This window comes from Spinacia oleracea, chromosome 3 (genome assembly GCF_020520425.1).
Source record: "Spinacia oleracea cultivar Varoflay chromosome 3, BTI_SOV_V1, whole genome shotgun sequence".
Classification (NCBI taxonomy): Eukaryota; Viridiplantae; Streptophyta; class Magnoliopsida; order Caryophyllales; family Amaranthaceae; genus Spinacia; species Spinacia oleracea.
In genome coordinates this window covers 40,533,727-40,605,815 of record NC_079489.1, presented here as the reverse complement: position 1 = coordinate 40,605,815, position 72,089 = coordinate 40,533,727, and the positions used below count along the sequence as shown (strand labels likewise).

The window sequence follows — 72,089 nt, the reverse complement described above, 5'->3', positions numbered from 1 at the left end:
GCGCGACATCGCTCGCTGGGCGGGCGACATCGCTCGCTGTGCGCGCGAGCAATGCTAGGCGCAGCGCTCGTGGCACGCGAGCTTGCGCTCGCTGCGCGCTCTTGTGCGAGGCAGCGCGCGTTGTGGCGCAGCTCGCTTGCTGCCCACACGCGACTGCCTTGGCTCGCCCTACGCCCATGCCCATTCGTCCATTGGTCGTGGCACACGACACAAGGCAGGGCTGCTGCCTTGTGCTCGTGCACTACGCCCTTGCTCATTGCATTCGTGCCGCACGGGCGACGAGCTCCCTTGCTCGTCGTCGCATGCCCGCATTATACAACACCCCTTAAGGGTAACACGAAGCGTCCATTGCTTCGTGCGTGCAAGTTATATGAACGAATCGCATAAAAAATTTAAAATTTATATTTAAAATTAATAACAAATTAATAAATAATATTAATTTCATAATTTTAGGGCGAAAAAATCGAAAATTTATTATCCAATTGATTTCCGTTTGTTATGGATTCAAGTCTAGGTCATAAAAATTTAAAATTTATCGTAAATTTACAATTTTTATGGTGGTTTTTAATCATAGGTTTCTAATTAAATTACAATTAATTATGAAAATCAAATTAATTCTAAATTATTCTAATTTTCAACAAATTAATCATAATTACAAATTAGATTGCATAATTAACAAGACTAGGCATTCAAACTTGTTAAACATATGCAGTAGGTCAATCAAAAATTCAAGATTTATCAACAAGAATCGCAAATATTTAATTTAACATCTTAAATTTACGAAATTTTGCATTCGAAAAACTAAAACCTTCGAAAAGTCATAGTTAGGCTTCGAATTTGAGAATTCTGGGTTCGGCAGAAAAATACTATTTTTGTCAAAATTTTAGAATGCCTTTTACATGCGGAATTGACAAAAAAATCACTCAATTCGGATGAGTAACGAAGAAACTGCCGAAAAACTGCGTACGTATAATTAAATAAACGCAATTTGCAATTAATTAACAATTACGAAAATTAATCACCCCTTTTAATTCTTGCAAATTTGTAATATTTAACCATGTTCATGCAATTTAGATTATGAAAATAATAAGGGGCTCGTGATACCACTGTTAGGTTATGATACATATGACAATTCATAAATCATGCGGAAAAACCATAAACCCAGGAAAACATATTATTTACACATAATCATTTAGCATAGATTAGATGCATACTCTTTGTTGCGTGCCTTCCCTAGCTGCGCCCGAACCGAACAAGAACAAGTCTTTAGGACTCCAAGTGTCGTCCCTCCGTAGATAGTCCACAGCACGTCCGGATCCGCCTTAAGATTGACCAAATAGAATCGCCCTTAAGGTACTATTATTTTCGGCACTTTATAGGCAAATGTGTGACTGAATTTTTCTCTCAAAAACTCACTTTGAATACTTTTGAAACTTGTGTTATAAATTGTGAGCCCTAGCCTCATATTTATAGCGATATGGAAAGGGAATCGAAATCCTATTCAGACACAAATTAATCAAACCTAGAATCCTACAAGAACTCTAATTTAATTAATTTATCAAATAGAATTAGGAATTTAATCATTAACCGAACTCTGCATGTTTTAGGAAACGTGCACGAACACAAACACTTGCACACACACGCACGGCAGCCACGATGGGCCCCATGCGTGCGCGCGAGCAGCAGCCCACTCAGCGCCCGCGCGCGCTGCGCGCTGCGCGTGCTGTGCGCTGCGCGTGCTGTGCGCGCTGTGCGCGCTGCGCGCTGCGTGCAGCCTGCTGGGCCTGGCCTTGCGCTGGGCCTGGCGTGGCTGTTTGTGCGGCGCGCTTGGCTTGCTGGGCGATGGCCTGGCTTCGTGCTGGGCCTCGTCCGGCAGGCCTCGTCCGATGCTTATTCGTACGATGCGCTTCCGATTAAATTTTCCGATTCCGGAATTCATTTCCGATACGAACAATATTTAATATTTCCGATTCCGGAATTAATTTCCGTTTCGAACAAATATTTAATATTTCCGTTTCCGGAATTATTTTCCGATTCCGGTAATATTTCCGATTCTGACAATATTTCCGTTTCCGGCAATATTTCCGATTCTGGCAATATTTTCATTTCCGATAATATTTTCCGATACGTACCATGTTTCCGTTTCCGGCAACATCTACGACTTGGATAATATTTATATTTCCGATACGATCCATATTTCCGTTTTCGGTAATATCATCGTTTCCGGAGTATTCATTTCTTGCTTGTGACGATCTTAGCTCCCACTGAAACCAAGATCCGTCGGTTCCGAATATTCATAGATGGAGTATTTAATGCCATTAAATACTTGATCCGTTTACGTACTATTTGTGTGACCCTACGGGTTCAGTCAAGAGTAAGCTGTGGATTAATATCATTAATTCCACTTGAACTGAAGCGGCCTCTAGCTAGGCATTCAGCTCACTTGATCTCACTGAATTATTAACTTGTTAATTAATACTGAACCGCATTTATTAGACTTAACATAGAATGCATACTTGGACCAAGGGCATTATTTCCTTCAGATATTGACCCTCCTACTTAATGAAAGAACATGTCTGACATAAAGAATCCTGGTATGATATGTCAGAATATGAATTACATAACGATAATACTAATCAAACATATATTGAACAACAATAAATGTAGCCCTTCAACAGAATTAGATACTTGCAGCCAAATGAATCATTTCATAAACTATTACTGCTTAAAGCTCTCTTCACCACTATTACTGCTTCTGGCATTGGTCCCGGGTAGTTGTACCCTATCACTGGTTGTGTCTGCCTTAAACAGTTTATTGCCCCTGGCTCATTCCAGTCACTTCCACTGGTTTTCACATAGATCAAATTCCAATGTGTTAATGGTCAGTTTCATGTTAAATATGTCCTAAGTGCTAAATTAGCAGAACATATGAGAATGTATCATGTATATTAGTCTTTGTGGACATGTTTCAAACTTTTCAGACCTAGGGAAATACTTAGGAGTGAGGTGATTTCTATTGTCTTTACCAGCTAAAACTTACTTTTAGTTATTAAGACTTAGTTTTGTTGATTTTCAAGTGCTAACATGCAATTACTAAACAAAGCCCCATTTTTGTTGATTAAAACTGATATTAACTTAGGATTAGTATCTATAAGGATTGAGAGAACAAGGCCTACGCCTAGAGTGATATACCAAAATGCACATAAACATAATTTGGATTTGGATTCTATTTTAGAAAAGGTTGACATATTTGCTTACAAGTACACCGATAGTTCTTATGCAACTCGATTCAGTTATAAGATGCATTTGTATTAGTTGAAGGGATGTAGATTTTTTCCATGTCCTACTGTTTTGGCATTATCAGATATTTCCGGGAGACAAGTGAAGAAAAAACGGGACATGCTGAAAAGTTAATGAAATGTTAGGTAATTAGCAACATGTTTATAGTGTCTTTTCTCTGTTGAAGTTTTAAAAGCTTTTGAAATGGTACTGATGATATCACTTGTCTTTCTCATAACATGAGAGGAAGAAGGGTGAAGCCATGTTCAATTCTTACGCCACCATCAAGCCTTTGAGCGGGATGAAAAGGGAGATGCACCATAAGGTATGATTTATGTTCTGTCATTTGTAGAAGTTGTGACTGAGATGTTGATGTACATATATACCTTTGGTTAACATCTTATTCTTCCAATTGTAGTTTTTTTTTATTGAGATATTTCCTGATTGAGGTGTAGCTGGAGTGGAATGCGCTGAGTGTGCTATAACTGCCTACGGGAAACGAAGGTGACGATGACCTTGATCACTCTAGTTGCAGCTTTGACAGCCTGATCTTGTAAGGACGATGATTTTGGTAAGTTATAACAACATTTCAGATTCTTCCTCCATAAAGTGACACATGAGTATCAAAATGCTATTGTCTCTATTGTTGATTTCTTGTAAATGTTGCAGCTACTATGGCATTCCCGGTCAGTAATTTATGAAGATTGCTGGTTAGCATCGTCCATTTTCTGGAAAATCTACGGTGTAGTACTTCATAGATATACGGAGTACTTTTTTTAGTGGGTTTATATAGGCTGAAATAAGATTTAATTCTTGTACTTATACAATTTTTGTATATTAGACGTAAATTTTAGATTTATGAATGTGATCGATCATGAATGAATAATTTGTAATTGTGTGTATAAGATTTTAGATGTAATATTTATTTCTTATTAGATTGGTACTTTTGTTGAACTTTAAGCAATTTTAATATGTATGACATGTCGACATAAATAATTTTTTTTTTAAATAAAAATTCATCAAAGAGACCCGTTAGGTAAGATACTGGGTCTATATTGAACTATTTATTTTAAATAAAAACTTGGCAAAGAGACCCGTTACGTGAAATAGGGGGTCTGAGTTTGTTGAATAAAAAAAATATAAATTAGCAAAGAGACCCGCTTTCTTACATATGGGATTTGAATTTATTGAACAAAGAGACCACATATCTTTAAGAAAGGGTCTTTTCCCCTTCTTAATTATTTTTAGTATGCTATACATAACAGACCCCATTTCTTACATAAGGGGTCTCTTGTTTCTAACAAAGAGACCCCCTCTAGATGGGGGGTCTCTTTTAAAAAGAGACCCCCCTATCTAGAGACCCCCTCAAAAGGGGTCTCTTTTGCTATTTTGGACGGGTCTCTTTGCCCATTTTTGTAGTAGTGACTGCCGACACCCCAAAAAAAAATTCCTGGCTCCTTACGTATAACTTGGTACATATAACTTTTCACAACGATTTTTAATATATTACTCCTTACGTCCTGGAATACTTGCTCCACTTTCCTTATAAAGTCGTCCTGGATTTTTTGCACCGTTTCTATAAATGGTAATATTTTATTATTATTATATCAACTACCCCATTCACATGTAATTTTGTGGTCTCATGCACCCCATGCCCCCTTTATAAACTTGACACATTCCCTTATCTATATAAAAAAAGTACCCCACTATCAAATACCATCTAATTATATAGTAAGTCAATTACATTGTATTAAACTTTGTGCCGGTTAAACCGGTTCATGTATTCCGGGAAAGAGAGAGTAGTATAGATTTTTTTATTTTTTTAATATATTTTTACTTTTATACGAATGAAAAGAGATGAATGTCGTTAATATTAAACGGTCAAGATTGAACAATATTATTGTGGCTACCTTTTCTTTGTGGCCAATAAACCTTCTAAAGATTGTTGTACTATGTAAAAGATTTTTGCGATCCATATCAAGGTATTACAACTTTAATAAGTCAATGCTTAGCTTTCACCTTTCCAATAAACAAAAGTATAACTTATAATAGAAAATCTTAATTTAGATAAATGTGTTTAAACAATCAAATTTCAAACATTATAATATAGGACATAAATTTTAAAAAATTGTTGAATCGCTGTATTTATTATTCCAGATGCCATAGTTAGAAAATAAACTTCACTTATAAATTGAGTTTTTTTTTTTTTACAACATTTTAGGTCCCTTTATATATCTTATTTAGTCATAATTAAATGCAATTTTAAAGTAATTAAATACACGCAATGGATTTTTCAACAATTAGATTCGTTATAATCATCATTGGGATGATATTTATTTCTACTGTAATATACGAAGCAAAAGGTGATGATATCGGATATGGTACCCTCGGCAAAGACAATATTATTCCCAGAAAGTTTAAAGAGATCGGAACCATTGCAAACAAATATCGACGAGGATGTGAGAAAGAGACACGTTGTGAAAAAGATCCAAGCGACTCGCCAGACCCTTGTGTACGTAAACAATGTTTAACCTTGTTTTTTTTTTTTATTTATACTTCGTATAGTTATATTTAGTGGCACAATAAACAATTAACATAAGGGAAAATTGAAATTAATAGTGACAACTATGGTTACCATATTTTAAAAGATCCAAACTTTAAACTTTTGATTTATTCGGAGTGGTTCCAACTTTTAGGTGTATTATCTAGTAATAAGCTTTATGCATAATTAACATGCTCAGTCGATTAATATAGACAGAAAATTTTGGCCCTACCACTCTTATTTATTTTTTCGCTCAACCCCATGTCCTAATTCTTGTGGCTATATTAAACGATTGAGAAAGTTAGTTATGGGCGAAGACGGTTTTGAAATGTACTACAAAAAGTTGGGATCACCCTAAGTTAAACAAAAGTTACGACCTTTTAACATCGACCACCATAGTTGGTATTGCTAATGTCAATTTTTCGTTGATAAAATATTGTTCTATTATCAAATAAATTTAGCTTTTTTTTAGTAGTAAATTAAATATTATTCTATTATGAAATAAGTTTAGCTTAATTTTTCTACTAACAATTTTTTAAAAATAAAACAGCATGGGATTTTCACAATTATGCATGACGTAGTAGTTATAATATCTTACTTATATTTAGTATGGGAGTATCTTGGTAATATTTTTAATAGACAAGTTTAGCTTGTAAATAACAATAATGAAGGAACCAATTTATGGTAATGCACGAAGGAATCAATTTATTGTACATTTTTTATATGATTATGTTATCGGATGCTTGATCTTTTATTTAATTTAATCTTTTCTTTTATGTGTCCAGGATGACAAGGAGATAAAATTCAAGAAACCCACCAAAATCAGAAAAGAGATATAAGTCCGGGAAATCCAACAAAAAGAAAAACGGGAATAATCTGGGAAAAAGGTTGATCACTTAATAAGGCTGATAGCTTGTTTATATAAATTTTTGTTTGTGCAGTTTATTTTGATACTCTTGTAACTTTTTTTCAATACATATCATATTGATAGTAATATTTATTTATTGGAACAAAAAATTGTAACCACTGTGAGGTAACACAAAGAAACCGAGTTTTTTTACTATCAGATATGAAGTTTACAAATCTAGATATATATTGCATTCTTTGTTGTGTAAAACTACAATTTTAGACAAGTATCTGTATGAGAAAACTTGTTATTGTTACAGTGTGTCAACTTTGATAATTTTACTACAATAAACGCAAAGTGAATTTTGTCATGGATTTTATAAAATACAGAGATATGGCTTTGTAGGGTATATAGGACATGCACCGTCTTAGGAATATTTCATAACCCTCCTCCTTGAATTTCCATCCCTAAGTATTTACTAGTTGTATCATTAAAAATCTTGCTTGGTATAACCTAGTGGGACAAATAAACTTTAGCTAGGCAAAAAGAGTACAACTTTTGTAGTTATATGCTTTGGTATGTTACCTCATTCTAAATCTTGTCAGGAAAAATCTAGTGGGATAAAAATTTGATTGAAGGGAAAAAGAGTGAGGTGCATATGATACTCCACCTGGATTTAATATAGCTCAGGAAGATAATGCATTCCAATTTTGTGTACCAATGGTGGAAACCGCTTTAAAGGAAGGGATTTGGTAAACAAATTTGCAAGATTGTTAAATGACCGAATCTGTTCAATGTTTATCTTTCCTTTTTTGGGAGATGGTGTGTGAAGAACAACTCTTGTGATATGTGTTTTGTTCGACAACCATTGATGTATCCCTCCGTTATTTCTGCGATGCATGTACTATTGTCTTCATAGATGATGGTTGGATGTTTTGTTACTAAGTTCATTCCACATTCTCCTTGGATATTACTAATGATTGACCTAAGTCATACACATTATCGTCAAACTTCAAAAGAAGAAATCAATTTCTCATGATTCGATAATGTGGCGTCTATATTTTTTTTTGTTGATTTCGGAGATATCGCAGTATATCCATAAATGAACAAATATACAGTTATTACTTGCCCTTTGCAGATACGATAGGTATCCAACATTTGCATATCCAATTAATGAGAAATAACATCTCATCTTGAATGATAGAAAAGACCAATATCTTGTGGTCCTCGTAGATAATGGAATAAATGTTGTATTCTCTTCCAATGTCTCTTTATTGGTAAATCCCTAAACATGGCTAACAAGTTCTCATAAAAAACGATTTAGGGTATAGCCTTGTTAACTAAATAAATTATAGCATCAATTGTAGTTAGATGTAATACTCCATGACCAATTTTTTTTTTCCGTCTCAAGGCCTAAATGGGTCGAATTTTACATTTATAGTTCGAATAACCATAGGTTTTTTCATGAAATGCCCCCGAGGTTTGCGAAAATGCACCAAATACACCCGCGCGTTTCAAATTACATAATATACCCCTATTTAAACTTAAAGTGCACAAAATACCCTTAGACTTAACGGCCGTTAATGCCCCGTTACTATTATTTTACCTTTTTACCCTTACTCATCCAATATTCTACATTTAACTATTTTCAAAAAAATCATTTCTCTCCTCTCCTCCCCTGTTATTCGACATGTCTTTGCCCTCTTTGCCATCCTTTCTCTCTTCTTCTTTTTCTCTCTCCTCTCTTCTTCTGCCATATTTGAAGTTGTAGATTATCATTTATTTTTTACAGAAAAATAGTAAGTGTCAAGCTCTCTCGATCTCTTTAATCTGCATCCACTTTATTATTATTTCCATTTTTAGAAATTAAGTTATTGGTATCATTGAATATTGCAATTGACAACTTGCGAGGAGAAATTTCATTGTTGAAAGATTGATAATCTGACATTTTGTGTGTTATTGAAGATGATTGAGTCTGGTATAAACCAAATGTCTGACCTTTCGTTTGTTGATGAAGATGCATGTTGTGGGAGGAGAAGAGGATTCGAATTGGGTATGCAAATTAGAATTGTGGATAGAGGGTCGACTTAATCTGATTTATTCAGATGAAGAAACCGCTAATTCAATTATAACCCGGGATTATTTTTGCATTCTTGTTTGATTTTTCAATTCAATTTTGCATTCTTGTTTGTTTACTTAGGTATGGCTGAAATCGAAGAATTGGAGGCTTAAAACCCAGAAATTGATTCAATTAAGGCTGCAAAGAAAGCAGTGAAAGATAACGAGAGAGAAAGGAAGAAAAGTGAGAGAAGGAGCCGCTGTCGCAGGCCGCAGCCTGACCCTTTCCCTCGTCTGCTGCTTCTCCGCTGCTGCAGTATCATCATCACCATTCGTCATCGTCTTAAACTTCCCCTTCTTCATCAAACTTCAATTCACGATTTCAATTCAATCGAAAATCTGGGTTTGAATATTTGGGGGTTTGATTTTAATTCACTCGAAAATCTGGGTTTGAATATTTGGGGGTTTGAGTTACAATTGATGTTTGATGAAAATGGGAAGTTTAAAAAAGAAAAAATTGTGGTTGGAATCACCATTTTGATACCCAAAAAAAAGGAGAGGTGAGATTAACAGGAGGGTGAGAGGAGAGTTAGAGTTAATTAGGATTCATTAAGTGTTAATTAGGATTAATTAGGCTAATCAGTAGTTATTTAGGGTTAAATTAGGATTAGTTAGATTAATTAAGAGTTAATGTTAACGGAGTTAGACTTCCGTTAATTCTAAGGGCATTTGGTGCAAATAAGTTTAAATAGGGGTATATTATGTAATTTGAAACGCGCGGGTGTATTTGGTGCATTTTTGCAAACCTCGGGTGCATTTCATGAAAAAACCGTAGAATTTATTGGATGAGCTTGAAAAGTGTTTTACAACTGTTACTTAATAATTTGATCGGCAACTTTTGTGTAAGACCGCCTTACCGGAAATACCAATTTGGTTGCTTAACTAATTGGTTCCATTTCTTAACTAATTGGTTACATTTCTTAATTAATTGATTCAATTGCTTAACTAATTAATTCTCTTGCTTAACTAATCGGTTTCAGTGCTTAACTAATTAGTTCAAGTGCTTAACTAATTGGTTCCATTGCTTAACTTATATGACACCTATATGACACCAATGTGGTATTTTGTATAAGACCGTCTTATAGAAAAGTTTGTATAATTCGATTGCTGGAAAAAGATTCCCTCAGCTCTTCACGTGCTGAATTTGTATTCCAAGAATTTTTTTTTTGTTTTTCAAATATATTTCATCTCAAATTGTATAATCAAATGTTTTGTAGCTTTCTCAAGCTCTTTTAAATATCCCACGATATTTTAATCATCCACGTAAATTGCAATGATGACAATCCATGATTGGGATAGCTTTATGAAACAAAAAGAAATTAACGATTTGTTTTTTTTAAAAAATCCTTCTTTAATAAGGTATTCACAAAGACGACTATACCACTTCCTTCCACATTGTTTAGTCTGTAAGTGACATTTTCACTTGTATAGAAATCATTTCTCCAGGCTTGCGATTTTCTTGTAATGTTAGTCCTTCAAGAACTTTAATATAAATATATGCATCAAGTGACCCATATAAATATGCAGTTACCCCATTCGTTATTCGCATTTGCAATCCTTTCAAAACCTCAAGGCGTACCAAAAGTCTTAAAATAGTTACCTCAATCACTGGAGAATAACGAATGTCTTAAAGTAGTAAACCTCATAATCAAAAAAATTGACAAATTGTTTTTTACCACCTAAAAATAAAATAAAAATTGTCTTTTACAACCTCTTAACTACAAAATGGATGAAAACGTTATGTGAATTAATTGGAAATAAGGAAAAATGGTAGCTTATATGCATGAAATCGTGGAGAAGAGAAGGAAACAAAAAATATAGTTGGTGAAATGGATCCGCATAACGTTTCCTTATATTTTTTCGGTTAAGAGGTGGTAAAAAATAAATTTTATTTTATTTTTAGGTGGTAAAAGACAACTTTTATTTTCTTAGGTGGTAAAAAATAATTTATCAATTTTTTTAGGTGGTAAAAAATAATTTAACCTACTTTTTTTTCCCATTCTAATTACTATTTTAAATTCATAGTAATCTTTTATGGTTATGATTACTTCTTTTTTTTGTTATATAGTTACTGTTACAATTATAGTCCTTTTTTTTTTAGTTACTCATTTTGTTATAGTTATTCTAATAAAACAAAACATAACATGCGAATAAATAAGGTTAATAAATTCTTAGTAACATTACTTTATTATATAAAGAATGATTATGTGAAAATTTGTGAGCAGCGGGAGGAGAGAGAATGTATGAGCAAGAAGAGAAATAGATCGGGTGGTTTTTAATTTCACGTGATGTGACAGATAGTTAGTTATATTTTACCCAGGTCCATGCTAATTTTAATGTGAACCTGGTCCACAAGTTATCTCGATATTTTATTAGGTTGATGTCCAAACTCTTGAAAGTAGCTAAACATGATTTTAGAGTACTATTAGCAACATCCAAAGGTTTGGATGTCAAACAATATTATGTGTTTTCTCTTTCCTATCACCAAACATTTGGTTTTCAAAATTGGTTTTTAGAAAATCATTTTCTCTTTTAGCTTCCATCTCTCTCTTATTACTTTTATACTAGTTTAGGGCCCGTGCAACGCACGGCTACTCCTGAAACAATTTAATATTTTAATAGTAACTAAAAGACTTGTGATATTAGAAAAACATGAAAGTAAAAAGGATATATGAAAAAGTATAAATTCAAAATTGTGTATAAAAAATATTCAAATGAACTAAATTTGCATATTACTATACAAAGATAAAAATTATAGTCGTTTACTTGTATGTAGAACGATCCCGAATGACTCAAGACTAATTTTCGAAAAGACCCGAGCATAACCGAGTTAGTCAAATACAACATATTTTAAATTGAGTAAAATCTTGATGAATAAACTTCTATGTTAGTCTACTTACCATGTATTATTATTTTAATTAACATTCTTACTTACCAGTTACCATGTATTATATTATTAATAGTAGACTAACATTAGAAGTTCATTTATCAATATTTTTTATATTTCTTATCAGATTAAAAAGTTATAATAATACATAAATAAAATTATATCATAAAGGAAAAAATAATATTGATTTAGCTTTCCTCCAATAATATATTATGCAGTAAATACCTATGGTAATTAAAATATATTTTTATCTTAGTTTCCTAAAAAAACGTAATGTAATTTATTTATTTTAAAGTAGAAAAATAAAAAAACATTTTGGCGGGAAAAAATCGCACCAGGAAATGACACGTGTCATTCCTAGTGTCTCTTTTAATATATAGTATTAGATAGATATATATTTTAATAGATTATCTTTCTCAGGTCTAACCATATAGATGTTACTAAGCATGGAAATAAGTTTGTTACAACCCTTTAATGGATGTTATAAAACATGGAAATAAGTCTGTTACAACCCTTTAATGAGAACCGTAACATGGTATAACATGTTCTTAATTTTGTTAACTATAACCAAAACCTGAAGAATAAAATTCGATTATGATTCAGGATACGCTGGTTCTTCACTAGCCCCTAATAATAAGTTACTACTCCCTCCGTATTTATTTAAGGGATACACTTATTCTTTCCGGTATCTATTTAATATATCTTATGTCCCACCATCCTATTAAACAAATAATTTCATAACTACATTCTACCCCTTTCCCAGTAAAATTAAACAAATAATTTCATAACTACATTCCACCCCTTTCGCAGTAAAATTAAACAAATAATTTCATAACTACATTCCACCCCTTTCCGAGTAAAATGACATGGTCCCACTTGTTTTACTTATTAACCTAACCTCTACAAATAAAAGAAAATTTGCAAAAAGTGAATTTGTTTTTGCTAATAAGACCTTAGTAAGGGCATAATTGAAATATTTTTACACAGTTAGCAAAGCTGGAAAATATCGGTGCTTAGTTTTGGATTTGGATATACAAGGAAAAAAATGTAGTCTTCCAACTGAGCTTATATACAAAATACCGAAAATGTGGAAGATTGACTGAGGAGTGAGGACTGAGGAGGTTGAAGTGAAGGGAAAAAAAAGTGTGGTAGTTAAGATAGGATGTATGATGTTGATGTATGTAGATTTATATGAACTTCTGAATCATGTCTCTAACTTCTTCCATGACTAACCAAGCTTTATGACCACCAATTACTTGGTCTTTCATTTCTCCATCTAGCCATAGCTGCAAACAAAATAAAGAGATTAGAGATGAGCAGTTTTGAGTATTACAACAACGACTGTAATCTAGAGAATTCATGTGAGAATAATAAGTTGATCAAACTCACCTGGATTGTGGGCATTTTCTGATAAAAACATGCAAAATAGAAACTGATGGTTAAAACTTAAAGGGCATCAATAAAAGAAGCATGAATGCGACTTGGTAGAAATAAGCATGGATTATAGAGGAAGTTGTCTCACTGAAATATTTCCACGCTTCACAAGAGCTTGAGGCACATTGTTCACATCCACGTAGTAAAATTTGAGCCTTAAATGGGGAAAAATTTAAGTTTGTTAATTACAAGGAAAACGATGAAATACAACTTTTTTTGCCCAGGAAGTATTCATGCATCAAGATTCAAGAGTGTACATAAGACTAAAACATAAGAAAGATGTACTTAGATAATCCTTTGGTATCTTCCAACCAAAAAACAACAAAAACATCAATCAAACAAGTTCGCATCATAGTTATTACGTTTCGCAGAGTACAAAGATACATGAAAAGGCAGAATTAGCATCTAATAATAAATAAGCTGTGGAGGGCGCTGTTCTGGACTTCTGGGTCACAAAAGACACTACTCGGGGTCACAATCAAAATCATTACGATTACAATGGTTGGTATTGTAGAGCTAACTTCTGATTCTCCAACCAAGGTTGTTATAACTTATTAACTTGCTTAGAACAGAAATTCATAATATGTATCTCTGAATATAAGGATTCCAAGGACAGCCTAGATGACAGAGGTATGTGCAAATATGCCTTATCTCAAATATGCGCAAATATGTCTTAATATGCACAACACTCCTCTGCCATTGACTTCCTGAAGACCTTTAGCAAACATTCGCTCAATGTGATTACGTCCAATATAATTTTGCAAAGGTTTAAGGTTGCCAGATCTCCCTCCTCCCTCCCCCCTTCCCATATGGAAAAGGCATAAGAATCTAATTGAAATTATAAAACAAAGCAGCAAGGTAAATGTCAACATCAATTCAAAAATGAGAGAAAATTTTGCCATATAAAAAAAAGTTTAACACTCTTCTTGCAAATATTCAAAACATCTGTAAGTTCGACTCTTTTTCTTACGAAAAAATAGAGAATATAAGTCTTAAAATGTTAAAGAGTTCTTAACAAAAAAAAGGGAACTAGGTCTTCATAGAGAATAAGGATGGTATTGCCAACAGATGAGACCTTTTGGCTTTTGCATTTTATGAGTCGAAACATCCATGCTCTGGTTGCATTCAATAGAAAGATAAATATTGAGAACTCGGTAAAAATATTAAGCTTGAAAGCCTTAATGTTATGTATGTATGAAAAATCTAGTAAACAGTTTTATAAAATCAAAACCCAAGCACACGTAAACATCAGTTTGCAGCACCCCATAAATGCATCTTGAAACAGATCATATTTTCCATTAATTTCTATTTATTCTCCCATTTTTTAAACAAGCAGTATCAACTATCAAAGCACTTGAGGATCTTAAAGGCCAAGCGGTCCAAAGACAACCCAGGTAAAGCATAACACAAATTATGTTCAAATATAGCATCTACTTTACTATTTTCTTCCAGAAATTATAGGCATTACAATGAAGCTTATTCTGAAAGTTAATGGTCTATGGGAATATTGAGACATGCTTCAAGCAACAAAGGGAGAGTAAAACACATAGACACACAAACAAAGATTTTGAAAGCAGATGAGAATATGAGATGAGGGTTGTGCACTTTCTCACATCTACGTTGCTGTTAAAAAATACCACCCAAAGGCTTGGGCCGTCTAAACACAAGTACCTTGGTCCCAGGTGAAAATATAATTACAAAATTACAAACCAATAGTTCTACTTACTTCAGCAACGAAAATGAACATATAGTTCCATTTTTTATGAACCAAAAACACTTCGTTCAAAATCTTTGAACTAAGTATATGTTAGTCAAATTTGAACTAAAAGTTCATCTGGGACCATTATGAGCAGGTGATGTAAAGAGTTTCAAAGAACAGAGAAGGTGGGGCATATTAAACTTAATAACTTGAAAAAATTCTATGAATGTTCAAATGGAAGAACATGAGAATATGAATAGTTAATTTTCTATAATACTGGAGCTTATTAAACAAAATGCAAACTCAAATTTTATGGTGAGACTATTTCTGGTAAAATTTTGTTAAGAGGGGGATGATAAACCTTCCCAAAAACTCTACTGTCAATATGATTAAAAAAGGGAGAGACTAAAGTAACCTTATTGTTACGGAGAAGTTTTGGCTCCCTACAAGCTTATGACGCAAAGCCCAGCACGGATAAAAAGGTTCAATACAAGGTTCTCTTCAAACAAGGCACTACTCAAAATCTCATCCTACCAGAAGGATGGTAAAGGCCAACATGTGGCCATATATAAAGAAACAGTTAATAATTCGAAGGGAAAGATGGGTGGAAAAATCCTTCAATGTGCCACCTTTGGCAAGCATAACTTTGGTTATGATTGTTGGTTCACAGGAAAACCTGAATGCATATTTTGTAAGAAGTTTCCCACATCAAGAAGAAGTGCAGAGTAAGCAAGACCAGCAAAATCAGGTAAGGCACTCGTAGCCACGTTGATCAATAAGATTGCAAGTATGAAACATTACTTGTTTTATGATGAAGAAGATGCAAATTCTTAAGGCAAGAAGGCATCAAAAAGTGGCTAAAGGGATAATAGACAGTGCTTGTACAAGTCATATGACTTATCAAAAGACTGAAGCTTTGGGGAGACAAAGTGGTTGCAAGTTGAAGAGAACCAGTTACCGAAAGAATACTTTTAAGAAAATTCAATAATTTGGGTAAGGCTGAAGGCATATAGTGGCATCTTACAATTGACTACATGCCTCGAGGAAAAAGAAATGGGCAGGTAAGGTAGGACCATGCAGCATGCATCGCTGTATAAACTCCTATATATTTGCTTAATGCCTTGGTGACAAAATTTACGCGGGAAAACTCCTATTAAGTGGCTTGGAGTGGACAGGCACCACATGTCCAGCATCTGACAGTGGTTTCATCATTTTGTTAAAACTCGGAGAGGACAAACACCTCCTGTCCAGCAAGTTGGTGACTAGTCAGGGAAAGGCATCCTTTTTTGGTTATAGCTCATAATCAAGGGCTATAGAACATTCAACAACAACGAAGGAAAAATTGTTATAAGTAGAGATGTGAAGATCGATGAGATTCTGGAATCTGGATGACAAGGACCAAGAGGACAACTATCTTTAAAAGCAAAACCACAAGCTGAACAAAACAATTGTGAGTTAAATGGAGGTGATTTCAATGTCTCTCCTTCCGCACTAGTCAATTCTGGTGCCATTTTGTATAATACTCATCTATTTTGTTGAATTTTATTCTAATTCACTCTAAGTTGGGTCCTATTTCCAAATTAAGTTCACACACCCTAAAAGATAAGTGTGACTAGCATTTATCAAAATTATCATGTTGTTCATCAGTAGTGCAAGTGTATAGACAAAGTCAATTTGTTACTCCGTAATAATGAACCTAGCAACTATAATGAAGCTTCTATGTACAAAGAGTGGCAGAAAGCTGTACAAGATCAACCCAATGTGATCATAAGCTCGGGGAGATTGTGAAACGACATGAAGTCGGGACTCAGGAAGTTATTACCAATACGAGCTTAAAAAAATTAAGGTCAATCCTAATGGGTCAGCCAACAAATTCAAAACTAGACAAAAGGACATGTGCAGAATAGTTTAGATGGAATTGATTACAGACACTTTGGAAAATGTAGGACATTAATTGCTTGGACACCCTGAATGGTAACCAGGTAACCAACTTGTCCTCAATGGCAATCTCGAAGAGGATAGATACATTGAACAACTACAACTCTATAAGGTTCCATCAATAAAAGTAAAGAACATTTTCTCGTGGTTAGAATAGGCTTTTCATGGCTTACAACCAAGAGCCTAGTTCAAAAACAATGACTTCTACTTTATACAGCAAGGTTCGATTGTATCTCTACATGGATGATCTACTTGTTAAGAGGAGCAATATAACAAACGATTCTTGCTTTCAAAAGGGTTAAAAATAAGGACAAATTATTTTTTACCACCTACAAAAATCGAAAAAATGTTTTTTACCACCTAAAAAATTAAAACTTGTATTTTACCACCTAACAAAAATTAAAACATGTCTTTTACCACCTGAAAGCGAAAAAATAGATGAAACCTTTATACATGGCTACCTAATTCAATTTTCCTCCAAATTTTTACAATCCCTGTGTGATTTTCTTTAACTCTTTCACCCTTTTCTCTTTACTTCTATTAAGTTTTGTCAATTTTGTGAATTAATGGTGGTGAAAAATTATGTAAATTAATGGAACATAAGGAAGTTGGGGAAGAGAAGAGTTAAATACATGAAATCGTGGAAGAATAGAACATATAAGAAGTATTACCGTTATTGTGCCCCCCTACATAACATTTTCATATATTTTTCCATCTTTCAGGTGGTAAAAAACAAGTTTTAAATTTTTTTTAGGTGGTAAAATACAAGTTTTAGTTTTTTAGGTGGTAAAAAACAAATTTTCGATTTTTTTAGGTGGTAAAAAACAATTTATCCTAAAAATTATTCTGAGATGACACATCTGGGTCTTACGAATTATTTTCTTGGCATGAAGATCGGAAGTTCATCTGTAAGAAAATGACATCTTGATTTCACAAGCTAATATCCAGACGATATAATCAAGAAGTTTAAAGCTGCACTCTAAGCCAAGAGTAACTTTCTTCAAAGGTTGATCTACTAGCATAAATGAGTGTGGAAGTAGCAAGAAAAACAGCATAGGAAAGTGTAAACGTAAGCACTACTACTCAGTATAAGTAATGCTCAAATCATATATGCAGGCATGTAATGAAAATACTATTGCAGTCTGTAACGGCAACATACGTGAACACGAGCACGAAACTACAGTTGTACACGTCTACCAAATTGTTTATCCAGGACACCAAAAACATAACCAACTGTTGCCCTGAACCAGGCTAAAGCCATCCTCAGCAGGCTTACCATTGATTAGTAAAAAGATTGTTCAACATTTCGAAACAAAACACCTTTTGACACGACTGGAACACGGGAGTTTGCCCTATTCAATGTACATTCACCAAAGTGCCATTTCCGAACCCCAAATATAGACACTTCTTGATAAAATAGAGATATCTTACTTGGTATCAAATTCAGCAGCCATTTTTTCCAATTTAGGCTTCAGGTATATGCATTTCCTGCACCAATTAGCCATCCTACCATCCAACAAACAAGAATTATAAAACCCAAAATCAGCACCTCCAACAAAAAGAACAACCCTTTTACAAAAAATGCACAAGAGTGAACTTAAATCCCCAGAAAAAAAAATTCAAATTACTCCAAAACCCATGATTTCAAATTGCAAAATAAGTTGACGTTGTTGAGCCAATATGGTTTTGATGATGACAAACTAAAGTATTCAACTAACGTGGTTTTCAAGTTATATGTGTGCAAGAATCATTAATGAATAGTTGTGCCCAAGTCGTGAGATGCTTATAACAAAGAAGCATAAAATCCAGAGCTGGAACTGTAGAGCAGTTCCTAAGGATGAACTCTAGAGAAGCTGGAAGTTACATAGTTCCTGCACATAAGCTAGAGGAACTCCGAAAGAGAAGCAGCAGTTCCAGAGGGGGAACTCGGAGAGAGGAAGTCTGTTTGTATGAGTTTACATTCTAGGCTTCAATTTAAGGAAATAGGAACTCGTGTTAGTGGAACTCGTGTTAGTGGAACTTGGTCTGCATCCTAAATATAACGTCAGTAAGCATTAATCTAATTGTCGGTGAACTTAGAATATAAACGTGCATTTAGGATAATCTATTTCAGAGTTTTAATTTGATTAAAAAAAGTCTTATAATAGTCTAGGATTCTTAATAAGATAAATAAGATTTATATTTTGGAATAAATTAATTAAATTGATTGATTAATTAATTAGAGTCCTATTAATTTGGGAATCCTAGGTAGTCAAAGATTAATTTACGTGTATGAGTAGATTAATTAGGTAGGTTCCTATTAAGTTGGAATCCTATGAAACCATGGAATAAATCACGTTTATTATAACTGACATTTAGTGAGTTTGTTTTAGGAACATGGGGATCATGCCTAGAAACTAGGATGCATAAATTGTAACTGCTTAAATATGTGGAGAAACATAAGGCAGTACTTGGTCCTTACTCCACACGTTTTCCTGTTTACTTAGTCATGGGATCATGCCTACTTTGTAGAAAACATGGGTAAGTGGAATTTTACTCGTGGAAGAGGATAATTGTTGCCTATAAAAAGATAATGTTTTATCCTTTGCAAAGTGTCTGGCATAGTGGAAAATAATTATATACGCCATATACTTTGTCTTCCTCATTATTGAGTCAGTTCCACATACCTGTTCCTTTAGAGTTCCAAGTTCCTGTTTCTTAGAGTTTATTATTCAAGCGTCTGTTTTGTTTTATTTTGAGAGAGAGACTTTTGGTAAAGTCTTGTTTGGGGTAAGGGTTTGAGTGAACACTTATTGTGTAGGCTTTGAGTTAAGCCTGAGTGAAGAGAGAAAGCTTCAGAGTAAGCGTAGTTTTTTGAGGGAACAACTATTAGAAACTTGAGTTCGTAGAGGAACTCAAGTAAGGTCCGAGATTCTAAAAGGTTTGTCACTGAGTTGTTATTGCCCTATTATAGTGAATAGTTTTAGAGAAAATCCCGAGTGGATCTAGGTTTTCTTTCTAGTTGGGCCCTGGAAAGTTTCCTCGTGAAAATCTCTCTTGTGCACTGTGTTCCTATAGCTTTTAGTTTTTTTAATTCCCCAATTATTTTTGCTATAAGTTCCCAAGTACAATTCACCCCCCCCCCCCTCTTTTAGTGTTCCATCAAAATAACAGTTGGTATCAGAGCCGGGACGATAGAAACTTACAAGAAACTCCCGGAAGGTTACTCAACCATGCGACCACCATTGTTCGATGGGAAATATAATCCCTATTGGAAGAATAGAATGGAAATATTCATCAAAGCCAAAAAACTATCAGGTATGGAGAGTAATGGAATTCGTGAACTTTAAAGTTATAACGACAAATGAAGAAAATCAGGTTGTTCCTAAACCAATTTCTCAATATGATAAGTCTGATTACATAAAGCTTGAATTAAATGCCAAGGCTATTAAATTGTTGCATTGTGGTCTTGGTCCTAATGAATATAACCGTATTATGGGTTGCAAAACCGCTAAGGAAGCTAGGGAACTACTTCAAATTACTCATGAAGGAACAAACGAAGTAAAAATGTCTAAAATTGATCTGTTAATGAATAAATATGATTTATTTGTAATTGAACCTTATGATTCAATTCGTAACATGTTCAGTTGTTTTTCGAACATTACTAATGAGTTGGAGTCTCTTGGAAAGTCTATTCCTTCTGATGAACAAGCCTGCGAAGTCTCCCCAAAGATAAAAGGTGGATGGCTAAAGTAACTGCAATCCAAGAATCCAAAGATTTCACCAAGTTCCACATTGAGGAACTCGCTGGATCATTGATGACCCACGAGTTACACATAGGAACTCATGAAGGTAAAAAACCAATAATTGATTCTCTTGTACTAAAAGTCGAAGAAAGTGACAAATCTAACATTGATGTAGAAGAAACTATGAAGATTGTTCGAAAATTCAAAAGGATTTACACAAGTTTGAAATCGAACAAAAACAAAGGTAAAAATTCTTCTAACAAAAATTTGGAGTTTGATTGTTATAGGTGTATCAGAGAGTGCCCTACATGGGAACAAGGATCAGAATCTGAAGAGGAACTTTTGGATAGAGGAAAAGCTCAAGATTCTCGATTATGCCTAATGGCTAATTCTGACTTTGAGCGTGAATCTGAGGTATGTGTTAAATAGTCTATTATTTGTTTTAATATGGAACCCAATCAATGTAGGGTTCCTAGTCCTAATAATTAGACTTTATGTATGCTTACTTGAGGGGGAACGACTCATGGCACTAGTTGTTCCTAATAATTCATTAGCAATACATTTTTTATTCTCTCGCTAAAGGCTTATTAAGAATGTATGGAAATCTTATTAAGTTTGAAATTTGTTGAAGTTTCCTTGAATTTCCTACAATAGTCATTGAATTGTGTATTATACGTCTAGAGTTTATGTAAATAGTCTTCCTTATAAAATTGACACTACAACTGTGCGTAGTCATGAGCTAGAACTGAATTAAGGACTCACTGATGTCTTTGTTAATAAATAGGAAAAAGAAGCAAAAAGTAAAGTTCCATTTCCTTATGGAACAAAACAAGGTTTTTTCATTCGATGCATGTGCACTCTTAAGAATGTCCAAATCCTGTAAATGTATGAAAATTTATTTCTTCCATGATTTCCACCAATTAAACTCATGTTTCTCACAAAAATGTTTCCTACACTTTTCCTTCCGTATCTCTACAACATATTAGAGATCACAAAATCAACTCATATCACACATTGATTTCTTTTTCTTTTCAAAAACATTCTCAAAACTTCATCACTATATAAAAATCCTCACCTAAATATTCCTCCTTTGTCACTTAAATGATGTAGCAATTGTTGAGGGGGAACTAATGAGGAAGGTGATTAATAGAGTTGTCATGTATAATTTTGAAAGGAAAAAATCAAAAGTGATGGAAAAAAAAAGGGAGCTAGAAGAAAAAAAAAAGGAAAAAAAAGAGGGGAATAAAATGAGAGCTATTGTGAATGGAGAAATAGAAGGCATAAGATGTTCCTACAAGCAGTTAAATTTCCAAGTCGAAATTCAAATTGATTAAATCTAGGATTCTTAATAAGATAAATAAAAATTTATATTTTGGAATAAATTTATTAAATTGATTAATTAATTAATTAATTAATTAGAGTCCTATTAATTTGGGAATCCTAGGTAGTCAAAGATTAATTTACGTTTATGAGTAGATTAATTAGGTAGGTTTCTATTAAGTTGGGAATCATATGAAACCATGGAATAAATCATGTTTATTATAATTGACATTTAGTGAGTTTGTTTTAGGAACATGGTGATCATGCCTAGAAACTAGGATGCATAATTTGTAACTGCTTAAATTTGTGGAGAAGTAAGGCAGTACTTGGACTTTTACTTAGTCATGGGATCATGCCTACTATGTAGGAAACATGGCTAAGTAAGTGGAAGTTTACTTGGGGAAGAGGATAATTGTTGCCTATAAAAAGAGAACGTTTATGCTTTGCAAAGTGTCTGACATAATGGAAAATAATTATATACGCCATATATTTGTTTTCCTCATATTAAGTAAGTTCCAGATACTTGTTCCTTTAGAGTTCCAAGTTCCTGTTTCTTAATGTTTATTATTCAAGCGTCTGTTTAATTTTAAGAGAGAGACACTTTTGCTAAAGTCTTGTTTGGGGTAAGGGTTTAAGTGAACTCTTGTTGTGTAGGCTTTGAGTTAAGCCCGAGTGAAGAGAGAGAAAGCTTCAGAGTAAAAGCAGCAAGCGTCGTTGTTTGAGGGAACAACTATTGGAAACTTGAGTTCGTAGAGGAACTCAAGTAAGGTCCTAGTTTTGATAGGTTTGTAACTGATTTGTTATTGCCCTATTATAATGAAGAGCTTTAGAGCAAATCCGAGTGGATCGAGGTTTTCTTTCTAGTTGGGCCCTGGAAAATCTCTCTTGTGCATTGTGTTCCAACTGCTGTACCCGGCCGTGCCCCCCAAAAAACAATGCGTCTGTATTGTTTGTTTTTTCTTGTTGTACTGTTTGTTCTTTCATGTTGTTTTTTAAATTCATCATAAATTGTTCGTAATTGTTGTATTGTTTGTTCTTTCTTCTGGAATTTTATGTTATGTTTTATATTGTTTGTTCTTTTTTGTTGAATTATTTATTCTTTCTTATTTATTTTATTTGTTCATAATAATCATTCGGTTAATGTTCATATTAAGCTATTCATTGATCTTTTATGTTTTTACAATCGTCTGTATTGTTTGTTCTATCTTTTTGTATGGTTACGTTCTTTTTTGTTGTATTGTTTGTTCTTTCATTTTTTTTTTTTGTAATTAATCATAAAATTGTTCATAAATTTTGTATTATTTGTTCTTTCTTCTTGAATTTTATGTTCTTTTTTATATTGTTTGTTCTTTTTTGTTGATTTTTTTTAATTCTTTCTTGTTTGATTGTTTGTTCATAATAATCATCTGGTTAATGTTCATAATGAAATTGTTCTTACTTTTTGTTTTATTTGTTCATACAGTTTGTATTCTTTGTTCTTTCTTGTTCTATTACTGAGCATCTTTTAAACCCTTGTTCTTTCTTTTTAACCTATTTGTTTTCTTTGCATGCTCATCATTTTCAAATCAGTAAATGCTCATTTTTAAATTAGTTGTGATCATCCTATCAAATTGCATACTGTTTTCATTTTCAGCCTACAACGTTGAGAAAATTGAAACCGTGAAAGTCAAATATAATGGGTTAGTTATTATAAGGGATTACAAGGTTTTTCTTAATGGATCAGACTTATTATAAACAATTTATTACATAGGGCAACCCATCAAGTCTCACGACTTAACAACTAACATTAGCACTTGTGGATAATATAAGCTATACTGCACTATTTTTTGTTGCTTGTAATAACTTTATTAATCCTCTTCTCAAATTATTATTCCGGTAAACAAGGTGAAGGAGACAATCAGGTTATGCTACTTGTGACCATAGAAGGTGTTTACATGTTCGAACCAAAATCATATATGAAGTACGGAGTAATATTTTTGTTAGAAACCGTGAAAGTCAAATATTGTGTTCAAATCACACTCTATACATGCATTCAAAAAGTATAAGAACTCAAAACTACATCAAAAACAAAATTCAAGATTAAAGACATAGAGAAATAAGTGGATGATTTCTACCAATATCTTGTAATTCAAGTACAAATTTACATAGGCAGTGCCTAAAATGTTCAAGTTTTTGGAAAAATATGTTATTTGACATGTTTTAATTGTTCAAATGTAAATATATGTTCAAAGTAATAACATAGTTTTTTTTTTTTTTTGTTCTACTACGAGGAGTTCCCACCGCCTTCGGCGAGTGGACTAATCTCCCGCGGGAGTTTGCATAGGTGTCTCGATGGGCAGCATCCCTCCCAGTTGAGGTTTTTTCCATACCCAAGGCTCGAACCCGAGACCTTGGTTAAGGATGAAGAGGCTCTTAACCACTCATGCCAACCTCAATTGGAAAGTAATAACATAGTTATGCAATAACTAATTTCATTTTAAAATTAGTAAATACTCATTTCACAAGCAGTAGATAAATGCTCATTTCTAACTTGCTTGAATAAATGAGGATTGCCAAATAATTAGATAAACGTTCATATTCGAATAAATAAATAAATGTTCATTTCCAAAATAGTAAATTTTCATTTCCGAAATAGTAAATATTCATTTCCAAATAATAAAGGTTCATTTGCGAAATAATAAATGGTTATTTTGAATGGGGTACAACTAGCTATGGCCGTACACGGATACAGCCAAAAATTTGCGGTGTTCCTATATAGGTTTTAGGTTTTTTTAATTCCGCAATTATTTTGGCTATAAGTTCTCAATACAATTTACCCCTTTCTTGTATAGTTCCATTGGAATAACGGATGTAATGCAAACCCGTTAAAATAATTTCTCTATCAATCACACAAATCAAACAAAAAAACAGAAAATTTGAAGAAATTGGGTTTACCAATCAATGACAATGGGCTGACAATGCTCCTTAGCCTGCTGTAAAATCTGATCAAGCTGATCACAATCTTTGATTTGTTCCATTTCAACACTGGTGGGTCTCGAGAAATCTAGCCACGAAGAATGCGCCTTAATATCTCCCCTCTTCAATTTTCTGCAATCTCTGCTGTTTTTGATGTCTTTTAATCCAAACCCAGAAGTTTTTAGCAGAACTAAGCACCACCCGTTACTCACTTTTTGTGGGTATTGTTTTTTTTGGTCTACAAATTTGCAGAAAGTTTGACAACTTGGAGCTAGAACTGACATGTTAATTGTGCGTTTTTGCTGTTGTTAGAGAAATTTTTGAAAGTGGTTTTGATGTTCTGGAGGTTCTTAGGCAGATGAGTAAGGTGGAAGGATGGATGTTAGCATAGTTTATGGTTGACTTGGTGAGTATAGCATGAAAAATGCTTCATTTGGGGAGTGAGAGATTCTAGTTTAAGGGATGCAAAACGTATCAGTGGAGATATTTGTGTTTATTAATAATCGGAAGAAAAGAAAAGCTTATCTAGAATATGAGTTGGAAGTGAAATCAAGGCTTTGTTCGACTCGGCAAAACTTAAGGCAATCTACCCGACCAAAGAATTCATTAAGGGCAATTGTGTAATTTTAGACCGTTGGGTGACCTCTCTTAGAGCATCAATTATAGCTCCCTCTTAGCCCCCTCTTAAGGAGAGAGAATCTCTAAGAGTTAGCTCTTAAAAAAAATAGGGTAACTCTTAGCTACCTATTATTTAGAGGTTGATTGGGACATCCTCTAAATAAGAGGTAGCTCTTAGAAATAAGAGGGGGTGATGTGGAAGAATGTGGTGTATTTTGGTTTTTTTTGTATTAAAAATAAAATTTAAAATATAAAAAAACTATATAAGATGTAGTATTTAAGAGGTAGTCTATTTTTTGATGTTTTTGGTAGCTAACTCTTGTTAAGAGGTGGTGATGAGGTGTATCAGGAAAGAGATTAAGAGGGGCAAATTAAGAGTTAGTCTATAATTGATGCTCTTAATCCCCAAATTTTTAGAATTTCTTTCTCTCTCTTCCTCCCTCATCTCATGCGAACTTTCTCTCTCTCTCTCACGTCCTCCTCCTCCTTCTTTCTCATATTCTCTTCTTCTAACTTCAACTATATTGAACATCTTTGTTCTACCTTTGATTATGGGTTATGTTTTTCGATTGTTTTTGTTGCTCAGATAATTTTCCTTCTAATTTTTATTTTCGAACAAATTAAATTAGGTTTTCTCTTTGTTGATTATGTGTTTACTTTTTCTGATATTGTGTTTACTTTTTGTCGATGTTGTGTTTACTTTTGATGATATTGTGTTTACTTTAACTATCGATGTTGTGTTTACTTTTGCTGATAATGTCTTTACTTTTTGTCGGGTTAAGTGTGAGAGAGAGATATATATATTTGGTCAGGTTAAGTGAGAGAGAGATATTTGGCTTTAATTAACTGGTTGGGTTTGAATGTATTAAGAACTTTGTGTGGTTATTAACTTAGAGAATCGAAGTGGACTATCATATTCCCTTGATACTCTTGAACAAAGATACAATTGTGTTGTTGAACTATGTTATTTAGAACCACATATCAGTTCATTAGAGACTCCACGTTGATTTTATGTACTTTGTTATTTTAATTAGGGTAGTACTCAGGTGTTGCAAGGGTGCATTTTGTAGAATCCTAGAATGTGTGGGTTGTTTAGTGCAATTTATGTCAAATATGCTTAGTCATTGCAATTTTCTGACTGCGACAACTTTTGGTGAAAGGAAGACTTTGAAAGCCCTGCTTGGACTATTTCTACACATAAATTATCTATTTATGACTAGACTTTGTGGTTCATTATTAGGGGAGTGGTTACTTTGGTTGCCTCTTTGCACAGGGTAATTTGGTTGATGTATATGCTTCAACTAATTAAACAATCTGCATATTTAAATTAAGTCTGAATGATTCACTTGATACTAATCAGCAAGTTCTACCTTACTGTAGAAGAACAGTAAGAAAAGAGGTCCCCGTGTCAGTCGTCACAACCGTATCTGGAATCACAAGAGGCGGCCCTAAGGTCAGTAGTTCAGTTGTCATGTCACGATCTTTGGCTAGATTAAATCAAAGCAACTTAATCTATTGTTTGAAAAGTAGTTTGTAATTTGTTTTGTGTTGGTTTTTTTTTAAATTTATTTATGTTTTTGTCTTTTGTAGGATTTGACAGTTGTTGGGCTTCAGACTACATGATGCGAATTAATGGATGAAGTCATGTGATTTAGTTGTTTAGGGGTTTTCACCTTGCAGGGATAATGTAGCAGATCTCGTCAGGTTAAGTGTGTGCGTTGTCATGACAAGACTCTTTATTGGAGTTTAGTTGTGTGTTCAATTAGTTTCTACTTTTATTTACTTTTTACATTGTTTTATTTACTTTTTACATTGTTTTATTTACTTTTAATAGGAAAAAATTTACATTTTTTATTTTGTGAATTATAACGAAGCATTCTGCATATGTCTGCAGCAAGCTAGCAACTAGCTACTGCCAACAGATCTCAAAGACTAGCATACCAGAACGTGGCTCCCTAGCTGCTTAAAACAAAGGGGCATCTGATCAGAACTAAAACCATGTCGGCAAACAAGAGAGTTGTGTGTATTGTTATTTTCAGTGCTCAACAGGACGGATGCTTGTAAGTTAGTTCTTGTTTCAGAAATGTTGAGTTTATTATTTTTAGATTGTTCGGTGTGTGTGTTCGCACATGTAACACCCCGACAACTCTCTGTTTTCTAAAATAACCCTTTTAATATAAAACGTAGAGAATTATCAAGGCATTATCGCCCGTGTGAACACGTTTCGGCTTATTCAGAATTTTGCAGCGGAAAACATAATAAATAACTTTAATAATTTAAATAAGTCAACTACCAAAACCAACAAACCGAAGTCGGCCTAATTAGTTCAAATCAAATTCAAGTCCATTAAAACAAGTTCAACAAAACCAAATTCAAATGAAATAAAATAACGACTACACAAATCTCTCCAGATCCCGAACCCCAGTGATGCATCCTCTTCAAACCTGCAATGGACAATGCTTATTGATCCCTAGAGACTTCTCACCAAAGATTGGGTCATCACAGGATCAATAAGGCATAGCCATGATCAACATGCACAAGCAAAAGCACGTAATCAGCAAAGCTGAGTACTACATACTAAATCAATAATAATCCTAACATGATTCTATTAAACGAACAATCCTAACATGATACTAATAACGTAAATAAGGACAACCAAAACATAATAATTTGAAACCACACTTAACTAAACTAGACTAGACTAGACTGGACTAGACTTTTATAACATTAATATTATTTTAATTGAAATAGTCAATGGACTGAGCTGTCTACTAGAAACTTTTTCACTAAGGAAGACGAGGTACGGGCGCGATTCCGTAAACCCCAATGACCTGCGATATCGAGGGACTTTTGAATAAAATAGAACCGGTGATCAATCCGGCCCCAGAAAAAGCCATGAGCGACCCATGACTCCAACTCCTGATTGTCCGTCACTTCAGACGTGCACAGTCTAAAGCTATTGCTATTCAGTTTCACTTTACTTGATTTACTTTTTACACTTGGTTATGACTCGTTAATCACATAAATAATATAATCAACAAGTAAACACGACTTCTTTTATCTTTGCATTAAAAGGTGGTCACAAGCTTCAGTCAAGAATAAATTGCAACTCTTTCAATCCTTTCTTTACCAAAAGGTTAACTAACTTCCTTGATATAAAGTACCATCTACCAAACAAGGTCCTCGGCCCTTATAAAATAGTGGGAAGCTAAAAGGAAACAACGATCAATATAGATCTCTGCCAATAAATAAACTACTATAAAGTTCCCAAACTGACATGCTTGCATCAATCTTAAATGCTAACATGATTTGATTCTTAAAACAAAGTTCTATGCTCAACGCATTAATTCAACGACATTGAACATGAATTTTCAACATAAAACAAGTTCATAAATATATATTCAACATAATCTCAATACAGCATACATCCACAAACACACAGGTATGTACGTACCTTGTGTAAACCAACCGATAGGCCACTTTAACGAATTCAAAAGTCGCCTACAAAGAATTCTCCGCCTAAATACAACCAATAAAATTTCCCAATCAATTTCTAACAATTTACAGCAACACTAACGTACACTAAACACATCCCAAATGTATTTAGAACATTTTTCAATATCGAAAAATAACTAATTAACCTCCAAGCATAATAATAATTATATTAAGGATCCCAAATCTTAAACTCCAATAAACTTCTCTTTTTAAATTTCCAGCAATCTAAAATAATTAAAAACTTGCTCAAAATATATTCAGCATCTTTAAAATCATAAAAATAATAACTTTAATAATATATAATCGTTCTATAATGAATTTAAAATATTAAAACCTTAACATTCGCGCTTTAAACAATTCAAATTCTCATTTCAAACCAATTATATAATCTGAAAATTAAATTATTAATTAAGCAAAATATATAATCTGAAAATTTATAACTTAATCATAAATATCATAAATTTAATTCAAGAAACATAAATTAAATTATTAAAACGTAATTAAAACATTAATTAGTTTTAAGGGTTTAGAAATTAACCAAAGGAGAGAGGAGGGAAGCTGGCCGACGGCGGGCTGCACGGCGGCGGTGTAGGTGGTCGCCAAGGTTGGGCGACGCTTGCTGATGGTGGTGGTTGTAGGATTCACGTCGAGGTGGTTGTACAAGCAAGAAACCAGAACAATGAAGAGAGGGGTTGCGATTTCGTGCGTGACAGGGAAAGGAAAGAGGAGGTGGCCGACGGAGGTGCGGCAGAGATAAGGTGGTCGCAGGACCAGGCGGCGCGGCTGGCGGCAGCAGGCGGCCGTGAGGTGGTGGCTGTTGTGAGCAAACAGAGATCGATCAAGAAGTAAGAAGGATAGAAAACAAGAAAGCAAGAACAAGAGAAGGAGAAGGGAGGAGTTACCGGCGGCAGGGGAGGACGACGGTGGTCCGACTTGGTGGTCACAGCGCTGGCGGCAGCAATGGCTGCGTGGTTACGCGAGGGAAGCAGTACGTGAATGAGGAAGAAGGGTGGCTTCCCTTTTCTTTCTTTTTTTTTCTTTTTTTTCGTTGGCTTTCACGTGCAGAGAATGGGGGAGGGTTATGGGTGTTTGTATTTGGGCTTTTTCCAATTTGGGCTAAGATTAGGATTTGAGTTAGAGTGTTTGGATCAAAACCGATTAAGATCGTTTTCCAAATTCGAATTCTTTTCAAAGTAAAATTCTAAAACTATTTTGATTTCATAAATCGTTAAATATTTAGAATGTAATTAAAATAAAATAAATGTACGTTAATTATAAATTTATTACTAAAATTCATCAATTCTATTTAAATATATATAAATATACGTTAAGAAATATTAATAAATTTCATAAATTTCATTAAAATATAAATAACTATACGTTAAAATATATTAATAAACTTAATTAAATTACGGGGGATTACAACACATCTTTGTGATGGCTATGGGCACCATACAAGAAATTATGGCCATGTCCAACGAGGACAAGCTTGCTGCCTAAGCCTTATGGGAGAGGCTTGATGACATTGTAAGGCAATGGATTTACGGTACAACGTCGAATGATCTTCTGAATACAATCATCAACCAAGATGATACCGCAGCCGATGCTTGGAATAGGCTTAAACAAATCTTCCAGGACAATCAATCGGCTAGAGCCCTTGCCCTCGACGCCAAATTCACCACCACCAAATTGATTGATTTTCCAAATGTGAAGGCTTATTGCACTTGACTCAAGGTCCTTTCGGATCACTTGGCCAACGTGGGACAGCCTGTTTCCGATGAAAGAATGGTGTTATGCACCCTTCGTGGTCTCACGGAAGAATTCAAAACCTTCCGGACCACCGTGCAACATCGCACACCCCTCCCAACCTTTGAAAAGCTGCGTTCTATGCTTGATCTCGAGGAGGACAGCCACACCGATGAAACTGCCATTGAACAAGGTTTGGATGCTGCTTTATTTATGAATAATAATAACGCTGATAATTTGAATAATGTTGTCCAGCAACCTGCTCATGAGAATACCTGTCAAAATCGGGGCAACAACAACAACCGGGGACGCCAAAACAATCGCGGCCGTGGCGGAGGAGGTAACCGCCACAACCGTGGCAATGGTGGAAATAATCGCGGCGGTAATCAACCACGCCCACAGCAGCAGCAACCTTCGGCCACCCAGCCTTGGTTCTTCCCTCCTTGGGCCACCTGGAGCCCCCAGCCATGGGCCACACCACCGTGCCCGCATCCAACCGCGGGTGGCCAGCAGCGTCCCAGTGCTCCCTCACAGCAGCAGCAACCAAGTATCCTCGGTCTTAGGCCTCCACAAGCTTACTTCATGGCCCCTCCACCTTACTACATGGCCATGCAACCTTCAAGCTCGTCTCCTGTTCCGACGGACATTGATCAAGCCATGCATACTATGTCCCTCCAACAACCGGATGATAATTGGTACATGGACACCGGAGCTACTTCTCATATGACCTCCTCCCAAGGTACTCTCTCGTCTTTTTTTCAATTGAGCAAAAATAATGGCATTATGGTTGGTAATGGTAATATGATTCCAATTCGTTGTTATGGTAATGTTTCATTAAAACCGGACAACCCATCCCTCACCTTACAAAATGTTTTACATGCCCCCCAAATCATCAAAAACCTTATTTCTGTCCGAAAATTTACTACTGACAATATGGTTTCTGTTGAATTTGATCCTCTTGGGTTTTCTGTGAAGGATTTGCAGACGGGGGCCAATCTAATGAGATGTGAAAGTTCGGGCGACCTATACCCATTCACCAAAAATTGAGCCATATCCTCCACCTTACCATCTGCTTTTGCTGTTGTCTCACCCAATGTGTGGCACTCTCGTTTGGGTCATCCGGGAGATATTGTTTTTCATTATTTGCGTAGTAGTAATCAAATTGAATGTAATAAGGCTCGGGAATTTACTTGTCACTCTTGTCCATTGGGGAAATTAATTAAATTGCCTTTTTATAATTCTCTTTCTTATACTACTATGCCCTTTGACATTATTCACAGTGATCTATGGACATCCCCTATTGCTAGCTCGTCCGGTCACAAATATTATGTTTTCTTTTTGGATGACTACACAAATTATTTATGGACTTTCCCACTTAAAACTAAGTCTCAAGTCTATAATGTTTTTTTGTCATTCCGCAATTACATTAAAACTCAATTTGAACGGGAGATCAAAGCTTTTCAATGTGATAATGGTCGGGAATTTAACAATGCTCCTTTTCATAAATTTTGTGAACAACATGGGATGACTTTCCGCTTCTCTTGCCCACACACATCTCCTCAAAATGGCAAAGCCGAACGCAAAATAAAAACAATAAATAATATTGTTCGTACTTTGCTAGTTCATGCCTCCGTGCCTCATTCGTTTTGGCACCATGCTCTTGCCATGGCTACCTACATTCTAAATATCCTCCCATCGAAAATCCTAAAATACAAAACACCGACACATATTCTTTATCAAAAGAATCCAACCTACAACCATATGCGGGTCTTTGGGTGTTTATGCTTTCCTCTCTTTCCCTCCTCTCAAATACATAAACTCCAAGCTCGTTCAACTCCATGTGTTTTCTTAGGATTTCCGACTAATCACCGGGGATATAAGTGTTATGATCCGTCTAGCCGAAAAATAATTGTGGCACGTCATGTTTTCTTTGATGAAAATGATTTTCCTTTTTCCAAAATTCACAAACCATCTCCAACCTCTTATGAATTTTTGGAGGAGGATAACAATCCCCTTACGGTCCACTTGCTCCACCAACGTGCCACTGGACCTCATTTGCACACTGATGGGCTAGATGGCCTTGAGCCCAATCCTCACACTTCCTCTCCTTTGATCCATTCCCCTCCTCCCATGGATCAAACGGCTCCAGTCAGCCCAACTGACTCTCTGGCCCAACAGTCTGTCGCGGCCCAGCCTACTCCATCCAATCAAACTGGCAGTAGCTCCCCCAGCTCTCCACTGTACCGCCCTCCTCACTTAAGGGCAGGCCCAACTTCACCTAGCCCAACCCCATCACCACCTCTCATCCCACGCATGACTACCCGAAGTCAGCATGAGATCTTTAAGCCCAATCTCAAATATGCCTTACACACCACATCACCCACCATTTCCCCAATTCCACGTAATCCGGTGAACGCATTAAATGACCCAAATTGGAAAAATGCTATGCAGGATGAATTTAATGCTCTAATTGAAAATAAGACTTGGGAACTGGTCCCACGTCCGATGAATGCTAATATTATTCGGTCAATGTGGATTTTTAGGCATAAAAAGAAATCTGACGGTTCTTTTGAGAGGCATAAAGCCCGTCTTGTAGGTGATGGCAGGTCCCAGCGGGAAGGGATTGATTGTGATGAGACTTTCAGCCCGGTTGTCAAATCGGCCTCTATTCGAGTGGTACTCAGTATTGCTCTTGCCAAATCATGGCCCATACATCAGCTGGATGTAAAGAATGCATTTCTCCATGGCAAATTGAATGAAACTGTGTATATACATCAACCTCTTTTGAGACACAACTCATCCTGATTATGTTTGTCTACTTCATAAATCTCTTTATGGTTTGAAACAGGCACCCCGAGCTTGGTATCAACGTTTTGCAGACTATGTTGAATCAATTAGTTTTTGACACAGTATCTCTGACAACTCTCTCTTCATTTATGGACATGGACATGATATTGCGTATATTTTATTATATGTGGATGATATTATCCTTACTGCTTCCTCAGATGCTCTTCGACGCTCCATAATGTCCAAATTAGCCACGGAGTTTGAAATGAAAGATTTGGGTCCGTTAAGCTATTTCTTGGGTATTGCCGTCACCCGGGACAATAATGGTATTTTTATGTGTCAAAAATCTTATGCAGAGGAAATTCTTGAACGAGCAGGCATGTCAAATTGCAAGCCATGCCCAACTCCAGTGGACACGAAAGGAAAATTGAGCACTACTTCCGGCGCAACGTTCGAAGATCCAACCAAATATCGTCAGCTCGCCGGTGCTCTACAGTACTTGACCTTCACCAGACCAAACATCTCATATGCCGTGCAACAAATTTTCTTATTCATGCATAATCCGAAGGTCGAGCACATAAATGCATTAAAACGGATTCTCCGCTACATTCGAGGTACGATTGATTATGGCACACATTTACATAAATCCTCCCTAGAATCAATATTATCTTATACAAATGCCGATTGGGGCGGATGCCCGGATACTAGACGATCAACCTCTGGTTATTGTGTATTCTTTGGTGATAATCTGATCTCATGGTCGTCCAAACGTCAACCCGCCTTATCAAAGTCAAGTGCCGAAGCATAATACCGGGGGGTGGCCAATGTGGTATCCGAATCCTGCTGGATTCGAAACTTGTTACTTGAGCTAAAATGTCCTGTTTCAAAAGCAACTCTGGTCTATTGCGACAATGTAAGTGCCATATATTTATCTGGAAATCCGGTACAACATCAACGTACCAAACACATAGAAATGGATATTCACTTTGTTCGAGAAAAGGTACAAAGAGGTGAAGTCCGTGTATTACACGTTCCATCCCGACATCAAATTGCGGACATCTTCACCAAAGGTCTTCCGCGCGTACTTTTTGATGACTTCCGAGACAGTCTAACCGTCCCCAAACCTACCGCTTCGACTGCGGGGGTGTGATAGACTAAGTAAATATATGTAAATATTTTAATTAGTCAAAGATTTGGTAGTTAGAATAATATACGTTAGCTTAATTCTAGAAATATTCTGTAAACAAGATTCCTAGATTATAGCCTTTGATTGAGGTGTAAAGCATGTATATTAACCTCCCAAATCAATAAACAAATCACGGATTATCTTTCTAATACTATTCTCTCTCCGCCATAAACCAGCTTCATCTTTCAAATACATGACAACTTGACCCACTCTCATATTCTCAGGACAGTTCACAGCCCCAAACAATTTCTCAAACTCTCTTACCTAGTTCTCTATAAAGGTAAGATCAGTTTGCCCCTTAAAGTATGGTGACTTAACTTTGGCTAGTCTCTCAAACATGTCCCCAGCAGAATCGGAACGCTCAGTTCTCTCTTGGGCCAGCTTTTCCGCCAAGAGGCAAATAGCAACAACTAAGTCATTATGGTTGGTCATTCTATAACACGATCTGAAATTAATATATATTCTACTTTAGGTTCGAAATATAACTCATATGTATTCATTAAAGGAAAAGATTTGATCAAGGGATCACATCAACAAACACTTATTCAAGAAAGTACAACAATATTAGAGTAACCATCATCACTCATCCATAAAGAATATCCACATTCCGCACATAAGGCATAATATTTTGAATCATATTGGTCATAAGGGTCTAGATTACCCCTGATTTCCTTTATGCACTCAAATCATCTACTATTTTGTGGCAATTAAATTGATCCACAATTCACATCGAGTATGCAAACAATAAAAAGAATTAATCCCTTGCGTGCTACTTAGAGCTTGGAGTATTATGGAATTCTCAAAATGCAAATAATACTTTAACTTTTGTTGCTAATTCTATAAAGGCTTATTACATCCTTGAAAAGAATAAAGAATAACTCAAACTCTTATTGCTTTAACTTTAAACTGTTGTATCTTTGCTACTTATTCTCCAAAACATTTAAGAACTAACTAACTATTACAACTTCAAATGTTTAAGGCATCTTTCCTAGCTGTTCTTTCCTTGGAAACTTGTGGAATGAAATCTAGATCCTCAGTATTCATCGAGCTTCTCAAGGGATCCTATGTTGGTGTACTTGGAAAAAACATTGTATTCATGAACAAACAGCTTAAGGTCTCACTAATAATAACCAAACCATAATCAAAGTTCAATAAAAACAATAAGTTTGGTGGAATCAAACAATTTCTTTTATGCACATTTAAATGCAACACTCAAACATTTAACACATGCACATAACAATTAACTTCTTATGCTAGAATTAACTAGCTACTAATGCACATATAATTCTATCCTATATGCCCTTTCCTATATTACCCATCTCTCATAATAAATCATAATATGTCAAACATTGAAGAATCTAAAGAATAACAAGGACGATTAGTAAGAAATAATTTTATTAAACGAATAAATAAAATAAAAGAATATATATTTTTCTTTTTATTTTTTTATTTTTTTAATATTTCGAATATATTTAATTAAATTCGAAAATAAAAAGAACGTACTTAATTCGAATAAACGAAAAGTTTCAAATAAATAAGTCAATTTCGAACTTAACATAAGAAATATTAATATGCTTTCAAACAAGATAAAAGGAAATCGGCCCCAAAAAAAAAAGTACCAATTTTTGAACACTATAATACGTAGGAGCTCGATTCTAGGAAATTCGTTTCAGAAAACTAGTTAGTTTAGGCGCCTAAAAATTATTGAAATAAAACCATAAGCTTCTAGATACCACTTTGTAACACCCCGACAACTCTCTGTTTTCTAAAATAACCCTTTTAATATAAAACGTAGAGAATTATCAAGGCATTATCGCCCGTGCGAACACGTTTCGGCTTATTCAGAATTTTGCAGCGGAAAACATAATAAATAACTTTAATAATTTAAATAAGTCAACTACCAAAACCAACAAACCGAAGTCGGCCTAATTAGTTCAAATCAAATTCAAGTCCATTAAAACAAGTTCAACAAAACCAAATTCAAATGAAATAAAATAACGACTACACAAATCTCTCCAGATCCCGAACCCCAGTGATGCATCCTCTTCAAACCTGCAATGGACAATGCTTATTGATCCCTAGAGACTTCTCACCAAAGATTGGGTCATCACAGGATCAATAAGGCATAGCCATGATCAACATGCACAAGCAAAAACACGTAATCAGCAAAGCTGAGTACTACATACTAAATCAATAATAATCCTAACATGATTCTATTAAACAAATAATCCTAACATGATACTAATAACGTAAATAAGGACAACCAAAACATAATAATTTGAAACCACACTTAACTAGACTAGACTAGACTAGACTAGACTTTTATAACATTAATATTATTTTGATTGAAATAGTCAATGGACTGAGCTGTCTACTAGAAACTTCTTCACTAAGGAAGACGAGGTACGGGCGCGACTCCGTAAACCCCAATGACCTGCGATATTGAGGGACTTTTGAATAAAATAGAACCGGTGATCAATCCGGCCCCAGAAAAAGCCATGAGCGACCCATGACTCCAACTCCTGATTGTCCATCACTTCAGACGTGCACAGTCTAAAGCTATTGCTATTCAGTTTCACTTTACTTGATTTACTTTTTACACTTGGTTATGACTCGTTAATCACATAAATAATATAATCAACAAGTAAACACGACTTCTTTTATCTTTGCATTAAAAGGTGGTCACAAGCTTCAGTCAAGAATAAATTGCAACTCTTTCAATCCTTTCTTTACCAAAAGGTTAACTAACTTCCTTGATATAAAGTACCATCTACCAAACAAGGTCCTCGGCCCTTGTAAAATAGTGGGAAGCTAAAAGGAAACAACGATCAATATAGATCTCTGCCAATAAATAAACTACTATAAAGTTCCCAAACTGACATGCTTGCATCAATCTTAAATGCTAACATGATTTGATTCTTAAAACAAAGTTCTATGCTCAACGCATTAATTCAACGACATTGAACATGAATTTCCAACATAAAACAAGTCACTTTAACGAATGTACGTACCTTGTGTAAACAAACCGATAGGCCACTTTAACGAATTCAAAAGTCGCCTACAAAGAATTCTCCGCCTAAATACAACCAATAAAATTCCCCAATCAATTTCTAACTATTTACAGCAACACTAACGTACACTAAACACATCCCAAATGTATTTAGAATATTTTCCAATATCGAAACTTAACTAATTAACCTCCAAGCATAATAATAATAATTATATTAAGGATCCCAAATCTTAAACTCCAATAAACTTTTCTTTTTGAATTTCCAGCAATCTAAAATAATTTAAAACTTGCTCAAAATATATTCAGCATCTTTAAAATCATAAAAATAATAACTTTAATAATATATAATCGTTCTATTATGAATTTAAAATATTAAAACCTTAACATTCGCGCTTTAAACAATTCAAATTCTCATTTCAAACCAATTATATAATCTGAAAATTAAATTATTAATTAAGCAAAATATATAATCTGAAAATTTATAACTGAATCATAAATATCATAAATTTAATTCAAGAAACATAAATTAAATTATTAAAACGTAATTAAAACATTAATTAGTTTTAAGGGTTTAGAAATTAACCAAAGGAGAGAGGAGGGAAGCTGGCCGACGGCGGGCTGCACGGCGGCGGTGTAGGTGGTCGCCAAGGTTGGGCGACGCTTGCTGATGGTGGTGGTTGTAGGAGTCACGTCGAGGTGGTTGTGCAAGCAAGAAACCAGAACAATGAAGAGAGGGGTTGCGATTTCGTGCGTGACAGGGAAAGGAAAGAGGAGGTGGCCGACGGAGGTGCGGCAGAGATAAGGTGGTCGCAGGACCAGGCGGCGCGGCTGGCGGCAGCAGGCGGCCGTGAGGTGGTGGCTGTTGTGAGCAAACAGAGATCGATCAAGAAGTAAGAAGGATAGAAAACAAGAAAGCAAGAACAAGAGAAGGAGAAGGGAGGAGTTACCGGCGGCAGGGGAGGACGACGGTGGTCCGACTTGGTGGTCGCAGCGCTGGCGGCAGCAATGGCTGCGTGGTTACGCGAGGGAAGCAGTACGTGAATGAGGAAGAAGGGTGGCTTCCCTTTTCTTTCTTTTTTTTTTTCTTTTTTTCGTTGGCTTTCACGTGCAGAGAATGGGGGAGGGTTATGGGTGTTTGTATTTGGGCTTTTTCCAATTTGGGCTAAGATTAGGATTTGAGTTAGAGTGTTTGGATCAAAACCGATTAAGATCGTTTTCCAAATTCGAATTCTTTTCAAAGTAAAATTCTAAAATTATTTTGATTTCATAAATCGTTAAATATTTAGAACGTAATTAAAATAAAATAAATGTGCGTTAATTATAAATTTATTACTAAAATTCATCAATTCTATTTAAATATATATAAATATACGTTAAGAAATATTAATAAATTTCATAAATTTCATTAAAATATAAATAACTATACGTTAAAATATATTAATAAACTTAATTAAATTACGGGGGATTACAACACATCTTTGTGATGGCTATGGGCACCATACAAGAAATTATACTCAATGACAAGTCTGCAAACATTAGGCATGAAGTTGTCTCTATTTGGCCTAAATACATTGTTTCTTCTAGGAATTCCATTTTCGTCCAGCAGTCCTTGTTCCTCTGCTATGCTGATTTTCAACTTCTCATCTGATATATGAGCTCTTGAATTGTAGATCATTCTCTCTAACAGAATGTTATTCCATTCAGGAGTATCTTAGCAAACTAAACAGAAGTAAAAAAAAGTAATCGAGGCCTTTACTTTTGAATTATTTAGATTTACTTTTTTTGGTTTTTGATTTACTTTTTTTACTTTTTGATTTAGTTTTTTTGGTTTTTGCTTTATTTTTATTTATTCTATTTAAAAGCACTAGCCTACTAGCTCAATAGGTAGAGCATTGTGCAAATGCACAAAAGATTTAGGTTCAAATCCCACGTAGGTTCATTTTTCTTTGACCTCCATATACTCCAATACTCGGAGTTTTTATGTCGTACATATACTTTTGAAATTTTTCTATTTTCTTTTTCTATTTTGAAAATTTTCTAATTACTTTTGAGATTATTTTAATTACTTTTGAAATTTTTCATTTACTTTTTTTTTAATCAAACTTACATGATACTACTAGAAAATGTAGTTCATATAAAATTTGAATCACATACACAATTAGACTGATTCTATCTCAAATAAAACGATATGACTATTTTACACGGGTAAATAACCAACCTATAAATAACTTTCTACTTTTATTTACCTTTTGGATTGTTTTATTTACTTCTAAGTTGAAAAATATTACTCTGGCCTCTGACAACCATATATTTATTTCTTATAGTTATCTCATATTATGGATCAAGATATGAAAGTTAATGAATCTTTCCTAGATCATTTGCCACTTTAAAGTTTAAAACTCTTTTCTTTAGTTTAATGTATAGTAAATTAATAATTGTGTTGTATTTTAGAGATACATTTACTTTTTAGTTATTATTATTTACTTTTGAGGTACTTCGATTTACTTTTAGTTTCTTGTAATAACTTTTTTTTTAATTTACTCTTTAGACAACCTATGTAGGAAATGAACCTACATCCCCTATGCATCTGCATAGTGCTCTACCATTTGAGCTAATAGGTTTAAGAAAATCAATAAAATTTCAATCATGGCAAGAAGAGAAGAAAAGGAAATGAGGGACAAACCAACAACATAAAGCACTCTTCAAGCCAACATCTAACACTTCCCAACTGACTGTTCTTGCTTGTACTCAGCAACTGCACCTCAAACCTGCAAACAAGACACAAAAAGAGTACTAGGCTGCAACCAAACACTAACAGACCCTAGGTTCCGGCTCAGCTAGCAGCAACCACGATAATGTTAATTTATTGGTATTCCAAACAGGTTTAACCGCGGAGGAAACACCATTCCACGACTGACAACCCGCAGAGAAATAAATCAAGTCCTTGATTGTATCCAATTTCGGTGCAATTGCACGAAGAAGTTCAGAAGGAAACATAGACCAATCAGCCATCTAAACCACATTAAACACAAACATTCAGAAACCGTATATACATATAAACACTGTGACTTCAGTAAGAAAAATCTGACAACATTGTGCAACAAGGCCTTAACTCAGTATTGTGCTGAGTATAGACTCAGATATATATACAGCCTGTACACTCCGGTATGTGTTGAAAACCAGAAGAGTATTCACAGGAGGAATATACTCAGGCTCCTGTAATTTATGGCATTTCTCCTAGGCTGTTTTCCAGATTTGTACGTCATTAAATTATATTTATTAATCCTTTCTTTTCTTCTTGATCACGAGTTCAACCCAGTCATAGGCCCATTTGCGACCCACTAATTGATATTCTTTTGCAGGAAGGATGGCTCAGAAGACTAGCAGCAGGGTTTGAACCATGTGCATCAGACTACACAGATGTTTATATGAATAGACCAGATGTTCAAGATGCCTTACATGCCAATATTACTAAACTTCCTTATCCATGGACTCACTGCAGGTAAGTGTGAATCTCGCACTAGGCAACTATATATAGTCATTGCCATTGATTCATTAGCTTCTTAAGCTAAGCTAAGCTAAGCTACAACAGGTGATTCTCCGACATAACATCCAACCATTATTTACTTTTAAGTTTAATAATCTACTTTTACTGATTGTTTATTTACTTACGGGTCTAACTAATTTATTTTCTAAAATGAAGTTTGACAATAACAAAAATTAAGAAAAACACAATTGCAACAGAATCGAACGACCAAAACTGACCAACAGACACAATTTTGGCTTAAACCTGGCAAAACAACATAAGCATGGATCCACATACCAAAACAACAACACATGAACAACATAACATCAAAACATGAATAGGACCAACAGGTAAAGCTCATATCAGATAAATAGAACAGTAAAGAAGATCAAAAATATCAGTAAGATCTAAACCGTAGCAGCAAACAACAACACTATTCAGAACAGAAATGAGCAATAGCAGGCAGAGCAGCAATCACAAACCGTTACAACATCTATCTTTCAACATTTTCCAAGTTATTTAGTCTACTTTTAGTTCAATTTAGTTTACGTCTTCAACACATGAGAACCTAGGAAGGCACCGAATGATCAAACCCAACAGTTCAGTCACATAGTCCACTATTTTTTGCCAGTCAATATCCTACTTGCTGAACTCGTACAAAATCGTTTACTTTAGCACGATTTTCGTTTACTTCAACACACCGAAGTGCCCATTCAAAACTGTCCATTTTCTCATCTTGGAGAAATGCAAACCCAATGGCAAATTTTGTCGCAGTCGGAACACATCCAATTATTCTAGCAAGGGCATTTTGTATCTATTTGTCTTATAAGTGCAATCCATCATCAAAACATAACTAACTAACTGTAACAAATGCACAACTTTTTTTGTTGGCAAAAAATAAATCAGTTAATACATTTCTACCTGGTGTAGTTAGGTACCAATAAAAGTAGGATTCATCATTCAAATATTTCAGAGTTTGTTGCATAACTGATCGACCATCCATTTCTTAGTTCCTAATTTTGTGCTGAAAGTTGTATATTTGTTTCATTGTGGTTAAGTTTTCCTTATTTGCATTCTTTATAGACACCAAAATCTGTGAAGGTGTCACATGAGCTTGAGTCATCTCCCTTGTTTTATTCTCCTCATCCTTGGTCAACCTAATCATTATCAAACGACCCACATTATATGCAGGGAAATCATGATAGTGATTCCATCGACTACAAAAAATCTCCAAGTTCCTCCAACCATTTCCTTTCCATTAAGACGAAATGGACACTCACATCTCTTGGATCCGGTGTTACGCTTTTTATTAACTTGTACACTAGAAATATTCCTACGATAAGGTAAAGATATTTCACATCCCAACCATACATATGCTTCTCCTGGTCCGTTGCCTGCACCTCCTTTTGAAGTGATAATAACTACACCTATTTTGTGCATTTTTCCGATATCTCTAGAAAAATTTATTAACTCAATCCGACTTTTAAACGTCACGTTTGTCTCGAACAAGTAACCAAAATCATTTAATTGGCTCGAATTTAGTTGGACATAGACATCCTACAAAAAATAAATAATACAATATGATTTTACTACCTTAACAAAAATTTCCAATATAATACGATTACAATGAAATTTTTATTCCACCATCAAATTTTTATTCCACGATTACAATGAAATTGTGTATGGTGTTTAACAGTAGGCTACAATTATGCTTGCATGAAACCAGTAACACGACAAACTAGGAACTATCTTTATCTAAGATATTGACATCTTCAAATATAATTGCATCTTCAAAAAGTAATATTTACTTCATAGGTAGTACTTTAAAGTACAATATTCTTTATAGCCAAATCAAACAAGTAATACTTACTTCATATGTAATACTTACTTCCTACATAGTACTTTAAGAATAATTTTTATATAAATACATAAACCATCAAAATTAAATTTAAAATACGAAGGCGACAATTATGTGTTCCTTCTAATCCTAAACAAACCAGTAAATATAATTATCAATAAATCAATTGTTAACCACTATGAATTAATCACTACTCTAATTTAATTGATTGTTGCAACATTAAAAGAAATGCATATAATCCATATTAATAAACACAAAGTCAAACAAAATATTATTTTGATATATCTCTCAGTTGGCTCTATATTTGTTGTATTGTCAAAATTTTCTTGTCCTTCCTCCATGTTCTTGATGTGAACAACTACCGTGTTCTTGTTATCATCAAAAGTCGAATGCTCTCGTTCATTGATATGTTCATCATATTTATAAAAAAGTATTGTCTATTTCTAATATACATAGGAAATATTATATCTATATAACTCTAAATCTAGAATCCTAATACATACAAACTTAGACAATAATATTTATAGTATCAAATAATACAATGAGTAAAACTATACAAAAGATCTTGTATACACAAGGTGTACAATAAATTTATTGTACACCAACATAACTTCTACCCAATTTTCTCTAACTTTTATATTATTAAAAAAGAAGTTGATAGATAAATATTTAAAGGTTAAATAATTAATTTTATGCATTATTAGTGATTTTGAAGATTTTTTTTATTAAAATGAAAAAATTTATTACTAAAAAAATATATAACTTTTATATATATAAGAGTAATTTTTAAGCATTTTACGTTAACTTGAACTTCGTTGTACAATATTTATCGTACATCCATTGTAAATAAGAATTTGTGAAAACTATATCTTGGCCAACTATATAATTATATATTGTGTGTGACCATATATTGAGATAGATTATTAAGAGTATTAAGTAAACTAGTACACTTAGAAGTGCATCCGACGTAGCACTAATTAGTAATCCCTTGTTAGAGTAGCTGAAGCCTTTAGGAGTCAACTACTTGTATGGTACGAAGTATATAGGTGCATGTTGAAGTATTTGAGTTACAACAAAACTAATGTATTAATTTTCTTATTGATCGATTGCAAGAAAGTTTACCTTATTGATAGCCTTTATATCTCATGTTTTCACCGAACATGAATGGAGGATAATTCTGTTGGCACTTGTAAGAGTTGTATCTATCAAAAATATTGATGCAACCTTGGTATTGGCAGAAATGTTGCAGTGGCTGTGAGGATCTAGACGAAAGGTTACAATTTGTCGAGCATATTATTGTACGTAATCCAAACTATTCTATTTTTATTTAATAATTTTTTATTAATTAATTAGATATATTTTGGTAATTTTAATTTCTGCACAAAAAACATCTTTTCTGCATTTAGAAGTTATAAAAAAAAAAGATTTATCATCTCGAACTCTTTAGTTTACCCATCGAAGTTACATAGTCGTACGAATCGAGTTTGAAAGTGTTAGTTCCTGTTGACACTCGTCTTCATGGTCCACTAATTATACTCTCCTCTTCCCCTAAACCCTTTTCCGTCTCTCTTTCTCTCTCCTCAATTTCCTCGCATCTTTCTCGCTCTCTCTCCACCAAAACAGTTAACAACAATGGCAGAATCAACAACAAAATACCAGTTAGTTCCAAACGCCAACAACAACAACATTACAACAGATTTCAAAAGCTTTTTCTCTCTCTTCAAAACCAGAAAAACCTCTGCTTTTGTTTACGGTGTTATCTTTGTTTTCATTGCTTTCACTATTTTCCTTGCTTTCTCCCCTTCTTCAACCTCCACGTCTTCTTCTACTTGGTTCATCAATTTTTTCACCCTTAATAATACTTCTCCTCCTGATTATACTGACGAATCTTTCAGATCTGATTTTCCCTCTAACTTTTCTGCTCAAAGTAACCCCTCTAGATCTCATAATATTACTCAAATTCAAACACCCATCTCGAATTTGACTACTACCCAACTTCCTCCTGATAAAAATCCAATCTTTAATCCTGAAATTAGCACAATTTTGCCGCAAATCTCCCCTGAAATCCCTCCAATTTTACCAACACAAGTTAAACCTTTGAATCCCACTAATAATACTAAATACCAAGATAAGCAAAGTGATCAGAGTAGTTTAATTCCACCAAAACCCTCCCCTGTTCCTGAAAAACAAGGTGATCAGAGTAGTACAATAGTTTCCCCTCCTCCAACCCCTCCAGTTCTCTCTCCTGTTACTTCAAATCCGACTGTCGAAGTGAATTCGACAAAGAAAGAAGGAAGTGTGGGAGAAGTGAAGGATTTCGGTTCGGCTTCATTGTCACAGAAACAGGATAGTAAGAGCAATAATAATAATAATGGAACAGACACCGGTTCGAGACAGGGGAGTGAGAAGAAGAGTATGGTTGGTTCATTGCTTGGTTGTGATTTGTATGATGGAGGATGGGTGAGAGATGAATCATACCCACTTTATAAACCTGGATCATGTAAATTAATTGATGAACAATTTAATTGTTTTCTTAATGGTAGACCTGATAATGATTATCAGAAGCTCAAATGGAAGCCTAAAGGTTGCACATTACCTAGGTAATTTTTTGCTCAATTTTCGCTAATGTCTTCTATTTTTATTTTTTTATTTGCTATTATTGCTTCATATGATATGATTTTTTTTGGTATTATCACTTAATTGCTCCCATCAATGTGTTAATACCAGTTTCTTCTTTGTTGAATTTGGGGTTTGCTAAATTTCAGATTTAAATTATTTAATTTATTATTAATGCTAGATCATAACTTTAGGATTTTAGAGACTTTTTAATGACATTTTGAATATCTTGTTTCCTGAAAATTCGATCTCTCTTTGATTTGAAAAAGTAAATAAATTAGGGTAGCTTTAGATTTTTAATTATTGAAAGTATAAATACTCAGTATTAATTTTGGTTAGTGTAAAATTCAATACGCTACTGTGTTTTATTTTCTTCCCCTTTACTTTGAATTTGCAATGCATTTATGATTGATTCGTTCAATCATGTGGGAGTATTGGAACTATGTATGACTTGAAGTTGATTTTGTGATACTTGCTCACCGATTCACCGACACTTTACTTGAATGGATTTTTTTACTATAGGTTGGATGGAAGGAAAATGTTGAAATTATTGAGAGGAAAGCGGCTTGTTTTTGTTGGAGATTCACTAAACAGAAATATGTGGGAATCCTTGGTTTGCATTCTTAAGAACTCGGTTAAAAATCCGAAAAATGTTTACGAAGCCTCTGGAAGGCATTACTTCCGGAATGAAGCTTCTTACTCTTTTGTATTCAAAGTAAGTAAGATTTTGCAACATTTAGATTGGATTATTCATTATCTGTTGTTAGCTTTATGCTAAATAGCTAAAGTGGCATACTTTTTTGTGCTTGAATAGGATTATAATGCTACCGTAGAGTTCTTTGTAGCTCCTTTCTTGGTTCAAGAATGGGAAGTCAAAGACAAGAATGGAGCAACCAAGGAAACTCTCCGATTAGATCTTGTGGCTAACGACTCCGAACACTTTAAGAACGCAGACATTGTAATTTTTAATACCGGGCATTGGTGGACACATGAGAAGACATCAAAGGGGTATTTAATTTGCTCTTCTTCTTAACATCAATATACAATATACAATATACAATATACAATATACAATATACAATATACAATATACATGCTTTCTTTTTAATCGAGGCTAAAAATGTTCTATTTGTATAACAGGGAAGATTATTACCAAGAAGGTAGCAATGTCTACAAACAGTTAGATGTTATGGAGGCGTTTCGAAAAGCCATAACAACTTGGGGAAAGTGGGTTGACACCCACATTAATCCTCAAAGGACACATGTCTTCTTCCGCGGCTATTCTAGTACACATTTCAGGTCTGTTTTAACCTATTATTCACAATATGCAAATGTTTCAATGTTCTAGTAGCCTGCCACTCATTTTATTCATCAAGGCAGCTACCACGGAAATTGCATGCACTTAGTCACTTACCCCGTTCTATTATACGCACTGTGTACATTTGTTACTCTGGTCATGTTATATGACGATATCGGGTTTACCACCAAGCATTGTGCTATACAGATCAACAACTGGTTTAGAATGGTTCTTTGCCACGACTGAGGTTTTAAAATGTAGTTGAATATTGTCTCACCTAAAGTCATCTGCACTTACCTTAATTACCGAATGTCCTAATTCACTAGTAAAATTTATACAATCCTTTTGTCCTTGTCCTCTTGAACTTACGATAATCACTTCTATGTGAGGAAAATACTAGTGAGATCACCTTTGATGATTAGTAATCAATTTTGATCATAAGTTCACCAGAAAAAATCTGTTTTATTTAGAAAAATTCAGTTCAATTAAGTAAAAAAATCAGGTGAAGGCAATATCCAGCTCATTTGCATATTCAAGTTTTGAACCTTAGCTTGATATGCTTCATATGAATATGATGGGCAAAAGATTTCCTACTGTGGAGAAAATTAATTACACTGATATTATCCACGATGTATTTTCTTTGCCGTATTGAAGTTGAAAAGAAAAGGCTAACCATAACCAATTATCTATCTTTTTGCAGAGGTGGGCAATGGAATTCTGGGGGGCAATGCGATAGCGAGACAGAACCAATTAGGAATGACACTTTCTTAGAGAAATATCCATGGAAAATGAAAGTTTTAGAGACTGTAATGATGGGCATGAAAACCCCTGTTTCCTACCTTAATATTACAAAATTGACGGATTACAGGAAAGACGGTCACCCATCAGTGTACAGAAAGCTACGGCTCTCCACAGAAGAGAAAAAAACGCCACTAAAGTTTCAAGATTGCAGTCACTGGTGCCTTCCGGGCGTTCCTGACTCATGGAATGAGCTTATCTATGCGGAAATGCTAAGAAAGAAATACCAGGAACAACAACAAAAGAACAGAACGTGAGGCAACACAACACAACACAACACAACACAAACTAATGAGTTACGTTTTTGTCAAGGTATGAAGGTTATATTACAATGCTCACACGGACGTAGAATCCAAGTTCGCCGGTGATTATTTCAAGCTCAGGTGAATTCTATTTTTCTGTTTTAGATAAATGAATTATTATGAAATACAAAGATGAGAGAAGTAAATAGGGTCCCTTCACTTGTACTCTTAGATCTTTTAAGGGAAACGCTGTTTTTTCGCTCTCAAAACGTTCTCTTTTAGTTCCAACGAGGTGGAGTGTTAGAAGGCATTTTGAGAGTGGAAATAGAAGTCCCTTTGTTGAGTATGAAAGTATTTTGCCGATTTGTGTCGGTGAATAAAAAGATGCAGTTGGCAATTTTGGTGATGTTGAAAAAGCGTGTATAATTTATTTTCCAGATCCAAAAGCACATAGAAGAAGTACATGTGTACATTATGATTATTTTAGACTGCCACTATTAGTATTAATAAACTATTCCAATTTTATTGTTTTTTCTTCACTTTTTGTCGGTATCTCGGTGCATTGCACCATCAAGCCTTGTTTTCAGGTCGACCAAAATAATTTCCTACAGGTTTTGAGAAGTCCAGATACGTTAATTTCAGGTAAAAACCACGAGAATTGAAGAGTTTAATACTTGTTGAACTACGGAGTAGCTTACCAAGTTTTTTTATGGTTGGTTCTCTTTTGCTTGTGATTGACGTCTTTTGTTTGGTATTTCGTGAGAGTTTAATCATTTTTGTTAAATTCTTGTGATTGAGAGGCAAAAGAATGTTATGGGCAGGAAAGATGTCATGTAATGTTACCAGCTTCTGGGTTTTTAATCATGTTGTTCCGAGAGTTCAAGGCATTTATTACTGATTTTAGACTACCTGGATAGATATGCTTTGTGTTTAACTTGTTTGACAAAGGTAGCTACATTCTCAATAAATTAAATGCGCCTTAATCTATACTAATATATTAAAAGGCGTTTGTAAGAAAGTATACAATTTCACGTGGCGCCCTCCTCTTTCAATTTGAAACATGTCATTACGTGTCATCCAATATTATTGGAAAATTGCAAATACAAGATTCGAACCCATGACTTGGTGATTGGAACTACTAATGACTTATCCACTTGGCTATGCAAATTTACGTGTTATATTTTGCAAACGATATACTTCCTCCGTTTCGGAAATATCGCACCCTGGTTGACTTTTACCCCTCTAACCATTATTTTGACTCTTAATATCTTAAATAGTGTGTGAGTAAAAATTATAAAAAAATTAATATGTAGAAAATATATATCAATACAAAACTAACATGGCCCCACATGACTAAAATTTCCTTATGTACGAATCACAAAAAATTGCCAAAGTCGTAGTGTGAATAGTGTAAAAAACAAATGGTGCGATATTTCCGGAACGGAGGAAATATAGTAAAGTGATAGTAAAGAAAGAAAAATGATTTTAATAAAAATAGGAGTTAATTATGATTTGTTTTTATTTTTTTACAGAAAAATAGGCATAATTACAATTATTCAGGTGATGACTCGGCCTTCGGGGCATCGCCCGAGCCCAAAATCTAGTTTTGTGAATTAAAATTGGTCACACTAGGAGAAAAACCCAATTCAAGAAGATATTTTATTACACCGTCCCAAGAAGCATTCCGGCAACACCCCTGAAAAAAAAGAATCGAAAGTGATATAAATTACAAACGATGGAGGGTTCGAATATGTAAGCTTTAATAAGCAGACCCTCAACCTTGACGAGGTTGACGAGACAACATGTAGTGATAGAAAACAAAGCACACAACAAGTTAAATTAATGTTTGGGGATTCAACTTTTGAGTTTTTTACTCTTTGGACATGCACTTTTTTTTTTTTTTACCTTTAGGACCCCAACTTCACTTTTCGGTAAATCAGCTCACCTTTAACCATAACATATATAAATAAATAAATAATGTAAAGCATTTAATTTCTTTTGCAATTGCATGAACATTTTAGCAAATAAGGAGTAATTAAGAGATACGAGGAGAAATAGATAATAGAATAACGTTCCATATGTCTATTCGATACTGATCTTTTCAAGTAATTATCTATATAATTGTGACATTGCCATGTCCACATAGTTCAAGGAACATAACTACTAGTCATCTTGCAACCCAGACGTCTAAGGCTTATTATACATCCACCTCTATAGAAAAACTCCCGACCAGTGACCATTTTCAACTTTTGATATTCAAGTCTTTCATGAATATTTGTCAAATTGAAAAGACTCATAATTTAATAAAGCACAATCAAATGGGAAAATGGATATATATTTCATTTTGTGTGAATGGTTAACCATAAATGTTTTACAAAGTATTTACTCTGTTAAGGTAGAAGACAAACCCATACTGTCATATATAATCATCTATGTCGGTTTAGAAACTTGCGTTGGTATAGCCATTTACAATCAATTCATCACATCCACCATAGACTAGAAAATCATCCTTATGCATTTCCAGGTACTTAAGAATGTTCTTGCATGGTAACAGTCCAATGTGCCTCTCTTGGGTATGACTGGTATTTTCTCGTACCACTGAGTGCGTACCAAACACCCGGTTGTGTACATATCATAATATACATCATTGAACCAATCAAGGAAGCATATGGTATATCACTCATCCTCTTTCGCTCATCAGGTGTTTTGAGACACCGAATCTTGCTAAGAACCATTCCATGAGACATGTGAAGTCACCTCTCTTGGTGTCAACCATATTTTACCTAGTCCAATCATCTTTTTAGATCTATCCCATTAGATCTTGAAACCCAATATGTAATGTGGAGAAGATCCTTATTTGAGAAACATTTACCAAGTCAAATATTGACAGAGTTAAATTGGAATATTATTTACGATTAGTAATACGTCCACTAGTAGAAAAACTTCCATGTGCTTCCCTTCAAGTGCGGCTCATTTAGTAAATTGGCAGCACTTGGGAACACTTAAAAAAAAAAAATTCAATTTTCACAAGTGCGACTCGTTTTAGAAAATTGGCGGCACTTGAGTTCAAGTGCGGGCTTTAAAATCAAGTGCGGGCTCATTTCACAAACGAGCAGCACAAAAAGGTTCCCAAAAAAGTTTCATTTCCTGCTTCTCCTCCTTCCCCTTCTGTAGTTTTCTTTCCCTAAAAATAAACGCTTTTTTTCTCCGGTTCTCTGGTTCAAGGCCACAAAACTCAAAATTCACAGCACCCACACCGAGACAAGCCGCGGCGCCGCTGCTCTTAGGATTTCTTAGTTTTCTGAATGTGCGTTTCTGACGTCGAATTATTCGTATTGTTAAGAGTGAGGGTTCTTTCGATTTCAAAATTAGTGGAGAAGTTGTGTTTCTCATTAACAAAGCTGTTGTAATCTCTCTTTCTCTCAATCTCCATTGTTTTTTTGGTTAAAATTGCTTGAATTTGAAATCGGTTTGCTCTATTCTTTTTATTTTTCTGGGTTTTTATTTTGAATTTAGCTTGAATTTTATGCACGTATTATTGTTGAACTATCAATTCGCCTACTTGCAGGTTGCAACTGCTTGCAATTTGTTTCCTCTGTTGTCTGTGTTAGGGTTTAATTTGTTGAGAAACAATCTGTACAAATTGTTGAATGAATAGTTAAATTGTTGGTTAGAATTGCAGAAATTTGAATTGGGTTTACTGTATTTTTTATAAGAAATTATGTGCGTGTAATTGAATTGAATCAGAATTTAACACATGCCTTCTTGCAACGGCTGCAATGTGTTCATTGAATACTGAGTGATTTAAAACAATTTGTAAGATACTACTAATTTTCTAGTGAAATTGCTTCTCCACTACCTGCCGCGTCGCCGTTGTTTTTCCCCCACCACCGAACTCTTCCTCTTCCTTCCAATTAATTCCTTGAACTTATCCCCTGAATTAATTGAATAGAAAACCCCAAATCACCTAAACCTTAACTTCTCCTTGATTCTATCACTCCTCTGGTTGTTGTTGCTACTTTGTTGTTGTTTCAGGTTCGGTGGTGCGCCGCCACTACCACCATCCCTTATAACTGTCGGCGTGCGCATTTTATTGTTTTCGATTGGTTGTAGATGCAGTTTGTGGGCTAAGCATGTGGGGGGGGGGGGGGTAGGAGTAGGGGTTGCCTCTGCCCCATGGTTTATGACAATCCTCTATGGTGTGTGGTTAGAACATAATTTACACTTCTTTTCAGGAACCACATTATTATGCAATTTGTTTTGAGATGGAGTGATTTATCTAGTATCCTTGTGGGATAAAGTAGTATTGCATTTTAATTATGTAATGTGTTACTAAATGCTATATCCATTTCAGGACATGACTGAAAATGTAGATCAAAGACACGCATGTTAGGGAGGTTATGACACCACTTGTTGATGTTGTTCAAGTCATACGACCATGTCTATCTTAGGCCAGTTAGACATCAGTTTGCATCAGCTCCTGGTAGACTGAAGTTTAAGTGAGAACTGCCACTACGTCTGGCCAGTGTCAAGAGCTTGTCGACTTCACCTGCAATCAAGTTCTCGTCGTTTCTACACATTACTATATATGTTTCATTCTGCTGAAGTTTTCAGCATACGATCTTTTTGTGAAATTCATAATTTACTTCTTGTAGGGATGTTAATACAAGTGAGAACTAATGTTTTCTAGCTGAATTTTCTCTTATGTTTTCTAGCTGAATTTGCAGTTCATGTCAGTTAGATTGCTGAGTTTGGAATTTCTTTTAGAAGCTTCTTTTTACTGTTTGAGCAGTATTTGAGTACATATAACAAATACTTATTTATTGAAATGAATTTTTCTTTACAATTTGATTTTTTCTTACTATCTATGTGATTCTCACTTTTTCGTGGTTACAACTGAGTTTTTGGACAAAGTTGTTAAGTTAATCAAGCTAGCACTATGACTTGCGTACATCAATCTTAGTGGCTTCAGTCTACTATCTCAGGTACACATTCTGATTTTCTGTTAGTCTTTCTTTTTAATTTCGATAATTCAATGACTGATTCCTTGACGTGTTGTATGAGGTTTATGTAAGCCTGGTAACATCTGCACTTTCGTTGTTGCAAGAGCTTTGGTTTTACAGAGAGGAAATCCACGCTTTGCATAGCCTAGCAGTGCCGTGTTCGGTTGTTTTATTGTGCCCATCTGCCTTGTTCCTGGGTCAAGGTTCAATGTGGTTTACCACTACCAGCCCTGAACACGAGTAAGTTCTGAACACGAGCTGACAAAAACATTGGCCTTGATGATGTCCATATTTTTGTAATAAAAGAGGTTAGTGCAAATTTAAGTTGGTTTTCTGCACTTAATTAATCCTAGCTTTTCACATCTCACATTTTGTAAGATAGTTAATTTGAATTTGTCTATTATTTGAAGGCTTCACTCTTGTACTAATTATATCCACCTTAAGTAATATCTTGAGACTTCTACAACATGTAGAAACAATTCAAGCTCCTCGGCCATTGACCTCACTGGAATCAAAATCATGGAAAAAAGTGTTGTAGCTGGAGAAGAATTTTAAGGCATGCATTTTCATTCCTTTCCCAAGATTTTCATGTTGCTAGTAAATCGTTTCTCACCTTATCTATTATTGCACCTTTTATCAAACTGTACAGGGGACTCCAGGGATATTACCACGTTAATCCAGGAAGAATTTATGAAGAGAACTTGACTTGAAGGGTAACCAGCTGCTTTATAGCCAAGTACATCTTTTTTTTTTATGTAAGTTAAGCCTGCCCGAAATTTCTATAATGAAATTGATATATATTCTCTTACATCTTCTACTGCCAATGGAAAATAAAATATGCCAATGATTAGGTGGTTGAAGCCCCATTTTTCTTTGATCTTCTTTCTAAGTATAACGTACATAAATTGCACCTTGAATATTATGTTTATAAAAGTACTTGACTAGTACAAGTTTTAGTTAGCTTACTATTGTGGATAATTATGAAATTATACATGTTTTCTAAATGCAGTTGTACATTAAAGGGTTAAATATACAAATAAAACAGTTCAACTTGTTGAGTCTTAGGTTTATTAGGTGAAAGTTAGGTGCGAAGAAAGCCATTTAAGACCAAAATATGACCTATAATAATCACACGAGCCTTTAATATGCATAACTTGACCAAAGTAGGTGAGAATGAGTCTTAGAAATATTAAAATAAGTCTTTATTTTTTTTGGTAATCATATTAAAATAAGTCTAATAAACATGTAAAGGGTTTAAAATACTTTTTAGGTTCATTAGTTGAAAATTGGGGTCAAAATAAGTCATTTTAGTCAAAATGTGACCTATAATGATCAAACGAGCCGTAAATGTGCATAACTTGACCAAAGTAGGTGATAATGAGTCTTTGAAACATAAAACTAAGTGTATTAGGAATATAAAGCGTTTTAAATACTTATTTAAGTTCATTAGTTTAAAGTTGAGACCAAAATAAACCATTTTAGTCAAAATGTGGCCTATAATGATCAAATGAGCCTTAAATGTATATAACTTGATCAAAGTAGGTGAGAATGAATCTTTGAACTTAAAACCGGTGAGTATATTTGACATGTAAAAGGTTTAAAATACTTATTTAAGTTTATTAGTTGAAAGTTAGGACCGAAATAAACCATTTTAGTCAAAATGTGACCTATAATGATCAAACGAGCCTTAAATGTGTATAACTTGACCCAAGTAGGTGAGATTTAATCTTAGAAACATTAAAATAAGTCTAATAAACATGTAGAGGGTTTAAAATTCTTATTTAGATTCATTAGTTCAAAATTGAGAGCGAAATAAGCCATTTTTGTCAAATACGACCTGTAATAAACAAACTAACCTTAAATGTGCATAATTTGTCCAAAGTAGGTGAAATTAAGGCTTAGAAACATTAAAATAAGTCTAATAAATATGTAAAGGGTTTTTAATAGTTATTTAGGTTCATTAGTTCAATTTATCTAAGTTAGGAGCTTTTTTTTCCCTCTAGGGTTTCAGCGCTCTTGGGAGGGTTCCATCTAGCAACCTGCTAGCTTCACCCTTCATTGATCGAAGGCTTCTTGCTCGACCCTGCGAGCTTCTGTGGAACCAACCATGGATACCTTAGCTACCAATAAATCTCCCATAACGAGAGAACAACCGGAGGAGGAAGGTGGAGGAGAAGAGGAGGTAGAATGGGAGATAGGAGAAGAGGAAGAGGAGGAGGAGGAAACAAGAATTTCCCTAGGCGTTGTTGGGAAACTATGGACTGAGAGGAACGTAAACGCCAATGCGCTAATGGCCACCATGAAGGGTATTTGGAATCCGAAATACGGTATGGAGGCAAATTGCATTGAGAAGAATGTGTTCTTTTTCCAATTCTACCATTGGAAGGACAAAGAATACGTTATGGAGTCACAACCGTGGCACTTTGATCGCCATACCCTAGCCTTGAGCGATATTACAGGAGAGGAGAAACCATAGGAGATGGCTCTATATAGAGCACCGTTCTGGGTCCGTGTCTATGACTTGCCATTGCTAGGGCGCAATAAGGACTCGAACGCTCGAACAATTGGGAATAAGATGGGAGTCTTCATGGCAGTGGATAAGACTGATATAATAGGGATCAACAAGTCGCTGCACATTAGGGTGCTGATCGACTTGAGGAAACCATTGATGAAAGAGGTCAGCTTGAAGATGCTGGGAGGCATAATAGAGAGATTTCCAGTTAAATACGGAAAGCTTTCGCTCTTCTGTTATGTGTGTGGATGCCTGGGGCATGGCGAGAAGGATTGTGAGGAGGCCATACATACTACTAATCCGAAGAAGAAGTTTAGTGATAAATCAAGAGCTTCCCCCTGGCAGGTGAATAAGGGAGAGAGTAGCTGAAACCACCTCTAGCATTTGTACTCATTGGTCCACATACATCTGTATGGATTAAACCCAATAGTTCAGTTGCTCTTTCTCCAACTTTAGAGAAAGGTTGCTTTGTCATTTTTCCAAGTAAATATGATTAGCACTTACCATAATCCTCTAAGTCAAATGGTTCTATAATTCCTTCCTTTTGAAGTCTTTCTATGCGCTTCATGTTAATATGGCCTAATCGACAATGCCACAGATAGGTGAGATCTGAATCATTCTTTTTGGCCTTTTTGGTATCTATGTTATAAACTTTTTTGTCGTGATCTAATAAATAAAGTCCATTGACTAATCTAGCAGATCCATAAAACATCTCTTTAAAACAAAACGAGCAACTATTGTCTTTTATTAAAAAGGAAAATCCCTTAGCATCTAAGCAAGAAACAGATATGATGTTTTTAGTAAGACTTGGAACATGGAAACACTCTTCCAGTTCCAAAACTAGCCCCGAGGGCAACGACAAATAATAAGTTTCTACAGCTAATGCAGCAACCCGTGCTCCATTTCCCACTCGTAGGTCGACTTCACCCTTGCTTAACCTTCTACTTCTTCTTAGTCTATGCGAATTGGAACATAAGTGTGAGCCACAACCTGTATCTAATACCCAAGAAGTTGAATTAGCAAGTATACAGTCTATAACGAAAATACCTGAAGATGGAACGACTGTTCCGTTCTTCTGATCTTCCTTAAGCTTCAAGAAATCTCTATTCCAATGCCCCTTCTTCTTGCAGTAGAAGCATTTAGATTCAGAAGTGGGTTGGCTCACCTTCTTCTTTTCAGACTTGGTGCCGCCAGCTTACTTAGTCGGGCTGGCCTTCTTGCCACCTTTCTTAGCATTCCTCTTCTTACCAGATTTCTTGAACTTTCCCCCACGCACCATAAGCACATCTTTCTTATCACTTTTGAGCGTCTTTTCAGCGGTCTTCAACATACCGTGAAGCTCAGTGAGCGTTTTTCCAGACTATTCATACTGTAGTTCAGCTTGAACGTATCATACCCGCTATGAAGAGAATGGAGGATGGTGTCTACAACCATTTCCTGAGAGAACTGCTGATCCAGCCGACTCATATTCTCAATGAGTCCAATCATTTTGCGAACATGTGGACTTACGGGCTCGCCTTTCTTAAGCTTGGTCTCAAGAATTTGCCTATGAGTCTCAAATCTCTCGACTCGAGCCAGATCTTGGAACATGTTCTTTAACTCACTGATGATCGTGAAAGCATCTGAGTTGATGAACGTTTTCTGTAGATCTGTACTCATGGTTGCAAGCATTAGACATTTTACATATTTGTTGGCATCAATCCAACGATTGAGGGCTGCCTGAGTGACCCCGTTGCCAGCGGCTTCGGGCATCGCCTCATCCAGGACATACTCCTTTTCTTCCTGCATAAGAACTATTTGCAAGTTCCTTTTCCAGTCAAGGAAGTTTTGCCCGTTCAGCTTCTCCCACTAGAGGAAAAAACCTCAAGTGCGGGCTCATTTTAAGGGGTTTAGTGCGGGCTTTTACATGTGCAGCACATGGCTGCCCGCACTTGATGTTTCAAGTGCTGCCAATTTGGAAAATTAGCCCGCACTTGACATATTTTGTGCTGCCAATTTTAGAATATGAGCCCGCACTTGATATATTTGGTGCTGCCAATATTGAAAATGAGCCCGCACTTGACATATTTGGTGCTGCCAAATTTGAAAATGAGCCCGCACTTGACATAGAAATGAGCAGCACAAGCATAAAAATGAGCCGCACTTGATATATATATGAGCCTCACTTGGCTTATAAATGAGCCGCACTTGGCCTACAACTGAGCCGCACTTGATCTAGATTTGTTGTATAAGCGATTTTCCTGCTACATATTACAATTGGACCACGCCACTGATTAACCCCCATACGTCATATAAAAAGTATCCATTTATATAGATAATTAAATTAAATAGTATATAATTGCAAATATAAAATTCGATTACATTACAATCATATGAAAGACTAGGTAGCATCCATAATTTAAGATTTAGTACAAGAAAATATCAAAAACAATAACCGGTAATGAAGTTTGCCAACATTTCTCGAACTTCATCTATCTCCTCAAAGGTGAAAGGCGGCTCCCTCGGATTATTGAATACCTTAAAAAGATCGACCATCGAAAAATATGTATACACTTTAGTTATATTATAAATATTGAATCGTACAATAAATTAAGACTTAATTTGTTTATTACAAAGAAATAATGAACCGTATAATAATAAAATTGGTTAATTTCGGTCCAAACTTTCATCTAATGAACTTAAATAAATATTTTCAAGTCCTTCCATGTTTAAGAAACTTAGTTTTATGTTTCAAAGACTCATTCTCACCCATTTTGGTGAAGTTATACACATTTAAGCCTTGTTAGTTCATTATCGGTCACATTTTGACTAAAATGGCTAATTTCGGTCTCAACTTTCAACTAAGAACTAAAATGAGTATTTTAAAGTCTTTCCATGTTTAATACACTTAGTTTTATGTTTCAAAGACTAATTCTCACCCATTTTGGTAAAGTTATGCACATTTAAGCCTCGTTAGTTCATTATCGGTCACATTTTAACTAAAATGGCTTGTTTCAGTCCCAACTTTGAACTAATGAAACAAAATGAGTATTTCAAACCTTTTAGATGTTTAATATACTTATTTTAATGTTTCAAAGAATATTTCTCACACATTTTGGTCAAGTTATGTACAAATGAAGATTTTTTGATCATTATCGGTTCCATTTCGACTAAAATGGCTTATTTCGCTCCCAACTTTCAACTAATGAACCTAAATGAGTACTTTAAATACTTTACATGTTAAATATACTTATTTTAATGTTTCAAATACTCATTAACATACATTTTGGTCAAGTTATGCACATATAAGGCTTGTTTGATCTTATAGGTCACATTTCGACCAAAATGGCTTATTTCGCTCCTAACTTTCAACTACTGGATTTAAATAAGTAATTTAACCCCTTTACATGTTTAATACACTTAGAATTATATTTCAAAGACTCATTATCACCCACTTTGGTTAATCTTTGCACATATAAGACTCGTTTGATCATTTTAGGTCACATTTTGACTAAAATGGCTTATTTCGGTCCCAACTTTCAACCAATGAACTTAAATAAGTATTTTTAATCCTTTCCATGTTTAATACACTTATTTAATGTTTCAAAGGCTCATCATCACCCATTTTGGTCAAGTTATGCACATATAAGGATTGTTTGATCGTTATAGGTCACATTTCGACTAAAATGGTTTATTTCGCTCCCAACTTTCAACTAATGAACCTAAATGAGTATTTTAAACCCTTTACATGTTTAATATACTTATTTTAATGTTTAAAAGACTCATTATCACACATTTTGGTCAAGTTATGCACATATAAGGCTTGTTTGATCGTTATAGGTCACATTTCGACTAAAATGGCTTATTTCGCTCCTAACTTTCAACTACTGGACTTAAATAAGTACTTTAACCCCTTTACATGTTTAATACACTTAGAATCATGTTTCAAATACTCATTATCACCTACTTTAGTCAATTTGTGCACATATAAGACTCCTTTGATCAATATAGGTCACATTTTGACTAACATGGCTTATTTCGGTCCCAACTTTCAACTAAGGAACTTAGATAAGTATTTTAAATCCTTTACATGTTAATACACTTAGATTTATGTTTCAAAGACTCATTATCACCCACTTTGGTCAAGTTATACACATTTAAGGATCGTTTGATCATTATAGATCACATTTTGACTAAAATGGCTTATTTCAGTCCCAACTTTCAACTAAGGAATGTGCAGTAATATGATGGTGCAAAGTTTAATGGGCAGTTACAGGAATAATTATGGGTTTGAAAGCAGAAAATGAAGGATATGATACCATTATAGCCTTCCAATATGCATGGATTTACAGAATCCCCAACTGCCTTTAAAATCTCAGCACGAGTTGCTAGTAAACCGTAATGCAAGTAACTGAAAAACAGACGCCTCAATGAGCTTGAAAGTAATTAGAGCAGAGACTATGATAAGTTGATTTTCTTGCAAACGTATTAATACAAAAACAAGGAGTGAAATATAAGCACAAAAGGCACTTTTTGAGAAAAGATAGGCTGACCTGTGCACGTATAGGTGTTATTTTCTTCCATTCAGATACATCTCCTCACATATGCCTCATCATCATTTGATATCTTTGGAGCCTTTGCAGTGTCACTCTCAGAAACAGCATATGCCATTTGAACAAACCCGCCTCCAAAATCAACTACTCCCATCAGAGTATTCTGTACCCAACTTTCCTAGAAGATAGTTTACGGTCACCTACACACAAATGAAGAATGCCAAAGCAAATAGAACCAGAGAAAAACATAAAAGGTCAAATAGCGGAAGAGAGGAGAAAAGAATTTTAAGGAAACACATGATAGGTACCACTGCACATACACATGATAGGAAACCAACCTAAGTTCCTGTAAATCTCTGAACTTTGTAATCAAAAGCCATATTTGTGAGGGGGTCGAAAAAGCACGAGGCTAATGCGTGACCTCGTCCCTTGTGGGCGTGACGTTGTCAGATCAAGTGTAATTGGATTTCCTGTGAGTTTACACCCAATCGACTAGTAATATAGGAGTCGCCATTCAGTTTTTAACGACAATGAGAAAAACTGACAAAACCCGATTATCGTGACATAAAGGGAGTGCAATTATGTTCGACCACGACGGCCATAGGTTCCCTTGTGATCCCTGGTGCGGGGATCTCTCAACGTACACCCGCAGGGCAGAGATTGAGAGTTCGGGGGACTGTAACTACCGAGAGGAATGCTCATCGATAACTCCGGAGGCAGGTTATCCTTACTAGCTCAGCATAAATAATTGAAGGGACATGCGTTTAAACTATTAAACTATTCTGAATTAATTTTAGCAATATGCAACACATAACACTAAATCGATCGTGATTATCTTATTTAGATTGATTTAAGGTACCTAGCATGATAATTCAATTGTCCAAGGTATTATCTTTTTAGGCGTGATAGATCAATCAAGTTAATAGTTCAACAATTTTATAAAAGGGTGGTGAAAGCGATTAAATCATATGAGGGACACATTACAACGCACCCTTGAGAGGTGCGTTACGGTTCTCAGAAAACTAACCACTTGGCTTTGCTATTTCTCCTTTTATTTAACGAATCTCGGGTTTCCAAGCAATGTTCCAGTATTTAGGCTTAATTCATCAGCTACAAGGGGCAGGATGCGTTTTGTTCGACTTTCGGGTCGATTGCGATAGAACGCCGGATCAATTTCGCAGCGTGAGGCTAGGCTTAAGGCTAGAGTCAATACTTAGGTTATGGAATTGTGTGTCTTTCACGTCGGTTTTTTAGGCTGTATTTATAGGAAACGAGTTGTGGAAAGATAGATTTTCAAGATACGGATCCGAAAAGAATCCTGAGATAAAACGGCCCCAGGCATTTTCAGCGCCCAGGGCTGGGCGCCGAAGATTTCGGCACCCAGATCCAGGCGTTGAAAATGGGATATGGGCCGAGTTTTTTGTCAGATTTGGACTCTTAGAATACGGAGCTTTTGAGATTTATCCGAGTCTTTTAGTGCGTATTAACTTATGACGGAATGCGTTTGGGCCCGTTACGAACTCTAGGTTCGTTAGGATTTTAATTAATACGTAACTCTTATTTTCGAATTACACCAGGAATGCAAATTCTATCTCTTTTAGGATTTATGTTGGAGTGCAACACCTAATTCTGACAGGTTTCTATCTTTTATGACTTTGCCACTTTTAACAACTACCTTTTACGGCAGTTACTATTCTTAGCAGGTTTCCATAAATAGCAGTTTTGGCTGAAATGAAAAGGGTGATTGAGATTCGTTATTTTATAGGAGATGCGTTGCCAAGTGGAGATTTGTGTTCTCATCATCGAACCTTCCCTTTCGAGAATGGGGACAAAAGTAGGTGTCTACAATATTTGTTACTATACGTCAATACAGGTGAAAAATGACACATAACAAAGATAACATATGTCAACAAACATTAGAAAATGGGATATAATTACCATTCAGAAACACAATTGGAGATGGACACAGAAGCTTTAGCCCTGACTTTAGGATTGAAATGGCTGGCATATATCTGAAGATTTCGAAGCATAGGAAGAGGAGTAAGAGATTGAACCATTGACTTCCAATGTCTGGTGTGCTTCTTCACACACAAACGGCTTGTCTTGAGATGCTTTCAGCAATGATTGCAACAGCTGGGGGCACCACCCGGAAAATTAGTCGCTAAGTAAGATACATAAACTAGAGAACTACAAACTAAACTGAACAATTTTCTATTTAAGAAGCTCTAATATAACTTATCTATTCTTTTTTAATTGACACAATTGAACTTTTGACACTATTCATATAGGCTAATTTGACCATCAATTGTAATTTACTACCACGTGTACAGAAGTACGAACTATTAAAATCTAGTAAATGCAAGTAAAAGAGCTAACGCGTCAAAAGCAAAGGGACATTCTACAATGTACACATGTACTTTTTTCATTTATATTTGGTAGCCGAAAAATTGTAAACATGGAATCCTTCAATTGTGTTCATGAATTAAATTTACCAATCTGTTAAAAAAACCATACGGTTGGACAATAATCTGCCTCCCTCCCCTCTAACTCTACTTCTTCAACATCGATGAAAAGAAAGGTCATAAAAATTTAACAACCTCTACTGAAACCCCAAGAACCTTCTGCCCAAAAAATGCACACTTAAGTGAAGCACAAGTTTAGGAAAGAGAGATGATTTCAATTTTAATACATATCGTCATCATTAGCGTGTTAGTTTTTGGGTTTCCGATAATAACAGAGGTAGAAGCACAGGAAGGGGCACAAAAATAGGAAATGGACATAGATTGATGCAATATCACATTTCTGTTCATTCAAATGTTGAAGCTTGGAAAAATAAAGTAGAAGCATGAAACTTAATTTAAGTCAGACTTTAAGACACAATATCTACCAGCTATAAAGAATTCAACCATTACACAACAACAAAATGAAGAACAAAATGGAGCAGGAAAACCACTAGATAGAAATAGAATACTAATCTAATTAGCAATAGTTTGCAAGCTAGCTTGGAAAAGGTGGGGATAAGCTGATAGTAGCACAACTAGATTTCAACACAGGACAAATGCAAACTATTGTTAGGTACAGAGGATAATGTCTTTCAATTTTGTTTTCCAATCCAACCTTCAAACTCCAATTGAAAATTCCTGAAGTCAATCGATCACTAACTTACCCGATAGTTGAAAATTTCGTCTTTACCACATCAAAGACAACCCAAAAATGTAACTACTGTACAATGCACCTCACCTATCCCCATAATTTCAGTCCATAAGAAATCATAATCACGGCAAAAATTTCAAACCAAATCACCAAGCCCAACACCGGTAACGGAAATGCACATTCACAATCATAAATTATCACCATTATCAGAAATTTTGACAAATACCCACAAAATCAAAGCTAAATTCAAATCAAAACAATTATAATCAACCCCCCCCCCCCCCCCCCCCCCCCCCCCCAAACACTCCAACATCAGTATATACTAGAATTCAGAAAAGTAATATAAAATTGAGAATTACCAACAAAATCCAAATGAGAATCCAAAAAAGAGAAAAACAATTCTCACCAGAACAAAGAGCTCGAGTTCATTTCCAATCGGAACAAGATCCCAATTCGTATGTTTTGTAACAAGCTTATACAGATTCGCAGACTTATAATATCAATTCGTACTTGCGCCAAAAACAAATAATTAAATAAAAGTTAGGTTTTAAATTACAAACCTATATGCTATAAGGAAGAGCGACACGTGTGTGCTGCGGCGGCAGCGGAAGGAAGAGGAGGAGATCAGTGGTGGGGGAACAACAGCGGACACGCGGGTGGATGATGAAGAGTTCGACGGTGGGGACCGCAGCGGCGGCGACTAGTCGTGCAGTGTGTGCTGCGAATGTTGAATCTCGCGCCTTGTTAGAAAATAGAGAAGGGGAAGGAGCAGAGAACCAGAGAGGGGAAGAAGGAGAAGCTGGAAAATGAAAAAATAAATTAGGGGAAATGAGAGAACCAAAGAAGGGAAAGGAGGAGAAGCGGGAAATGAAAAAGGATTGGGAAATGATATTAGAAATCTTTTGTGCGGCTAGTTTGTGAGATGAGCCCGCACTTAAACTCAAGTGCTGCCAATTTTCTAAAATGAGCCCGCACTTGTGAAAATGTATTTTATCTTTTTTATTTTATGCTATCAAGTGCTGCCAATCTACTAAATGAGCCGCACTTGAATGGAAGCACATGGCAATTTTTCTTCTAGTGTCCGTTTTGAGAATTGAGCGGATGTTGAATGAATTGTTGTTTTCCATAGTAAAAACTACAATTGAAAAAGAATAAACAAATAAATAACCATTCACAGTTTCTCTTAATAAACTTAAATTCTAGCATTCATGCACAATTTATTAATTATTAAGCATTTTATTCAAGTTATGTGTTCCGACAGGTGTGAATAAAATGATTCCAAGACCCTTTAATCATTGAAGAATTAAGCACATTATGTATTTAGACTCAATTCTAAAATATTTTAGGTAAGCAAAGTCTTTGCTAATAGTCTAGAAACTACTCTTGGTTGATAGGTACGTTTAAGAATTTATTAGGGAAACCTATCTCATTTGCCACGACATAAAAGGACTCCTTACTTATATCGTTGAGTTTCACCAAAACTAACATGTACTTACAATTATTTGTGTACCTTACCCCTTTAGGATCAATAAGTAACACCTCGCTGTGGTAGAAAACTATTACTAAGATTGATGTAAAGGTTATCCAAGTAAGTGTTATTTTGGCATGACACCTTTTAACTCAATTTTTAAAGTTTGGAACTTAAGGCTCTTACTATGTTGCTTAGATTTTTAGTGAACTATAATCCTTAATCATGCATCATAATCAAGCCACAATCTCATGCATAATTAAGACATATTTAAAGCAATAAATAACTTAAAGCATGCATAAGATATAAATGTGATCTAGTATGGCCCGACTTCATCTTGAAGCTTCAACTTCAAACTCCGTCTTGAAAATGGATTGGAAACTCCGTCTTGAATTTCACCATGGGAGGCGCCATTTTCTTCAAATAGGATAAGCTATAATTTAAACTAATTACAACTATTTGATGGTACGCAATGTTAGGTTATGACAAATATAAAACATATATTTCATGCCGAAAAACCATCAAGCCAGGAATCCAAATTAATTGCCACATAACAATTAGCATAATTTAGGATGCATACATTTGTAGCCTGCCTTCCCTAGCTGTTCCCGAACCGAACAAGAACAAGTTTAGGACTCCAAGTGTAGTCCCTCCGTAGATAGTCCACAACACGTTCGGATCCGCCTTAGGTTCAATTAACTAGAATTCAGCCTAAGGTATTATGTTATTCGTTTATAATTTTTTGGCAAATTATTCACTTTAGTTTTTAACTTAAAACTATATGAATACTTGAATTGATTTTTTTATAAATTTTGATTGTCATCACCTATTTATAGGGTAGGATAATCGAAACTAGAAACCTATTTGGATTCAACTTATCTAATTCTATTAGAATTAGATTCTAATTAAATCTATTTATTTTAGTGTTTGACTCAACAACTAATTCTAGTAGTTTCAGGAAAATAGTATAATCGGATAAATCCTAGAAGCTTAAGGATTCGTAATATGCAAGAACACACCAACACGCACGAACAGCCCGCAAGGGGCCTGCCCGCGCGCGGTGGGCTGGCTCGGCCCAGCAGCTGCAACGCAGCCCACGAGGGGCGTGCCAGCTTTCTGGCCTAGCCGCATGCTGGGCCTGGCCTTGCGTGCTTGCTTGGCTGGGCCTTGCGTGCCTTGGCGGGCTGCTGGCTCGCCTGCTGTGCGCGGGCTTCGCTAGGCGCAGGCCTGGCTTCGTGTTGGGCCTTGCATCTAGCAAGCTCGTCCGATTTTTATTTCGTACGTCCCGCTTCCGATTAATTTTCCGATTCCGGAATTCATTTCCGATTTGAACAATATTTAATATTTCCGATTCCGGAATTAATTTCCGTTTCGAACGAATATTTAATATTTTCGATTCCGGAATTTATTTCCGATTCCGATATATAATATTTCCGATTCCGGCAATATTTCCATTTCCGATAATATTTTCCGATACGTACCATGTTTCCGTTTCCGGCAACATCTACGACTTGGATAATATTTATATTTCCGATACGACCATATTTCCGCTTCCGGCAATATCATCGTTTCCGAAGTATTCATAATTTGCCTTTTGACAATTTCAGCTCCCACTGGAACCGAGATCCGTCGATTCCGAATATCCATGAAGGGAGTATTTAATTCACTTAAATACTTGATCCGTTCACGTACTATTTGTGTGACTCTACGGGTTCGGTCAAGAGTAAGTTGTGGATTAATATTATTAATTCCTTGAACTGAAGCGGCCTCTAGCTAGGCATACAGTTCACTTGATCTCATTGAATTATTAACTTGTATAATTAATTAATACTGAACCGCATTTATTAGACTTAACATTGAATGCATACTTGGACCAAGTGCATTATTTCCTTCAGTCTCCCACTTGTCATTAGGGATAAGTGTGCATTTCCTAATTCCTTTTGTCGCTTGATGCTTGCTCATGAACATAAGGTAAGAGTTGTCATCCTTATTATGTCCAGAGGTATTTCTCGGTTTCAGAGTTCAACTGATCAAATAAATAGATAATCATAGCCTATGATTCATCTGAGCACGACCATGCATTTTTACAGTTTCTTGCTCTCCGAGTGGCCTTGTACAACTTTCAGCATCTCATCCCGATTTATGGGAGGACAATCCCAATCTTGCGATCTTGAGATTAGGCTTCGTATGACAGGTGATTACCCGAGCGTTGCCGTTAAGGCCTCCTTTTACGGTGCGACGGTTGACAACGTCAAAGTAACCAGTTCTCAAACAAGTAATCTCAAATCACTCAAGTATTGAGGATTAGTGTCTAATAATTTTAATGAAATTTACTTAGGTTAAATTGTTTTTTACCACCTAAAAAAATTGATAAATTGTTTTTTACCACCTAAAAAAATAAAAGTTGTTTTTTACCACCTAAAAATAAAATATAAATTGTTTTTACCACCTCTTCTCCACGATTTTCATTCATATAAGCTACCATTTTCCCTTACTTCCCATTAATTCACATAACGTTTTCATCCATTTTGTAGTTAAGAGGTGGTAAAAAAAACAATTTTTATTTTATTTTTAGGTGGTAAAAAACAATTTTTATTTTTTTAGGTGGTAAAAAACAATTTTTCAATTTTTTTAGGTGGTAAAAAACAATTTAACCATTTACTTATGACAGATTTTCATCTCTTACAGTAAAGTTTCATAGGTCTGTCCGATACTAGTCTTCCCAAAGTAAGTATCTTTGCAAATGATTGTGACATTGCCATGTCCACATAGTTCAAGAAACGGAACTACTAGTCATCTTGCATTCTAGTCGTCTAGCGTTTTCTATGCGTCCATCTTTATAGAAAACTCCGACCAGGGACTATTTTCAACTTTTGACATTCAAGTTCACTTGATAGACATTTCTTAGTCACAGGACTGGTCCTGACAATCTATTTTGGATATATATCGTCAAATTGAAGGGACTCATCATTTAATAAACCACAAATTAAATGGAAAAATGAATTCTATTCATTTATATGAATGGTTAACCAATAACGTTTTACAAAGTATTAAACTCTAAAACTTTAAAACATTAAATAAGGACATCAAAGCCATTCTTCAACATGCTTGATTCCCATAGCTGCAGTGTGCGAGTTGTGCTTCGCTTGCGGCAGAGGTTTAGTTAATGGATCTGAGATGTTGTCGTCAGTTCCAATCTTGCTTATCTTGACTTCTTTTCTTTCAACGAACTCTCGTAGAAGGTGAAATCTACGAAGTACATGTTTGACTCTCTGGTGGTGTCTAGGCTCCTTTGCTTGTGCAATAGCTCCGTTATTATCACAATATAGAGCTATTGGTCCTTTAATGGAGGGGACTACACCAAGTTCACCTATGAACTTCCTTAGCCAAATAGCTTCATTTGCTGCTTCATGTGCAGCAATGTACTCCTCTTCAGTTGTAGAATCCTTAATGGTGCTTTTCTTAGCACTTTTCCAGCTTACTGCACCTCCGTTGAGGCAGAAGACAAACCCAGACTGTGATCTGAAATCATCCTTGTCGGTTTGGAAACTTGCGTCCGTATAGCCTTTAACAATTAATTCATCATCACCACCATAGACCAGGAAATGATCTTTGGGCCTTTTCAAGTACTTCAGAATATTCTTGGCAGCAGTCTAATGTGCCTCTCCTGAGTCTGACTGGTATCTGCTCGTAGCGCTGAGTGCATACGCAACATCCGGGCGTGTACATATCATAGCATACATTATTGAACCAATAAATGATGCATATGGAATCCCACTCATTCGTCTACGCTCATCCAGTGTTTTTGGGCACTGAGTCTTGCTTAGAGTCATTCCATGAGATATGGGTAGGTAGCCTCGCTTGGAGTCTGCCATATTGAACCTTTCAAGCACCTTATTCATATAAGTGCTTTGACTAAGTCCAATCATCCTTTTAGATCTATCTTTGTAAATCTTGATGCCCAGTATGTACTGTGCTTCTCATGGATCCTTCATCGAAAAACATTTCCCAAGCCAAATCTTGGCAGAGTTCAACATAGGAATGTCATTTACGATAAGTAATATGTCGTCGACATATAATACTAGAAATGAAATTTTTCTCCCACTGATCTTCTTGTACACACAAGATTCGTCTGCGTTCTTGACGAAGCCAAAGTCACTGACTGCTTCATCAAAACGTATATTCCAGCTCCTTGATGCTTGCTTCAATATGTATATTGATTTCTTAAGCTTGCATACCTTTTTAGCATTCTTTGGATCCTCAAAACCCTCAGGCGGTGTCATAAACACAGTTTCTGATAAAACGCCGTTTAAGAAAGCGGTTTTGACATCCATCTGCCATATTTCGTAATCGCAATATGCAACGATTGCTAACATTATCCGAATAGACTTTAGCATTGCAACTGGTGAAAAGGTTTCATCGTAATCCACACCGTGGACTTGCCTGTAACCTTTTGCAACCAGTCTAGCTTTGAAAACTTCTAGTTTCCCATCCTTGTCCTTTTTCAGTTTGAAAACCCATTTGCTTCCTATGGCTTGGTAGCCATCTGGCAAATCGACCAAATCCCGAACTTGGTTTTCAGACATGGAGTCTAATTCAGATTGCATGGCTTCTTGCCATTGCTTGGAGCTAGGGCTCGTCATAGCTTGTTTGTAAGTCGCAGGTTCATCACTTTCAAGTAATAGAACTTCATAGCTCTCGTTCGTCAAAATACCTAAGTACCTTTTCGGTTGAGATCTATATCTCTGCGATCTACCCGGGGTTACATTTCTAGATGATCCTTGATTCTCACCAGATTCTTCTAAAGATCTATGAGTTTCAACCTGAATGTCATCTTGAGCATTCTCTAGTGTTTGTTGTTCGACTCGAATTTCTTCGAGGTCTACTTTTCTCCCACTTGTCATTTTGGAAATGTGATCTCTTTCCAAAAAGATACCATCTCGAGCAACAAACACCTTGTTCTCATATGTATTATAGAAGTAATACTCCTTTGTTTCCTTAGGATAGCCCACAAGGATACATTTGTCAGACTTTGGTTGAAGTTTGTCTGAAATTAATCGTTTGACGTATACTTCACAACCCCAAATCTTAAGAAAAGACACATTTGGAGGCTTTCCAAACCATAACTCATATGGAGTCTTTTCGACAGCTTTAGACGGAGCTCTATTTATAGTGAGTGCAGCTGTATTTAGTGCATGTCCCCAGAATTCTATTGGAAGTTCGGCCTGACCCATCATTGATCTAACCATGTCTAACAAGGTTCTATTCCTCCGTTCTGACACACCGTTCCATTTTAGGTTTTCCGGGAGGAGTAAATTCTGATAGAATTCCACATTCTTTCAGATGGTCATCAAATTCATAGCTCAGTTATTCACCGCCTCTATCAGACTGCAGTGCCTTAATCTTCTTGCCTAACTGATTCTCTACTTCACTCTGAAATTCCTTGAATTTGTCAAAGGATTCAGACTTATGCTTCATTAGGTAGACATAACCATAACTACTGAAGTCATCAGTGAAAGTGATAAAGTAGCTGAAACCACCTCTAGCATTTGTACTCATTGGTCCACATACATCTGTATGGATTAAACCCAATAGTTCAGTTTTTCCTTCTCCAAATTTAGAGAAAGGTTGCTTTGTCATTTTGCCAAGTAAACATGATTCACACTTACCATAATCCTCTAAGTCAAATGGTTCTAGAATTCCTTCCTTTTGAAGTCTTTCTATGCGCTTCATGTTAATATGGCCTAATTGACAATGCCACAGATAGGTGAGATCTGAATCATTCTTTTTGGCCTTTTTGGTATTTATGTTATAAACTTGTTTGTCGTGATCTAATAAATAAAGTCCATTGACTAATCTAGCAGATCCATAAAACATCTCTTTAAACTAAAACGAGCAACTATTGTCTTTTATTAAAAAGGAAAATCCCTTAGCATCTAAGCAAGAAACAGAAATGATGTTTTTAGTAAGACTTGGAACATGGAAACACTCTTCCAGTTCCAAAACTAGCCCAGAGGGCAACGACAAATAATAAGTTCCTACAGCTAATGCAGCAATCCTTGCTCCATTTCCCACTCGTAGGTCGACTTCACCCTTGCTTAACCTTCTACTTCTTCTTAGTCCCTGTGAATTGGAACATAAGTGTGAGCCACAACCTGTATCTAATACCCAAGAAGTTGAATTAGCAAGTATTCCTGAAGATGGAACGACTGTTCCGTTCTTCTGATCTTCCTTAAGCTTTGGACATTCTCTCTTGTAATGGCCAATTCCATCACAATAAAGACAGCTTGATGTGGACTTGTCCTGCTTTGTCTTCTTTCTTGACTCAGCATTGCCCTTGGACTTTCCACCTTTCTTGAAGGGTCTCCCTTTAGCCTTGAGTAAATACTTGGCTTCACAGTCGAGTATTATCTCAGCCTTTTGGACCAGGTGAACTAACTCTGCGACTGTTTCTTCTCTTGGTTCACTCATGTATAGTTGCTTAAAGCGACCAAACTCACTGTGGAGTGAATTGAGAAAGATAGAGACTGCCATCCTTTCACTTATTGGTGTTCCTAGCAGACTTAGGCGATCAAAATATGAAAGCATAAGGTCTACATGGAACCTTAGTGGAACACCAACCCTTTGTTTAGTGCGAAGGAGCTGAACATGTGTTTCTTGGACCTCCATCCTAAAACATTTGTTATGAGAACTAACCTTTAGGCTAGACATTGATTCAATCAACTCATGGACATTTAGGTCCCTGTCCTTCGTGTTTCCACGACAGATATCCCTCAGATTCTTGATGAGCGTAAAAGGTTCGTAAGCTACAAACCTCATAGCCCATTCATCAGGGATATTGTTCAGCATGAGACTCATAACCTTTTTGAGATCCGCATCCCAGGCGGCATGTCTTTCAGGGGTCATGTCTCTGGCATAGTAGCTTGGCATGGGATGGAATAGTACATACTCAAATCCATTGAGTCTCACTATTTCAATCAGCTTAGCTTCTCATTCAAGAAAATTTGTTAGGTTCAGCTTGACCATAAGCTCAGAACCCATGATGATGTTTTGATTGTGTTTGCCATACTTAAAACTACAATTGAAAAATAATAAACAAATAAATAACCATTCAAAGTTTCTCTTCATAAACTTAAATTCTAGCATACATGCACAATTTGTTATTTTATTCAAGTTATGTGTTCCGGCAGGTGTGAATAAAATGATTCCAAGACCCTTAAATCATTGAAGAATTAAGCACATTATGTATTTAGACTCAATTCTAAAATATTTTAGGAAGCAAAGCCTTTGCTAATAGTCTAGAAAATACTCTTGGTTGATAGGTACGTCTAAGAACTTATTAGGTAAACCTATCGATTTTTCCACGACATAAAAGGACTCCTTACTTATATCGTTGAGTTTCACCAAAAATAACATGTACTCACAATTATTTGTGTACCTTACCCCTTTAGGATCAATAAGTAACACCTCGCTATGGCGGAATACTATTACTAAGATT

The 72,089-nt window shown here is 35.3% G+C and overlaps 2 protein-coding genes and 2 long non-coding RNA genes across 6 annotated transcripts; 3 read left to right on the top strand and 1 right to left on the bottom strand.

Moving 5' to 3' along the window:
- Positions 1 to 5,403: 5,403 nt before the first annotated feature.
- Positions 5,404 to 6,924, top strand: LOC130468964 (uncharacterized). The gene is made up of 2 exons (XR_008929337.1): positions 5,404 to 5,791; positions 6,607 to 6,924. It is a non-coding gene; the product is annotated as an uncharacterized lncRNA (long non-coding RNA).
- A 5,681-nt stretch (positions 6,925 to 12,605) lies between these two features.
- Positions 12,606 to 25,272, bottom strand: LOC110796593 (thioredoxin-like 3-1, chloroplastic). Its single transcript, XM_022001652.2, has 5 exons — positions 24,724 to 25,272; positions 18,176 to 18,250; positions 13,196 to 13,262; positions 13,063 to 13,080; positions 12,606 to 12,959 (listed from the first exon to the last, which is right to left on the bottom strand). The coding sequence occupies exons 1-5, from the start codon at positions 25,026 to 25,028 to the stop codon at positions 12,861 to 12,863; spliced, it is 564 nt and encodes a 187-aa protein (XP_021857344.1). The 5' UTR covers positions 25,029 to 25,272; the 3' UTR covers positions 12,606 to 12,860.
- Positions 25,273 to 44,475: 19,203 nt separating this feature from the next.
- On the top strand, positions 44,476 to 48,462 carry LOC110796592 (protein trichome birefringence-like 1). Its single transcript, XM_022001650.2, has 5 exons — positions 44,476 to 45,570; positions 46,109 to 46,301; positions 46,401 to 46,594; positions 46,727 to 46,885; positions 47,584 to 48,462. The coding sequence occupies exons 1-5, from the start codon at positions 44,603 to 44,605 to the stop codon at positions 47,936 to 47,938; spliced, it is 1,869 nt and encodes a 622-aa protein (XP_021857342.1). The 5' UTR covers positions 44,476 to 44,602; the 3' UTR covers positions 47,939 to 48,462.
- Positions 48,463 to 51,024: 2,562 nt separating this feature from the next.
- Positions 51,025 to 53,483, top strand: LOC110796591 (uncharacterized). 3 transcript variants are annotated; one of them, XR_002535631.2, is made up of 4 exons: positions 51,025 to 51,329; positions 52,278 to 52,908; positions 53,031 to 53,234; positions 53,400 to 53,483. It is a non-coding gene; the product is annotated as an uncharacterized lncRNA (long non-coding RNA). The 3 variants fall into 3 exon arrangements; XR_008930364.1 differs by having other exon boundaries at positions 52,278 to 53,234; XR_008930365.1 differs by having other exon boundaries at positions 52,278 to 53,234; positions 53,337 to 53,482.
- Positions 53,484 to 72,089: the final 18,606 nt, after the last annotated feature.

Bases quoted from the DNA above. Each gene is read 5' to 3' on its own strand.
- LOC110796593 (XM_022001652.2), bottom strand. From the start codon at position 25,028: ATGTCAGTTCTAGCTCCAAGTTGTCAAACTTTCTGCAAATTTGTAGAC. The intron at 18,251-24,723 runs GTAAACCCAATT...GTTGGATGGTAG, and splicing joins CAGCCCATTGTCATTGATTG to GATGGCTAATTGGTGCAGGA. The intron at 13,263-18,175 runs GTAAGATATCTC...TCCCCATTTAAG, and splicing joins GCTGCTGAATTTGATACCAA to GCTCAAATTTTACTACGTGG.
- LOC110796592 (XM_022001650.2), top strand. From the start codon at position 44,603: ATGGCAGAATCAACAACAAAATACCAGTTAGTTCCAAACGCCAACAAC. The intron at 45,571-46,108 runs GTAATTTTTTGC...TTTTTACTATAG, and splicing joins AAAGGTTGCACATTACCTAG to GTTGGATGGAAGGAAAATGT. The intron at 46,886-47,583 runs GTCTGTTTTAAC...ATCTTTTTGCAG, and splicing joins TATTCTAGTACACATTTCAG to AGGTGGGCAATGGAATTCTG.